The sequence below is a fragment of the Pristiophorus japonicus genome, chromosome 22 (genome assembly GCF_044704955.1).
Source record: "Pristiophorus japonicus isolate sPriJap1 chromosome 22, sPriJap1.hap1, whole genome shotgun sequence".
Classification (NCBI taxonomy): domain Eukaryota; kingdom Metazoa; phylum Chordata; class Chondrichthyes; family Pristiophoridae; genus Pristiophorus; species Pristiophorus japonicus.
In genome coordinates this window covers 25110406-25182494 of record NC_091998.1, presented here as the reverse complement: position 1 = coordinate 25182494, position 72089 = coordinate 25110406, and the positions used below count along the sequence as shown (strand labels likewise).

General features: G+C 44.2%; 2 protein-coding genes across 2 annotated transcripts in view; both read right to left on the bottom strand.

Annotated features, from left to right (window-relative positions):
- The window catches only part of LOC139234721 (microsomal triglyceride transfer protein large subunit-like), a 157209-nt gene extending 156687 nt beyond the window's left edge, over nt 1-522 (bottom strand). The window contains exon 1 of the mRNA XM_070865403.1: nt 1-522. This exon is cut by the window's left edge and continues 8 nt beyond it. Coding sequence (XP_070721504.1) covers nt 1-62 — 62 coding nt within the window. The 5' untranslated portion in view covers nt 63-522.
- Nucleotides 523-26224: 25702 nt separating this feature from the next.
- On the bottom strand, nt 26225-68286 carry tbata (thymus, brain and testes associated). The gene is made up of 10 exons (XM_070865402.1): nt 68240-68286; nt 64993-65240; nt 53401-53580; nt 51914-52002; nt 50398-50400; nt 40761-40910; nt 39143-39224; nt 37595-37763; nt 35894-35940; nt 26225-26334 (listed from the first exon to the last, which is right to left on the bottom strand). Exons 1-10 carry the CDS (start codon nt 68284-68286, stop codon nt 26225-26227), a joined length of 1125 nt encoding a protein of 374 aa, XP_070721503.1.
- Between the last annotated feature and the right edge of the window lie 3803 nt (nt 68287-72089).

Genomic DNA, 72089 nt, shown 5'->3' with positions numbered 1-72089 from the left:
CATCGGAGCGTGGAGATCACGAACATCAGCATCCACTTCCTTAAAACTTCCGGGGTCCCCATGATCCGCTCTCAACTTTTCGCTTTGACTTCAGACCCTGATCAATTTCAAGGGATTGGAAACTGAGTCGGGGCTTTAACCCGCCTGGCTCGGGATCAGAAAGGGAAATAGCAGGCTGGCAGGGCAGGGCCAGAGTGTAACAGGGCAGGACCAGAGTGCGGAGCCTGCAGACCTGGAAAAGGAATTTGAAAAAAAAGAGTTGCCGGAAGTTTTGTTATTTAGCAAGAAGTGTCGCGCAGCGGTCAATGACTCTGTAGAGGGCGGCTGTCTGTGGGCGTGTGAGCATCTATCTGAGTGTGTGTGTGTCTGTCTGCTCTTGTGTGAGTGTCTTAATGTGGGAATCTATTTGTGTGGATCTGTGAGTGCTTTTTGTGTGGGAGACTGTGTGTGATTATATGTTTAGCACACTGTGTGTGTATGTGTCAGTGTATGTGTGTGGGTCTGAGGGCGTTTGTGTGTGAGTGAGTGTGTGTCTTTGTGTGATTATATGGGTCTTTGTGTGATTATACGGGTCTGTCTTTGTCTGGACGTGGAGCTGCGCGTGAATGTACTTTTGTGTGTCTGTTCTCTGCTGGATTCTTAGATCAACAAAACACTGAAACTCCTACAGACACCGCAAACTACCGACTGCCAGCAAACTGGTGCAACACTTTCAAACTCCCTGGAAAACAAGCCAACCTTCAGAGTTACAATCTGAACACTACTTGGTTTGGAAAGGGGAAAGTGTGACTGAGGAGACACAGGGAAGGAGACACTTGGTGATGAAATTACACTGAGATAAAACAGTATGTTTAAGTACAAACTTAATAAGCATTTTTTAAAAGGGAGGACAAAACAAACAGCAAAGAAATTCAGTTTATTTTTAATAAGACGGAGTCCAGTGATCAAAACACATTTAAAAAATCAATTATATGAGGAAATAGGTAAGACTTAGAGTGTTTACTATAACCAGCATTGGATTCCAACCCATCATCGAGCATGCTAGAGTCTCCTGTTAGGAGTCACCTGTGCTCAGTGGGTAGCACTCTCGCTTGGTGGGTGGAGAAAGCACAGGAGATCCAGCAGTTGGCTAACAACCATGAAATGCGAGGTCTCTTCAGCGCAGTCAAGTCCTCCTATGGCCCAAGCACCCAAGGCCACACCCCACTGCTGGCCAAGAATGGTGAGGCACTCATTAAGGACACCGAGGCAGTCAGGGCCCGCTGGAAGGAGCACTTCGAAGAACTCCTTAACCGAGACTCTGCCTTCGACGCGAGTGTCCTCGACTCCTTTCCGCAGCATGCTACCTGCCGCCACCTCAACAAAACCCCAGCCCTGCACAAGGTAGAAAAGGCCATCCATCAGCTCAAGAACAAGGCATCAGGAACAGATGGAATCCCTGCTGAGGCACTAAAGTATAGTGGAGAAGCACTATTGGTACATATGCATGATCTCATCTCTCTTATCTGGAAGGAGGAGAGCATTCCAGGAGATCTCAGAGATGCCATAATTGTGACCATCTTCAAAAAAGGGGACAAGTCTGACTGCAGTAACTACAGAGGCGTCTCCCTGCTGTCGGCCACTGGGAAAATCATTGCAAGAATCCTCCTCAATCGTCTTCTCCCCGTGGCTGAAGAGCTCCTCCCAGAGTCGCAATGCGGATTCCGTCCACAAGGGGTACAAAGGACATGATCTTCATGGCTCGACAACTACAAGAGAAATGCAGCATCAACCCTTGTACATGGACTTCTTTGACCTCACAAAGGCCTTTGACACTGACAACCGTGAGGGACTATGGAGCATCCTCCTCCGTTTCAACTGCCCCCTAAAAGTTTGTCACCATCCTCCTATGCTCCACGATGACATGCAAGCCTTGATCCTGACCAATGGATCCACCACAGACCCAATCCACGTCCGGATCGGGATCAAGCAGGGCTGTGTCAACGCACCAACGCTTTTCTCGATCTTCCTTGCTGCAATGCTCCATCTCACTCTCAACAAGCTCCTGCTGGAGTGGAACTAAACTATAGAATCAATGGGAACCTGTTCAACCTTCATCGCTTCCAGGCTAGATCCAAGGTCGTCCCATCCCTGTTATTGAGCTACAGTATGCGGATGACGCTTGCGTCTGCGCACACACAGAGGCCGAACTCCAAACCATCGTCAACACCTTCACCGAGGCGTAAGAAAGCATCGGCCTTACGCGAAACATCTGTAAGACAAAGGTTCTCCACCAACCTGACCCCGCCACACAGCACTGCCCCCCGGTCATCAAAATCCACGGCGCGGCCTTGGACAACGTGAACCACTTTCCATACCTCGGGAGCCTATTATCAGCAAGGGCAGACATCAACGACGAGATCCAGCACCGCCTCCAATGTGCCAGTGCAGCCTTCGGTCGCCTGAGCAAGAGAGTGTTTGAAGACCAGGACCTCAAATCTGGCACCAAGCTTATGGTCTACAAGGCAGTAGTAATACCCGCCCTCCTATAGGGCTCAGAAACGTGGACCATATACAGCAGACATATCAAAATGCTGGAGAAATACCACCAACGCTGCCTCTGCATGATCCTGCAAATCCACTGGGAGGATAGACACACCGATGTCAGTGTTCTCGCTCAGGCCAACATCCCCAGCATCGAAGCACTGACCACACTCAACCAGCTCCATTGGGCGGGCCACATGACATTTTGTATGAAATTCAGCTTTGCTTGATAAGTGATACACCAACCATACACCATAATATATACGCTAATTACAAGCTCTGTAATTACCTGTCTACTTCCTGCTCCTACTCATTCAATTAACTCCAAAGAAAACTTGCTTGTGCTCTTTATTTTTAAGATGTTTTTGAATAGCTCCCTTTAAGTGTATTTAAACTGATAATTTCCTTGTTAATTTCTTCACATTGTCCATGTCGGAGTTCTGCGCTTGCGCCACTCGGTGGCCGCAAATGGTGCCGAACGAGGGGTGGTGCCAGATAAGGGAGTCCCAGATAAGGGCAGTTCAACCTGTACGGTTCAACGGGAGTCAGGCAGTTCGAGCAGTCAGTCGAGGAGGCGGGAGCTCGGAACAGCGCGAGTCCGGTGTCAGCAAGAGGCCTATAAAGGCCAGCGGGAGTCAGGCAGTTCGAGCAGTCAGTCGAGGAGGCAGGAGCTCGGAGCAGCGCGAGTCCGGTGTCAGCAAGAGGCCTATAAAGGCCAGCGGGAGTCAGGCAGTTCGAGCAGTCAGTCGAGGAGGCAGGAGCTCGGAGCAGCGCGAGTCCGGTGTCAGCAAGAGGCCTATAAAGGCCAGCGGGAGTCAGGCAGTTCGAGCAGTCAGTCGAGGAGGCGGGAGCTCGGAGCAGCGCGAGTCTGGGGTCGGCGAGAGGCGCGCTTGTGCAGCTACAGGGAGAAGGCAAAAAAGAAGTAGAAAGAAACAGAAAGGTGACGTCACAGCCAAGGGGGTAAGTGATTGGCTGGTGATTGGTGAGTAGTTTTTCTTTTTTCTCTTCTATAACAGTGAGCAAACTTTAGCATTGTTGTTGCCAATTTAAGTGTATCTAAGGGTTAAGTCATGGCAGGAGAGCTCGGTCACGTGATATTCTCCTCCTGTACCATGTGGGAACTCAGGGACACTTCCGGTGTCCCTGATGACTACGTGTGTGGGAAGTGTATCCGCCTCCAGCTCTTAACAGACCGCGTTGCTGAATTGGAGCTGAGAGTGGATTCACTCTGGAGCATCCACGATGCTGAGAATGACGTGAATAGCACGTTTAGTGAGTTGGTCTTACCGCACGTGAAGGGTCCACAGCCAGCTTGGGAATGGAAGACCAGCAGGAAGAGCAGTGCAAGGAAGGTAGTGCAGGGGTCCCCTGCGGTCATCCCCCTGCAAAACAGATACACCGTTTTGAGTACTGTTGAGGGGGATAACTCATCAGGGGAGGGCAGCAGCTGCCAAGTTCATGGCACCGTGGCTGGCTCTGCTGCACAGGAGGGCAGGAAAAAGAATGGGAGAGCGATAGTGATAGGGGATTCGATTGTAAGGGGAATAGATAGGCATTTCTGCGGCTGCAACCGAGACTCCAGGATGGTAAGTTGCCTCCCTGGTGCAAGGGTCAAGGATGTCTCGGAGCGGGTGCAGGACATTCTGAAAAGGGAGGGTGAACAGCCAGTTGTCGTGGTGCACATTGGTACCAACGATATAGGTTAAAAAAAAGGGATGAGGTCCTACGAGACGAATTTAAGGAGCTAGGAGCTAAATTAAAACGTAGGACCTCAAAAGTAGTAATCTCAGGATTGCTACCAGTGCCACGTGCTAGTCAGAGTAGGAATCGCAGGATAGCTCAGATGAATACGTCGCTTGAGGAGTGGTGCAGCAGGGAGGGATTCAAATTCCTGCGGCATTGGAACCGGTTCTGGGGGAGGTGGGACCAGTACAAACCGGACGGTCTGCACCTGGGCAGGATCGAAACCAATGTCCTAGGGGAAGTGTTTGCTAGTGCTGTTGGGGAGGAGTTAAACTAATATGGCAGGGAGATGGGAACCAATGCAGGGAGACAGAGGGAAACAAAAAGGAGACAAAAGCAAAAGACAGAAAGGAGATGAGTAAAAGTGGAGGGCAGAGAAACCCAAGGCAAAAAAACAAAAAGGGCCACTGAATGTAAAGGGGCTGCAGGAGGGGTCAAAACTAAAAATCATGGTTTAAAAACTAGTATTAAAACACTCTACCTAAACGCACGCAGCATTCGAAATAAAGTAAATGAGTTGACGGCACAAATCATTACAAATGGGTATGATTTGGTGGCCATTACAGAAACGTGGTTGCAGGGGGGCCAAGACTGAGAATTAAACATACAGGGGTATCTGATGATTCGGAAAGATAGATAAGAAGGGAAAGGAGGTGGGGTAGCTCTGTTAATAAAGGATGATATCAGGGCAGTTGTGAGAGACGATATTGGCTCTAATGAACAAAATGTTGAATCATTGTGGGTGGAGATTAGAGATAGTAAGGGGAAAAAGTCACTGGTGGGCGTAGTTTATAGGCCCGCAAATAATAACTTCACAGTGGGGCGGGCAATAATCAATGGAATAATGGAGGCATGTGAAAAAGGAACGGCAGTAATCATGGGGGATTTTAACCTACATATCGATTGGTCAAATCAAATTGCACGGGGTAGCCTGGAGGAGGAATTCATAGAATGCATATGGGATTGTTTCTTAGAACGGTATGTTACAGAACCTACAAGGGAGCAAGCTATCTTAGATCTGGTCCTGTGTAATGAGACAGGAAGAATAAACGATCTCCTAGTAAAAGATCCTCTCGGAATGAGTGATCACAATATGGTTGAATTTGTAATACAGATTGAGGGTGAGGAAGTAGTGTCTCAAATGAGCGTACTATGCTTAAACAAAGGGGACTACAGTGAGATGAGGGCAGAGTTGGCTAAAGTAGACTGAAAACACAGACTAAACGGTGGCACAATTGAGGAACAGTGGAGGACTTTTAAGGAGCTCTTTCATAGTGCTCAACAAAAATATATTCCAGTGAAAAAGAAGGGCGGTAAGAGAAGGGATAACCAGCCATGGATAACCAAGGAAATAAAGGAGAGTATCAAATAAAAAACCAATGTATATAAGGTGGCCAAGGTTAGTGGGAAAATAGAAGATTGGGAAAATTTTAAACGACAGCAAAGAATGACTAAGAAAGCAATAAAGAAAGGAAAGATAGATTACGAAGGTAAACTTGCGCAAAACATAAAAATGGATAGTAAAAGCTTTTACAGCTATATAAAACGGAAAAGAGTGACTAAAGTAAATGTTGGTCCCTTAGATGAGAAGGGGGATTTAATAATGGGAAATGTGGAAATGGCTGAGACCTTAAACAATTATTTTGCTTTGGTCTTCACAGTGGAAGACACAGAAACCATGCCAGAAATTGCTGGTCACAGGAATGTGGGAAGGGAGGACCTTGAGACAATCACTATCACTAGTGGGGTAGTGCTGGACAGGCTAATGGGACTCATGGTAGACAAGTCCCCTGGTCCTGATGAAATGCATCCCAGGGTATTAAAAGAGATGGCGGAAGTTAAAGCAGATGCATTCGTTATAATCTACCAAAATTCTCTGGACTCTGGGGAGGTACCAGCGGATTGGAAAGCAGCTAATGTAACGCCTCTGTTTAAAAAAGGGGGCAGACAAAAGGCAGATAACTATAGGCCGGTTAGTTTAACATCTGTAGTGGGGAAAATGCTTGAAACTATCATTAAGGAATAAATAGCGGGACATCTAGATAGGAATAGTGCCATCAAGCAGACGCAGCATGGATTCATGAAGGGGAAATCATGTTTAACTAATTTACTGGAATTCTTTGAGGATATAACGAGCATGGTGGATAGAGGTATACCGATGGATGTGGTGTATTTAGATTTTCAAAAGACATTCGATAAGGTGCCACACAAAAGGTTTCTGCAGAAGATAAAGGTACGCAGAGTCAGAGGAAATGTATTAGCATGGATCGAGAATTGGCTGGCTAACAGAAAGCAGAGAGTCGCGATAAATGGGTTCTTTTCGGATTGGAAATCTGTGGTTAGTGGTGTGCCACAGGGATCGGTGCTGGGACCACAACGGTTTACAATATACATAGATGATCTGGAAGAGGGGACAGAGTGTAGTGCAACAAAATTTGCAGATGACACAAAGATTAGTGGGAAAGCGGGTTGTGTAGAGGACACAGAGAGGCTGCAAAGAGACTTCGATAGGTTAAGCGAATGGGCTAAGGTTTGGCAGATGGAATACAATGTCTGAAAATGTGAGGTCATCCACCTTGGGAAAAAACACAGTAAAAGGGAATATTATTTGAATGGGGAGAAATTACAACACGCTGCGGTGCAGAGGGACCTGGGGGTCCTTGTGCATGAATCCCAAAAATTTAGTTTGCAGGTGCAACAGGTAATCAGGAAGGCGAATGGAATGTTGGCCTTCATTGCGAGAGGGATGGAGTACAAAAGCAGGGAGGTCCTTCTGCAACTGTATAGGGTATTGGTGAGGCCACACCTGGAGTACTGCGTGCAGTTTTGGTCACCTTCCTTAAGGAAGGATATACTGGCTTTAGAGGGGGTACAGAGACGATTCACTAAGCTGATTCCGGAGATGAGGGGGTTACCTTATGATGATAGATTGAGTAGACTGGGTCTTTACTCGTTGGAGTTCAGAAGGATGAGGGGTGATCTTATAGAAACATTTAAAATAATGAAAGGGATAGACAAGATAGAGGCAGAGAGGTTGTTTCCACTGGTCGGGGAGACTAGAACTAGGGGGCACAGCCTCAAAATACGGGGGAGCCAATTTAAAACCGAGTTGAGAAGGAATTTCTTCTCCCAGAGGGTTGTGAATCTGTGGAATTCTCTGCCCAAGGAAGCAGTTGAAGCTAGCTCATTGAATGTATTCAAGTCACAGATAGATAGATTTTTAACCAATAAGGGAATTAAGGGTTACGGGGAGCGGGCGGGTAAGTGGAGCTGAGTCCACGGCCAGATCAGCCATGATCTTGTTGAATGGCGGAGCAGGCTCGAGGGGCTAGATGGCCTACTCTTGTTCCTAATTCTTATGTTCTTATGTACTATGGAGTAGATTCACTCACATCTCCAGCAACCAGTGCGCAGAGCTCATGGACATCTTTGTCACTAAGATTGAGACCATCCGTTTAGCTGTCTCTGCTGCATCCCTCTCCCCTAGCCAAGCTTCCTCTGAGGTTCTCATCTGCTCCAGCTCTGAACCCACATCTTTCTCTTCCACCTCCCCTCATGCCCTCTCTGAGCGCTTCTTGTCCATGGAAACCCTACTGCTCTCTCGACCCTATCCCATTAAAACTTCCCTTCCTGGCCCCCGATGCTAGCTAACATTGTAAACAGTTTTCTCTCTTCAGGTCCTGTCCCCCTCAAATCTGCCGACATAACCCTCTCCTCAAAAAACCCACCCTTGACTCTGTTCTAGCAAAGTATTGCCCTATCTCCAACCTCCCTTTCCTCTCCAACATCCTTGAACATATTAAATAAAAACAGAGAATGCTGGAAATCTTGACGGGTCAGGCAGCATCTGTGGAGAGAAGCAGAGTTAACGTTTCAGGTCGATGACCCTTCGGCATTAGGGGACTCCAGAGGTAACGGTGCAGAGGTGATTCTGCAGCTATGGCTGAATAGGTAAGAGTGAAACCAGGCAAGGGTCACAGACCTGAAACGTTAACTCTGTTTCTCTCTCCACAGATGCTGCCTAGCCCACTGAGATTTCCAGCATTTTCTGTTTTTATTTCAGATTGCAGCATCCGCAGTATTTTGCGTTTGTGTCCTTGAACGTTTTGTCGCCTCCCAAATCCGTACCCATCGCTCCATGTTTGAGCCTCTCCTATCAGGTTTCTGCCCCTGCTACAGCATCGGAATGGCCCTTATCAAAGTCAAAAATGACATACTCTGTGACTGTGGTGCACCATCCCTCTTCATCCTTCTCCACCTGTCTGCAACCTTTGACACAATTGACCGCATTATCCTCCTCCAAAGCCTCTCCATTGTCCAGCTAGGTGGCACTGCCCTTGCCTGGTTCCACTCTTACCTATTCAGTCATAGCTGCTGAATCACCTGCAATCTGCAATGGTTTCTCTTCCCACCTCTGCACCGTTACTCTGGAGTCCCCTAATGAACTATCCTTGGCCCCCTCCTATTTCTGATCTACCTGGTGACCCTCGGCAACATCATTCGAAGACATGACTTCAGGTTCCACATGTACATTGGCAACATCCTTCTCTACCGTACCACCACCTCCCAACCCCTCCACTGCCTTTGTGTTGTCAAACTGCTTGTCCGACATCCAGTCCTGGATGAGCCACAATTCCCTCCACTTAAACGCTGGGAAGACTGAACCCACTGCCACAAACTTCTTTCCCTCACCACCGATTGGATCTCCTGCCCTGACCACTGTCTCATGCTGAGTGGAACCTCAACGTCCTATTTGACCCTGAGCTGAACTTATCCTCTCCATTATAAAGATCACCTACTTCCACCTCATTATTATCGCCCGTCTCCGCCCCTGCCTCAACCCATCTGCTGCTGAAACCCTCATCCATGATTTTGTTACTTCCAGACTGGACTATTCCAATGCCATCCTGGCCGGCCTGCCATCTTCCATCCTCTGTAAACTTGAGCCCATCCAAAACTCTGCTGTCAGCTTCCCTTCACCCATTGCCCCTGTGCTCGCTGACCTACATTGGCTCCTGGTCCACCAATGCCTCAATTTTAAAATGATCATCTTCTTGTTCAAATCCCTCCATGGCCTCACCCCTCCCAGTCTCTGTGAACTCCTCCAGCTCTACAAATGTACATTCCTCCAACTCAGGTCTCTTGTGCATCCCGCACATTCTTCCCCCCCCTCCATTGGCGACTGTGTCTTCAGTCGTCTACGTCCTAAGCTCTGGAATAACCACTCCAAACCTCATGGTCTCTCCACCTCACTCTTCACCTTCAAGAAGTTGCTTAAAACCTACCACTTTGACCAAGCATTTGGTCACTTATCATAATATCTCCTTCTTTGGCTCAGTGTCAGCTCTTTATTTGATAATGCTCCTGTGAAGCACCTCAATGTTTTACTATGTTAAAGATGCTATATAAATGCAAGTTGTTATTGTAGTGTGAATGCTGTCTAGGACCCCGAAAGAACTGCCTGCTCTTTTTCAATAGTGCTATTGGATCTTTTGCATCCACTTTAATAAGCAGACAGGGTCACGGTTGAATGTCTCATCAGAAAGACAGTACTTCTGACAATGCAGGACTCCCTTGGTACTGCAGTGAAGTGTCAGCCTAGATTATATGCTCAGGTCCTGTGAAGTAATTTACCTTTTTGGTTTTCATTTCTTTTCAGCTCTGGTTGTAATATGAATCTTAACCCTTTGCCCCAGTAATAAAAATATAATTGAGGAATAGATTGTATCTCAGCAGTTTGACATCAATCCCAGTGTTAGAAACATAGAACATAGAAAATAGGTGGAGTAGGCCATTCTACCCTTCGAGCCTGCACCACCATTCAAAATGATCATGGCTGATCATGCAACTTCAGTACCCCATTCCTGCTTTCTCTCCATATCCCTTGATCCTTTTAGCCGCAAGGGTCACATCTAACTCCCTTTTGAATATATCTAACGAACTGGCCTCAACAACTTTCTGTGGTAGAGAATTCCACAGGTTCACAATTCTCTTGAGTGAAGAAGTTTCTCCTCATCTCAGTCCTAAATGGCTTACCCCTTATCCTTAGACTGTGACTCCTGGTTCTGGACTTCCCCAACATCGGAAACATTCTTCCTGCATTTAACCTGTCCAGTCCCACCAGCATTTTATATGTTTCTATGAGATCCCCTCTCATTCTTCTAAATTCCAGTGAATATAAGCCTCGTCGATCCAATCTTTCTTCATATGTCAGTCCTGCCATCCCATGAATCAGTCTGGTGAACCTTCGCTGCACTCCCTCAATTGCAATAATGTCCTTTCTCAGATTAGGAGACCAAAATTGTACACAATATTCAAGGTGTGGCCTCACCAAGGCCCTGTACAACTGCAGTAAGACCTCCCTGCTCCTATACTCAAATCCTCTCGCCATGAAGGCCAACATGCCATTTGCCGCCTTCACCCCTGCTGTACCTGCATGCCAACTTTCAATGACTGATGTACCATGACACCCAGGTCTCGTTGAACCTCCCCTTTTCCTAATCTGTCATCATTCAGATAATATTCTGCCTTCCTGTTTTTGCCACCAAAGTGGATAACCTCACATTTATATACATTATACTACATCTGCCATGCATTTGCCCACTCACCTAACCTGTCTAAGTCACCCTGCAGCCTCTTAGCATCCTCCTCACAGCTCACACTGCCACCCAGCTTAGTGTCATCTGCAAATTTGGAGATATTACATTCAATTCCTTTGTCCAAATCATTAATGTATATTGTAAATAGCTGGGGTCCCAGCACTGAACCTTGTGGTACCCCACTAGTCACTGCCTGCCATTCTGAAAAGGACCCGTTTATTCCTACTCTTTGCTTCCTGTCTGCCAACCAGTTCTCTAACCACGTCAATACATTACCCCCAATACCATGTGCTTTAGTTTTCCACACTAATCTCTTGTGTGGGAACTTGTCAAAAGCTTTTGAAAGTCCAAATACACCACATCCACTGGTTCTCCCTTATCCACTCTACTAGTTACTTTCTCAAAAAATTCCAGAAGATTTGTCAAGCACGATTTCCCTTTCATAAATCTATGCTGACTTGGACTGATCCTGTCACTGCTTTCCAAATGCACTGCTATTACATCTTTAATAATTGATTCCGACATTTTCCCCACTACCGATGTCAGGCTAACTGGTCTATAATTCCCTGTTTTCTCTCCCTCCTTTTTTAAAAAGTGGAGTTACATTATCTACCCTCCAATCCATAGGAACTGATCCAGAGTCCATGGAATGTTGGCAAATGACCACCAATGACCACCAGTGGTGAAAAGTATAGGACATGCAGAGCTAGTCTGCTAACTGCAATCCTCATTACAGGTGAAGCAAGGTATTGGCTGTTCAACAGCTCTCCAAAAAGTTACCTTTTAATAAATATAGCGACTGAATTCGAGGCTCCAATGGGTGCATACATGCCTGTAGAGGCCCTGCAAGTTCCGGGTTTAGGCATGCACTGCGCAGGCCTTTGTGCAGAGGCCCAGGAGCGTGAGTCTCCGAACCTCCAGGACCATCAGATAAGTTCGTACATATTTTTCAGGCCGGAGGCAGTCACCCGCGGGAAGCCTCCGACCACAATTTCCGCACCATAGGCTACTGCAAAAAGGGTTTATTCCTGCGTGCATTTTACTTTGGCACTCAATGCATTTAACTCTTTGCCTCAAAAACTCATGCAACGGTTTAACCAATTTTGGTTTGAACTTTCAAACAGAAGTTTGAATCTTACAAATCATAGGCACAGATATTTAAGCCTGCAAAACCAAGTTCTAAATTAATCTGTCGAGTTTACATAGAAGTTTACAGCACAGAAACAGGCCATTCGGCCCATCAGGACCGTGTCAGTGCTTATGTTCCACTTGAGCCTCCTTCCACCCTACTTCATCTTACCTTACCAACATATCCTTCCATTCCATTCTCATGAACTTATCTAGCTTCCCCTTAAGTGCATCAATGCTATTGCCTCAACCACTGCCGTGCAGAAGAGAATTCCACATTCTCATCATTTGTTTGTTTAGTTGAACTTCATTGCTGTGGTCCTCACGCTGCTCAACAAAGACCCCTCTGTGCATTTGCTTTCACCACGGTACTGTTTCTTATGATTCTGCTCCCCCTCCCCCACTGCTTCATACACACACTCACACACAGCCCAATGCTTGTACCCTGTACTGGCTTGTACTGGTCGGCAAAGATGAAACTTGTCATCTCCGTGTTAATATTCGCTGCACATACCATAGAACTTGTGTGAGAAAACTCTTTTACTGTACTTCAATTATCATTCTGGTTGCATATCAATAGGAGGTTAGGATAGAAGAACTGCATTCTGGTTTTCCATGGGGACAGTAGCCAGTGAAAACTTTCAATTTTCCCAAACACTGAAGGCCAACAATCGCCCCCGATTGTGATTACTAGTTTGTGCCTAATTGGTGAGGAATAGGTATCCAGATCTAGATAAAAATGCTTAATTTAATTGCGGAATGGTATTAACTGAAAAAAGACTTCTCTCAATTAACTACTGCACCTGCAGCATTGTTGGAGTTTGTTTATTGTCTGGTGTTGCAAGACTCAAATTTCAGTCTCATTTGTCTTTGCAGGTTAATTATAAACAAGGCTGATGGTTTCCAGGCTTTGTATTGAAAGCAGTTTTTTCCTTAGCATGCACTTTTGAAAACTGTCGTGATTACACACAATACTTGCAGTTGGAATGTATAAAACAATTACAGGCAACTCTCGATTATCCGCACACGGACCCAATGGGAAACCATTGTAACGGGATTTAAAATTTTGGCCCGGGAAGGCATCGGGTTTTAACTTTATAATGTCAATTGCTCAAACGGAGAAATCGTTTACCCGGCATAGCCTGAGGGACCCGGATAATCGAGAGTTGCCTGTATATGCCATTTGGTGGCACCTGCCAAGAGTATTCTGACCCAGCGCAGCAAAGCCAAATATAGCACTTGAGCAATCCTATAGTGCGTTCAGCTTCCAAGGACAAGTTTCCCCAAAGCGTCGTCATTGTTGAAGGATTGGGGAGCATGTTTGTTATGGATTGATTGTAATTTCACAATTAAATCTTTGGATACCAAAGGCCAACTGCAAATGGCTCGTTGGAGGTTTATAACCTCTGCTAGGTTTGTGATTAATGGAAATAGTTGCTTTCTGGTCAATTGAAGGTCTGTTGTTGGATGGCATAATGCCAGGGTCACATTGACCAAAAAGAAGTTGCAGTTCCATTAGAAATCAGTCATTTTACAAATATAGAAATAACAAGACTCCTGTTCTTACAGAGTGCCCTTATGGATATAATGTTATAGTAAGTGTACGTCGTAATACAAAGCCCAAAAGTTGACAAACTACATTAAAGGGATGTATTAACTAGCAAAAGAATCTGGGAGTTAATCATCATCATAGGCAGTCCCTCGAGGAAGACTTGCTTCCACTCTTATAATAAGTCCTTAGGTGGCTGAACAGTACAATACGAGAGCCATAGTCCCTGCCACAGGTGGGACAGACAGTCGTTGAGGGTAAGGGAGGATGGGACAGGTTTGCTGCATGTTCTTTCCACTGCCTACGCTTGTTTTCTACATGCACTCAGCGATGAAACTCGAGGCGCTCAGTGCCCTCCCTGATGCACTTCCTCCACTTAGGGCGGTCTTTGGCCAGGGCCTACCAGGTGTCGGTGGGGATGTTGCACTTTATCAGGGAGGCATTGAGGGTGTCCTTGTAATGTTTCCTCTGTCCACCTTTGGCTCGTTTGCCATGAAGGAGTTCCGAGTAGAGTGCTTGCTTTGGGAGTCTCGTGTCTGGCATGCGGACAATGTAGCCTGCCCAGCGGAGCTGATCAAGTGTGGTCAGTGCTTCAGTGCTGGGGATGTTGGTCTGGACGAGGACACTAATAGAAACATAGAAACATAGAAAATAGGTGCAGGGGTAGGCCATTCGGCCCTTCGAGCCTCCACCACCATTCAATGAGTTCATGGCTGAACATGCAACCTCAGTGCCCCATTCCTGCTTTCTCGCCATACCCCTTGATCTCCCTAGTAGTAAGGACTATATCTAACTGCTTTTTGAATATATTTAGTGAATTGGCCTCAACAACTTTCTGTGGTAGAGAATTCCACAGGTTCACCACTCTCTGGGTGAAGAAGTTTCTCCTCATCTCAGTCCTAAATGGCTTACCCCTTATCCTTAGACTGTGACCCCTGGTTCTGGACTTCCCCAACATTGGGAACATTCTTCCTGCATCTAACCTGTCTAAACCTGTCAGAATTTTAAACGTTTCTATGAGATCCCTTCTCATTCTTCTGAACTCTAGTGAATACAAGCCCAGTTGATCCAGTCTTTCTTGATATGTCACTCCCGCCATCCCGGGAATCAGTCTGGTGAACCTTCGCTGCACTCCCTCAATAGCAAGAATGTCCTTCCTCAAGTTAGGAGACCAAAACTGTACACAATACTCCAGGTGTGGCCTCACCAAGGCCCTGTACAACTGTAGCAATACCTCCCTGCCCCTGTACTCAAATCCCCTCGCTATGAAGGCCAACATGCCATTTGCTTTCTTAACCGCCTGTTGTACCTGCATGCCAACCTTCAATGACTGATGTACCATGACACCCAGGTCTCGTTGCACCTCCCCTTTTCCTAATCTGTCACCATTCAGATAATAGTCTGTCTCTCTGTTTTTACCACCAAAGTAGATAACCTCACATTTATCCACATTATACTTCATCTGCCATGTATTTGCCCACTCACCTAACCTATCCAAGTCACTCTGCAGCCTCATAGCATCCTCCTCGCAGCTCACACTGCCACCCAACTTAGTGTCATCCGCAAATTTGGAGATACTACATTTAATCCCCTCGTCCAAATTATGAATGTACAATGTAAACAGCTGGGGCCCCAGAACAGAACCTTGCGGTACCCCACTAGTCACTGCATGCCATTCTGAAAAGTACCCATTTACTCCTACTCTTTGTTTCCTGTCTGACAACCAGTTCTCAATCCATGTCAGCACACTACCCCTAATCCCATGTGCTTTAACTTTGCACATTAATCTCTTGTGTGGGACCTTGTCGAAAGCCTTCTGAAAGTCCAAATATACCACATCAACCGGTTCTCCCTTGTCCACTCTACTGGAAACATCCTCAAAAAATTCCAGAAGATTTGTCAAGCATGATTTCCCTTTCACAAATCCATGCTGACTTGAACCTATCATGTCACCTCTTTCCAAATGCGCTGCTATGACATCCTTAATAATTGATTCCATCATTTTACCCACTACTGATGTCAGGCTGACCGGTCTATAATTCCCTGTTTTCTCTCTCCCTCCTTTTTTAAAAAGTGGGGTTACATTGGCTACCCTCCACTCGATAGGAACTGATCCAGAGTCTAAGGAATGTTGGAAAATGACTGTCAATGCATCCGCTATTTCCAAGGCCACCTCCTTAAATACTCTGGGATGCAGTCCATCAGGCCCTGGGGATTTATCGGCCTTCAATCGCATCAATTTCCCCAACACAATTTCACGACTAATAAGGATTTCCCTCAGTTCCTCCTTCTTACTACACCCTCTGACCCCTTTTATATCCGGAAGGTTGTTTGTGTCCTCCTTAGGGAATACCGAACTAAAGTACTTGTTCAATTGGTCTGCCATTTCATTGTTCCCCATTATGATTTCCCCTGATTCTGACTGCAGGTGACTTCCGTTTGTCTTTACTAACCTTTTTCTCTTTACATATCTATAGAAACTTTTGCAGTCCGTCTTAATGTTCCCTGCAAGCTTCCTCTCGTACTCTATTTTCCCTGCCCTAATCAAACCCTTTGTCCTCCTCTGCTGAGTTCTAAATTTCTCCCAGTCCCCAGGTTCACTGCTATTTCTGGCCAATTTGTATGCCACTTCCTTGGCTTTAATACTATCCCTGATTTCCCTTGATAGCCACGGTTGAGCCATCTTCCCTTTTTTATTTTTACGCCAGACAGGGATGTACAATTGTTGTAGTTCATCCATGCGGTCTCTAAATGTCTGCCATTGCCCATCCACTGTCAACCCCTTCAGTATCATTCGCCAATCTATCCTAGCCAATTCATGCCTCATACCTTCAAAGTTACTCTTCTTTAAGTTTTGGACCATGGTCTCTGAATTAACTGTTTCATTCTCCATCCTAATGTAGAATTCCACCATATTATGGTCACTCTGCCCCAAGGGGCCTCACACAATGAGATTATTAATTAATCCTCTCTCATTACACAGTGCCCAGTCTAAGATGGCCTCCCCCCTAGTTGGTTCCTCGACATATTGGTCTAGAAAACCATCCCTTATGCACTCCAGGAAATCCTCCTCCACTGTATTGCTTCCAGTTTGGTTAGCCCAATCTATATGCATATTAAAGTCACCCATGATAACTGCTGCACCTTTATTGCATGCACCCCTAATTTCTTGTTTGATGCCCTCCCCAACATCACTATTACTGTTTGGAGGTCTGTACACAACTCCCACTAACGTTTTTTGCCCTTTGGTGTTCTGCAGCTCTACCCATATAGATTCCACATCATCCAAGCTAATGTCCTTCCTAACTATTGCATTAATCTCCTCTTTAATCAGCAATGCTACCCCACCTCCTTTTCCTTTTATTCTATCCTTCCTGAATGTTGAATACCCATGGATGTTGAGTTCCCAGGCCTGATCATCCTGGAGCCACGTCTCCGTAATCCCAATCACATCATATCCGTTAACATCTATTTGCACAGTTAATTTATTCACCTTATTACGGATACTCCTTACATTAAGACACAAAGCCTTCAGGCTTGTTTTTTTAACACCCTTTATCCTTTTAGAATTATGATGTAGTGTGGCCCTTTTTGTTTCTTGCCTTTGTTTATTCGGCCTTCCACTATTGCTTTTTACCTTTCTACCATCTGTTTCTGACTCCATATTACTTCGCCCTATCTCGCTGCATAGGTTCCCATCCCCCTGCCACATTAGTTTAAACACTCCCGAACTGCATTAGCAAATGTTACCCCTAGGACATCAGTTCCAGTCCTGCCCAAGTGCAGACCGTCCCTTTTGTACAGGTCCCACTTCCCCCCAGAACTGGTTCCAATGTCCCAGGAATTTGAATCACTCCCTCTTGCACCACTGCTCAAGCCACATATTTATTCTAACTATCCTGCTCCCTCTACTCTGATTAGCACGTGGCAATGGTAGCAATCCAGAGATTACTACCTTTGAGGTCCTACTTTTTAATTTAACTCCTAGCTCCCTAAATTCAGCTTGTAGGACCTCTTCCCGCTTCTTACCTATATCGTTGGTACCTACATGTACCACGACAACTGGCTGTTCACCCTCCCTCTCCAGAATGCTCTGCAGCCGCTCTGAGACATCCTTGACCCTTGCACCAGGGAGGCAACATACCATCCTGGAGTCTCGGTTGCGGCCGCAGAAACTCCTATCTATTCCCCTTACAATAGAGTCCCCTATCACTATAGCTCTCCCACTCTTTTTCCCACCCTTCTGTGCAGCAGAGCCAGCCACGGTGCCATGAACTTGGCTGCTGCTGCCCTCCCCTGATGAGTCATCCTCCTCTGATGAGTCATCCTCCTCAACAGTACCCAAAGCGGTGTATCTGTTTTGCAGGGGGATGACTGCAGGGGACCCCTGCACTACCTTCCTTGCACTGCTCTTCCTGCTGGTCTTCCATTCCCTAGCTGGCTGTGGACCCTTCACCTGCGGTAAGACCAACTCGCTACATGTGCTACTCACGTCATTCTCAGCATCGTGGATGCTCCAGAGTAAATCCACCCTCAGCTCCAACTCCGCAATGCGGTCTGTCAGGAGCTGGAGGCGGATACACTTCCCACACACGTAGTCGTCAGGGACACCGGAAGTGTCCCTGAGTTCCCACATGGTACAGGAGGAGCATAACACGTGACCGAGCTCTCCTGTCATGACTTAACCCTTAGATTAACTTAAATTGGCAACAACAATGCTAAAGTTTACTCACTGTTATAGAAGAGAAAAAAGAAAAGCTACTTACCAAACAACAGCCAATCACTTACCCCCTTGGCTGTGACGTCACCTTTCTGTTTCTTTCTACTTCTTTTTTGCCCTCTCCCTGTAGCTGCACCGGCTGGCCTCTCGCTGACCCCAGACTCGCGTCTCTCCACGCACCTCCCGACACCTCTCGCGGCCTTTTGTAGGCCTCTCGCCGAGCCCGGACTCCCGTCTCTCCACGCACCTCCTGACGCCTCTCGCGGCCTTTTGTAGGCCTCTCACCGAGCCCGGACTCACGACTCTCCACGCACCTCCCGACGCCTCTCACGGCCTTTTGTAGGCCTCTCGCCGAGCCCGGACTCCCGTCTCTTCACGCACCTCCCGATGCCTCTCGCGGCCTTTTGTAGACCTCTCGCCGAGCCCGGACTCACGTCTCTCCACGCACCTCCCGATGCCTCTCGCGGCCTTTTGTAGGCCTCTCGCCGATCCCCGGACTTACGTCTCTCCACGCACCTCCCGAAGACTCTCAAGGGATTTGTAGGATCTTGTGGAGGCATCGTTGGTGGTATTTCTCCAGTGACTTGAGCCATACAGAGACATGGACCATGTACAGAAAATTAGACGTCAATTAGAAGATATCCAACATATGTCAAAGCTATGGAGTTTCTGTAGTTTGAGGTTTATGATCACCCACACTCACCTCAGTACTGGTGGGGATGCTTGATCTAAAAACAAATCAATGTATCCGAGACAATCCCTGAACAAAAGTGGCATATACACAATACCTTACCTTACCTTGTACATGCTGCAGAAATGGTTAGCTGCTGATATCTTTAGAAGACCAGAAAGTACTCAAATTGGCTGAAATGACTTTTCTTCACTGCTGACGTGTTTTCTCTGGAGATAATGACAGGAGTTGGAAAAGTTGTCTGTTTCTTAGTTTTTTCTTTTCAATTTTTATATTTTAACCAATATTTTGCTGGAAAGTATGTCTGTTGGGGTTTTGTAACGTCCTCGTTGTTAGGTAAGAGGAGTTCGATCTGAAAATGGACCGTCAATTTGCTCCTGCAAAGTTTGCTCAGTACCTTCCTGAGGGAGTGCTTATGGTAAATTTTAATGCTAGTTTATACTTTTAAATATATATATATCGAAAGAAAGCCTAGTGCTCTAGTACTGAGTCTTAGAACAAATCTTGCCAGCTTGCCCCAGTATTCCACAATTTTGCACTTCGGTCATGCTCTGAGAAAAAGAAAAATAATACATAAAGACCCTGTTGTGTATGTATATACCCTATACACTCAATGTACAGTTACATAAGACCAATGAATGTATCTTTACACTGTATACAATATGCATGTACCACCAGAGGGTGCAACAGGGGGAGACCTAGAGGTCACCTGCACACTGCAGGTAACCAGGTATAAAGGGAGCCCACCTTACTGTAACCTCATTCAGAAGCTGCAATAAATGGACTAAGGTCACAACAGTTCAAGTGCAATACCTTACCTCTTGGAGCCATTACTAAAGTGCCTGGAAACACCACAGACTCGTATTTACATCGCCTTATCATGACTCAGAAATACCTTAAAACATTGCACAGTGAGATACAGTGAGTGAAATGGGCATACTTGTGTAGGTAAGCATGATATAGCCATTTTGCACACAGCAGTGTCTCACTAGCAGCAATACGATGAATGAATGGCCAGTTAATTGGTTTCATGGGTCGAGAGAGGAACTTTGGTCATGGCATCAGGAGAACTCCCTGCTTTTCTTTGAATATTGTCGTGAGATGTTTAATGCCTACTGTACCTGGACCACTGGAACAAGTGGAGCAGTTAGAGGTCCCTCAGTACTTGAGTGGCATCTTAGATTTATGAGCTCAGACAGCTGGCTTGAGGCCCAAATGCACTATTTTAATTGAGGCAAGAATGCGTCACTCTGAGTTAAGTTGATACACAGGTCTGTAGCCAAAGAATCCAGAGGCTCAGTAACACTATTAAAGCACAAACGTTTGATGCAGGATTCTTTCCACAAGAATCACAAGGCAGTTAGGAAAGTCCAGGAACATGCAATTGTTCCTTTTCCAGAAGCCCCTTATCCTTTGATGGAAACAAATCCAGCAGGAGGAATTTCTTGTTTCAATTTTTAGCACTTTCTCAATTGGGTCCTCTTCAACAGGTTGCATTTGGTGCGTAAAGAAAAGAGGACGGATTGTGGATAATTCACCTTTAGATGAAGTACTATTGAATGGCAATGTATGCCGTATACCTTACGCTGTACCAGGTAATCTGTCAATCTGGGGAATTTGGTGGTTTGGATCACCTGATCTGTGTTGTCATGTGTGTGTTTCCCCTCACCGCCCTGGTGTTGTCAGACTGCTTGTCCAACATCCAGTTCTAGATGAACCGAGGTTTCCTCCAATTAAACTTCAGGAAGATCAAAACCCCCTCCCCCACCCCCTCCACAAACTCAGTTCGCAGCCTCGGTATCCTATTTGACTCTGAACTGAGCCTCCGACCCCATAATCCTCCTCATCGCAAAGACTACCTGTTTCCACCTCCATAATGTTGCTCTCCTGCTGCCCTGCCTCAACCCATTGTCTGCTGAATGTTTCATCTATGCTTTTGTTAGCCCTAAAATGGACTATCCCAATCCATCTCCCAAGCCCAAAAAGGCTTGTCCCTTTATCTGCCCACATTCACATGTTCAGGGTATTATGTATTTGAATTACTCGGCTTCTGTTCATCCACACCTTTCTGTCTGTCCATTTAATGTAGATTCCCATTCCTTGTTTTTAGCTCGCCAAATGTAATACCTCATCCTTATTCACATTAAAGTAACTGATCTTTAATTGCCTAGAAGCTTTTTCTTTCCCTCTTGAACAAAGCTTTTTCATTGCCGACATATTGATACCGCTGAGTTCTGAAAGGAGTTGAAGTTTGTTGCCGTGCTCTTTTATATATAGGAATGGGAATGTGCATGTGGCTCAAGAGGCTTTAATGATGGGCCTCGCTGTGGCCTTTCAGTTGCAATAAGCAAACTATGTGTTGTATAGATTCATTCAATGAACCATGACTACTGGAACCAATTATGGCTTAGTGAAATGTAAGTACATTAATCCAGGTATTGTATTCCATGATTACAAGTTCTTTGCTCTATTTATTAATCACTGCAGTTGCCCATGACTTTGGCACCTCGCTAAGCCAATTTTGATTGCTTTGAGAGTAAGATTAAATAGAAAATCACATCTAATCTTCAGAGAATTCAGTCTGCTTTAAAAATGTTCTTTAAGCGCACAGCAGGAATTTAACTTGAGCAGTTTGCTCTATTTGCTTAAAAGGATCGATCACTTTCATTGATTTGTAATTTACCTTTACTTCTGCATGAAATAACATAAATTTGCTGTTCTATGTGGATATTTTTTGAGGCCAGTCGCTTGGCATATGTAACCATAATGAGGTGAATTTATTCAATAGCTGGTTTACTAGGTATCAATCTGTTGCAGCTCCTATCAATGATTCTCTCTCATTTATTGTCTCAGGGTATTGGTAAGGCCATACCTGGAGTACTGCATATAGTTTTGGTCTCCTTATTTAAGGAAGGATATACTTGCATTGGAGGCTGTTCAGTGAAGGTTCATTAGATTGATTCCGGAGATGAAGGGGTTGACTAGGTTGGGCCTATACACATTGGAGTTCAGAAGAATGAGAGGTGGTCTTATTGAAACTTATAAGATAATGAGGGGGCTCGACAAAGTGGATGCAGAGAGGATATTTCCACTCAGAGGGGAAACTAAAACTAGGGGACATAGTCTTAGAATAAGGGGCCGCCCATTTAAAACTGAGATGAGGAGAAATTCCTTCTCTCAGAGGGTTGTAAATCTGTGGAATTCTCTGTCCTAGAGAGCTGTGGTGATTGAATATATTTAAGGCGGAGATAGGCAGATTTTTGAGCGATAAGGAAGTAAAGGGTTATGGGGAGCGGGCAGGAAAGTGGAGCTGAGTCCATGATCAGATCAGCCATGATCTTATTGAATGGCGGAGCAGGCTCGAGGGGTCAAATGGCCTGCTCCTATTTCTTATGTTCTTATTTTGGGTTCGTGACACCTTTAATGGGCTGCGCAGCCCATTCATATTTTCGCGCCGCATATTTTTTCCACTGAAAAGCTGGTGAGCGGCCTGCGGGGATCTCCGGACCGCTACTCAGCCGCGCAGCTTAATGGGGATTTTGGCTCCTGTCCATCGCTGTTGCTTCAGTGAGAATCAAGTGTCCTGGGTGTGAAGATTCCAGCTGCTCAATAACAAATTTAGAAGTCAGGCATTGACACCAATTTAGAGCCAGCTTTAAATCACAGGTGCATTATAATATACATAGAAACATCAAAATTTACAGCGCAGAAGGAAGCCATTTTGGCCCATTATGTCCATGCCGGCCGACAAAGAGCCGCACGGCCCTCGGTCAGCAGTCCTAAAAGGTTACATATAAACCTATAAACCATGACGGAAAGGCAAGGAGCACCCAGCCCAACTAGTCCGCCTCACACAACTGTGACACCCCTTGTACTGAAACATCCCATACTCCATACCTAGTTAGAACTTTTTTTACTGAAAGAAATGTGCAAAATTATAGGCCTTGGAGAAAAAGCAAAATATATTTACTACAATGGTACCAGGGAGGAACAACTTCAGTTATGTGAAGAGACTGGAGAAGCTGGGATTGTTCTCCTTAGAGCAGAGAAGGTTAAGGGGAGATTTAATAGAGGTGTTCGAAATTATGGGGGGTTTTGATAGGGAGAAACTATCTACTGTTCCAGTGGCAGGAGGGTCGGTAACCAGAGGACACAAATTTAAGATAATTAGCAAAAAATGCAGCGGGAGATGGAGAATTTATTTATGGAGCAAATGTTATGATCTGGAACGCACTGCCTGAAAAGGTGACAGAAGCAGATTCAATAGTAACTTTCAAAAGGGAATAGCATATCTACTTGAAAACAAGAAATTTGCAGGGCTATGGGGAAAGAGTGGGGGAGTGGGACTAATTGGATCACTCTTTCAAAGAGCCGGCACAGACATGATGGGCCAAACAGCCTCCTTCTGTGCTGTATGATTCTATGATTCTATTACCAAGAATCTCCATCAAGTATTTAACAATCTAATCTTAATCATGAAAGAACTATTGCCAATTTCATTTATCTGAAGTGCCCTTGTTTATTTAAGTGAGAAGAAATCTACAAGTCACATTATAAAATACAAGTTAAAGATAATTGCACAGGTATCTTTTGCAACAAACCACTGCAGACTAGAGATACACAACATAGAAAGTGAAAGGTACAACTGTTATATATGCGACTATAGATATACTCTCTGTGTAGTCACTGTATAGTTGCATAAGATGGACACTTGTTACCTGTTGTACTATCAATGAGGTTTACACTGTGTATATATACTATGCTGGCACCACCAGAGGGTGCAACTGGTGGAGACTTTGGTTTCCTGCCCCTATAGCAGAGGCTGTCCACCAGAGGGCACTGCAGTGGGAGACCTGAGGGTCACCTGCATAGGTGTGCAGGGCCCAGTATAAAAGGCTGCTCACCATGCTTGTGCCTCACTCTGGAGTTACAAATAAAGGACCAAGGTCACTACAGTTTGAGTACAACACATTGCCTCTTGGAGTCATTCATAAGTGCATTACAGACATAACAACCATGAGGGTAATTTTGACCTAATTCATTGGGCGGGAATCCCACAGGATCGAGTGGAACGCCGATTTTACACCCCCCCTCAATATTATTCTCCACTGACTTCCACAAAGGGTGTAAGATTAACGTTGCACTTAATCACATCAGTTTCCCCGAGGGGTGGGTTTGGTTAAAATTATCCGCCGCATTTCTCATACGGTTTATAAAATACAATAATCATAATTCCACTTAGAGATGGTAAAACATGGAAGTTAAAACTGAAAAACCAATAACCATGTGTGGTGTTGGTCAATAGTGCTAAGGGAGTTGTCCTTTATGCTGCTGTAAGTTATTCCAATAGCGTCAACTGAGTTGCATTAGAAAAATACTCAGATTAACAGAGCTACAAATGTTTCAGAAGTTCGTGGTGTTGCTTATGGAAGTAAATTCTACTTAGAACTCCTACAAAATAAACGAGTGAAGGGGATGTGTGATCATTACTTTGGCTCAGGACACAAGAAAGATTTCCTCATACACAGAAGGAGCTGGAGTAATAACTGATTAATGTTAATCATGTTAAAGAGAGTTTCAAAATCAGCATCTTGAGAGGGACTGCTCAAATGGCACGTTGGGAACTGGTAAGGACCTACCTCTTCGCAGCTATTCCTGCTGAACTGCAAGGAAAATTGAGTAAAGGTTGGATGAGTCCCTTTTACATGGCTGATAAAGGATAGTCCTCCTATACCTAATGTTGTCACAGTGGGGCTGATAAGACGATGGTGGCACCTGAAAACCTCTATAGCAGACAGAGGAGCGCTGCTCATGTCATCAATTAGTTCTGGATTCAATCTCAGAGGTGATAGTGCGGAGTACAATCCCATTGCACCACCCAATCCCCCAGAATACTCATTTTTTCATCGTTTTAGGAGCCATAAATTCAAAAGAACAGCAGTTTGTTTTTTTAAGTTCATACAATGCAATCATACAATGTTATACAAATATCGGTTGGCATTGTGTATTTAACGTTCCAATGCCTGATACTGTAGATTATACAGCAACTATGCAGTGTATACTTTTGGTTAATTGACTCATTCTATCACAGAGTTTTGGGCATAGTGCCCAGGAAATTCCTCTATTAGTTCCTGTAGATTTTTAGCAACCATTATTTCCTCCACGTTAGTCTAAATTAATTAATAAAATAAATTAAAATCAACAAACTGCAAGATTGACAACTAGCAATGGAACAAATCCCACAATTCATCGCTTGTTGGAATTAGGATCATAGTGACAGATTATTGACCACAGGACTACAAAGTGACCATAATCGCAGCATTATAATGTTTACAGTTACAAGTTATAAGGACATAGACAAACTAAATATCAGTTAGGTAGGTAAAGGACAATTTTCATAAAGAAAGAATGTGCATTTATTTTACCTGTTGCACATCCTCAGGATATCCCAAAGCAATTCATAGTCATTGAAGTACTTTTTTTGTGGAAGTGACATCACTGTTGCAGTGCAGGGAAGTGCAGCAGCTAATTTGTGCACAGCAAGGTCCCACAAATAGCAATCCTGGTTAAACTTAAAAATAAGAACATAAGAACATAAGAAATAGGAACAGGAGTCGGTCATACGGCCCCTCGAGCCTGCTCCGCCATTCAATAAGATCATGGCTGATCGGATCATGGACTCAGCTCCACTTCCCCGCCCGCTCCCCATAACCCTTTATTGTTTAAGAAACTGTCTATTTTTAAAATCATCATCTGAGACACGCAACAGGTATTGCAAAGCATTAATTCCGACAAGCGATGAATTGTGGGATTTGTTCCATTGTAAGTTGTCAATCTTGCAGTTCGTTGATTTTTATTTATTTTATTTATTAACTAATTTAGACTAACATGGGGAAAACTAAAAATCTACAGGAACTGATGGAGAGGAATTTCCTGGGCAGCCCAAAGCTCTGAGATAGAATGAGTCAACTAACCAAAAGTATACGCTGCATAACTGCGGTATGATGTACAGCATAGGCACTGGAACGTTAAATAAATTTGGGCCGCTGCACATTACTTACGACTTTAAAGTTAATGAGCTGAGAGTCGTTTACACAAATGAGACATCTGCTAAATTTAACCTGAGAACTTGCACTTACCACTTTATAAATGCTAGTACCTGTAATATAATCAAATGTTATCTTATCCTATTACATATTGTTTTAACCATATTCCTGTACAAACTCCAATCACAAAGACAAACTGATAAGTTTTGCACATCCTGGACTGTTTTATTTAGTCTCAGTGTCTCTGTACGGTTCTGTGACCTGTTTTCCATTACTTGTTGGTTCAGGAGACTTGCTTGTGTGAATCTGAAGAACTTCTGCAGTTCCTATGTGATCTAAATTAAAGGATAAAGAGGATTCACAATACACATCATCTAATGAAATTTAGTTGTGTGGAAAAATGCACTGCCACACATAGATGCACATTTAATTATAACGTGTCAGATGTAATTTTTTAGCCCACTTATCTCCCAAGTTCAGCAATGATAACATCTCTTCGTGTTATCTGATATCATCGTAAATTATTACCACCAATTTAGTCAATAATTAGGGGCAGATACAATTAAGATAAGTGCCGTAACAAATTCTGACTTCTTTAAAGGCATAAAACACCAGCCCTCTAAAAGTCACATTTTTACAATCTTCTAATCCTCTTTAGTTACAAGGGTAATGTCAGAGGACCGGAGGTTTGCAAATGTTACATCCTTGTTCAAAAAAAGGGGGAAGAATAAAGGGGGAAGATTGGCAATTACAGGCCAATCAGTTTAACATTGATGGTGGGGAAGCTTTAGAAACAATAATCCCAGAGAAAATTAACAGGCACTTGGACAAGCGTGGACTAATAAAGGAGAGCCAGCAGTGATTTGTTAAGCAAAAATCGAGTTTGACTAATTTGATCTGAGTTTTTTGATGGGGTAACAGAGAGGGTGAATGAGGGCAGTGCAGTTGATGTTGTGTACATGGACTTTCTAAAGGTGTCAGATAAAGTATCACATATTAGACTTGTTAGCAAAATTGAAGCCCATGGAATAAAAGGAGCTGTAGCAGCATGGATACAACATTGGCTAAGGGATAGAAAACAGAGAGTTGTGGTGAGTGGCTGTTTTTCATACTGGAGAGAGGTTCCACAAGATTCAGTACTGGGACCACTGCTGTTTTGGATATACATTAGTGACTTGAAGTTAGGGGTACAGGGCACAATTTCAAAATTTCAGCCTTGCCGAATTTACTCTGGCAAAAAGATAAATTACAGCAGGTTCACATGTTCCTAGCTCACGGTGGGTGAAACAGAGTGCCTGCATTCGTTCCAGCTGACATAAGCCAATTCAGAACAGGCCCAGGATGGAACCATGGGACTGTCTTGGTCCACATGTCTCAATTTTACGCCGGGCTCTACCTTGTTTCATTAGGCTCCATTTCCTGACTGACAGGATGAGCAGACAATTTATTTCTGAGCTTGAAAGGGTGCAATAATGGCAATGGGTCGACTCTGCTTCAGATTTTTATTGTGTGTCCCAGAGCAAATGTCTCTCAAGCAAACCCCTTCGCTGCCTGCACTGGCAGTTGGCCAACCATCGGTGCCTGTCCAGGGCTGTTGGCCAACCATCGGTGCCTGTCCAGGGCTGTTGGCCAACCATTGGTGCCTGTCCAGGGCTGTTGGCCAACCATCGGTGCCTGTCCAGGGCTGTTGGCCAGAGCTGGCACAGGCAATTGACCCATTCAGCCAACCAAAAGTTTAAATCTACCCCAGTGACTACATTTGTAAAATGTAATTCACCGGCTGTGAAGCACTTTGGATTGTACTGGGGATGTGAAAGGTGCTATGTTTTTTTCTTTTCTTTAAACAACATTGATTCTGATATTCTCCACACAGGAGAGCACTGTGCTAGGAGGGGTAGGGTAGTCTTTGTATAATGTTGGCTCTGCCTCTGATCTTATACAGCAGTCCCACAATGATACCAGAATTGAGAGGTTATAACTATCAGGATAGAGTGAACCGGCTGGGGCTCTTTTCCCTTGAAAAGAGAAGGCTGAGGGGTGACTTCATAGAGGTCTTTAAAATTATCAAGTGCTTTGATAGGTTACATGTTAAGAAGATATTTCCACCCATGGTGGAGACCAAAACTATGGCCATAAATAGAAAAAGGTGTCGTGCCAGAGGATTGGCAGATAGCCAACATCATACCTATATTTAAGAAGGGAGATAGAACAAGTCCAAGGAATTATAGAACAGTCAGCTTAACATCGGTGGTAGGAAAAAATAATGGAATGAAATAAAGGAGAAAATAGAAGAACATCTAGAAACCAAAAATATAATAATGAATAGTCAGCATGGATTTCAAAAAGGAAAGTCTTGCTTGACCAACCTCATTGAATTTTTTTGAGGCGGTAACAGAGAGAATAAGAAATGATCATGCAGTGGATGTAATTTATCTAGATTTTCAAAAGGCCTTCGATAAGGTACCCCATAATAGACTGATGAACAAGGTCAGTGAATGGATCGCTAGTTGTCTTCAAGACAGAAAGCAGAGAGTAGGGGTAAAGGATGTCTATTCACAGTGGCAGAAGGTGGGGAGTGGTGTTCCACAAGGATCAGTGCTGGGACCACTGTTGCTCACAATTTATATTAATGATTTAGACTTTGGAATCAAAAACACAATTTCTAAATTTGCGGATGACACATAATTGGGGAGGGATAGCCAATATTGAGGAGAACTGCAACAAATTAATGGAGGACATTAATAAACTTGCAGAATGGAGATATAATTGGCAAATGAAGTTCAACACGGATAAATGTGAGGTATTACATTTTGGTAGGAAGAATAGGGAGGTCACATTACTTGGAGTCTAGGTAGGGTAGAGGAACAAAGGGATCTCGGAGTACAAATACACAAATCGCTAAAGGTTGCAACAAAGGTTAGCAAGGCTATAAAAAAGCAAACCAAGCACTCGGGTTTATTTCTGGAGGTATAGAATTGAAAAATAGGGAAATTATGCTAAACTTGTATCGAACCTTGGTTAGATCACACTTGGAGTACTGCTTACAGTTCTGGTCGCCATATTATAAAAAGGACATAGAGGCACTGGAGAGGGTGCAGAAAATATTTACAAGGATGATACCAGAAATGCGAGGATATACATATCAGGAAGGGATGAACAGGCTAGGTCTCTTTTCTCTTGAAAAAATAAGGCTGAGGGGTGAACTAATAGAGGTCTTTAAAATTATGAAAGGTTTTGATAGAGCGGATACAGAGAGAATGTTTCCACTTATGGGGAAGAGCATAACTAGAGGCCATCAATATAAGATAGTCACCAAGAAATCCAATAGGGAATTCAGAAGAAACTTCTTTACCCAAAGAGTAGTGAGAATGTGGAACTCGCTACCACAGGGAGTGGTTGAAGCGAATAGTATCGAGGCATTTAAGGGGAGGCTGGACAAGCATATGAGGGAGAAGGGAATAGAGGGTTATGCTGATAGATTTAGATGAGGAAAGACAGGAGGAGGCTCGAGTGGAGCATAAACGCCGGCATGGACTGGTTGGGCCGAATGGCCTGTAACTGTGCCGTACATCCGATGTAATCCTATGTAAATATAAGATAGTCACTATATAAATCCAATAAGGGACTCAGGGGAAACTTCTTTCCCCATATAGTGGTGAGAATGTAGAACTCGCTACCACAGGGAGTAGTTAAGGCGAATAGTATGGATGCATTTAAGGGGAAGCTAGATAAGCAGATGAAGGAAAAAGCAATAGAAGTATATTTTTGCAGGGTGAGATGAAGTAAGGTGGGAGGAGGCTTGTGTGGAGCATAAATACCGGCATGGACCAGTTGAGCCAAATGGTCTGTTTCTGTGCTATAAATTCTATGGCCTAGATTTTGCGGTGGTAATGTCAGCAAAACTGTCAGTGTTCACCGTCTTTGCCCCTCTGAAACTGACCGTAACTTCAGGATTTAGCACATGTACAGATAAACGTGGAAATCCTGAAGTTGTGGTCAGTCATTCCCTGCTCCGCCACAGGTCGCGCTGTGGAACTCCCCATAGCTGGCAATAAGTGAAATCAGAAAAACGGAAGCTTTTCTGATTTAATATTGCTGTTAAACACCCCATAAAAATTAAGCCTTGTTGCAATAGATGTAACTGGGTTTTTAAATGGCATATTGACTGCTGAGCAACCATTCTGGCCCTGAAAAACAAATTTTATATTTGTGGAATGCCAAATTCCTCATGATATAAATTGCTAGATTTTTAAAATAATAAAAATTATTTTAAAGTTTGTTTCTGATATTTCAATTTCTACCTTAATCCTATGTGTATGTCCCAATCTTTATTTTGTTCTCTGAATTGCTATCAGTGCTTTTTATTTCCTGGTTTGCTGTCAGAGAATTCTTCAATGTCATTGACCGCTTAGACAGCTTAATGACATCACTGCTGCTCTACACTGGAGATTCCTTTTTGACAGTACTACAATCAATTTAACATCGAGAAAGCTTAGGTTTTCGCCACAGAGATCATGAGATCTTTGAAGGCAGCTTTCACGGCTGATTGCAAATTCCGAGCCATTGGTCTTGTCATATTGTACATTGTGGGTTTTCTGCTTTTACATTACAAACAGCAAAAACATGAGCGTTATAAAGTAATATCTGATCATACCATTAACAGATGACATTGTGATATGCCAGTGGAATTGTAGCATCGAAGCACTGACCACACTCGACCAGCCCTGTTGGGTGGGGCACATTGTTCACATGCCTGACACAAGAGTCCCAAAGCAAGCGCTCTACTTGGAACTCCTACATGGCAAGCGAGCTCAAGGTGGGTAGAGGAAACGTTTCAAGGACACTCTCAACGCCTCCTTGATAAAATACAATATCCCCACCGAGTCCCTGGCTAAAGACCGCCCTAAATGGAGGAAGTGCATCCGGGAGGGCGCTGAGCACCTCGAATCTCGTCGCCGAGCGCATGCAGAAATCAAGCGCAGGCAGCAGAAGGAGCGTGCGGCAAACCAGTCCCACCTTCACTTTCCTTCAACCACTGTCTGTCCCACCTGTGACAGAGACCGTAATTCCCGTATTGGAATGTTCAGTCACCTAAGAACTCACTTTTAGAGTGGAAGCAAGTCTTCCTCAATTTCGAGGGACTGCCTATGATGATGATGCAAAAATATGATATTACAGGGAAGATAAGAAAGACACGCAAATGCAAATGTAATCTCATTATTATGTGCTGTGCTTTTCTAGTTTTAAGTACTGTTTTCTCTGGTCTGGTGAGAGTTGGGGGAGGCTCCATTACACAGTGCAGAGCCTATCCTTGATTACATTAATTGCTAATTAGTAAGTTGCTTTGTCAGGCTCCACAAGTTTATGATAATGAAGTCTGGATGTATGATAAGAGATTGACACAGGGGACAAGTATTGATTTGTGGGCTAATGTCAGTCCTTACTACAGCTAGTTTGCATAAATAACCTGGATTCAAAACCATAGTGCAAGTCTGTCAAATTTGCAAAGTTAAACGGCTTAACAGCTCTAATAGTATAGAGGATGGAGCAATGGCACAGTAACACATGAATGTTTGTCCTTATTAATATCACACAGCATTACGTAGTTTTTACAGCAAAGAAACAGGCCATTCGACCCAACAGTCTATAACCAGTCTTTATGCCACGAGCCTCCTCCTACACTCTTCACCTAATTCCATCAACATACCCCTTTATTCCTTTCTCCCTCATGTGCTTATCTAGCTTTACCTTAAATGCCTCTATGCCCAAAAAATCGAAAAATAGTGCCTTCTAGTCCTGTTAGTCTGGGCTGTCATGTTGAAGCTACACAGTGCTTTGTTCAAGCCACACTTTGAGTATTGCAGATAGTACCACAGCTAACAAAGGTAACATTCAGGGGTAAAAATTGCCCCCCCCCCCACCCCTGCACACACCCCATTTCAATGGTCTTTACCGCAGCTGTGGTGGAAGTTGCCTCTTGAGCGAAATTCCGCTCTTTGTTGTTTTCTTTCTTCGGATCCGGAAGTTGCTCTTAACGGGGGCGGTGACTACACGAGAGGGCCAGATACGCGGCGGTGGCAACACCTGAGGGGCGGAAGTTGGGGGCGATGATGTCATCACGGCACCGCGTCACCATGGCTCGCCCCTTCACGATTTTAAAACTTCGGCCCACTGGGCCACCAGGGAGGTTTTCGGCCGGGGGAGCGGCCGGGCCTTCCAAGAGGGGGGTGCCAGACTGCCTGTTGGCGGTCCAGCCGAACCCGGGGCCATAATTGTCGGGCCGACATGGCAGTCGTCTGACCAAAAAAAAAACATGGCGGCGGCGGCAGCGGCAGTGTGCCCTCCCCTTTAAGGGAAGCCGCACCGCCATTGCAGAAGGCCACAGCCTCACTGGACCATCGGGAAAAAGTAGGTTTTGGCACCGCTGGGAAGGCCGAAGATTTTCAGAGGGGAATGTCGCCGTCGGGGGGGGAGGCGTAGATTGGCGGTGCGCACGGTGATGACGCCTCTACTGTGGACCGGCAGCAGTGGAGCGGTAGGGGGAGGGGGATCGGAGCACCGCCGGGTAACCTCAGGAGGGAAATTGGGCCATCAGCGGCCATTCCACAAAAAGTCCTGGTCACTCCACTCCGCAATGTGGCTGCCGATTTGCGGTGGTAACAGGTCTTATCGGGAGGGTCGATTTCGGCTGATCTGATCAAGGACTCACTCCACTCCCTGCCCATTCCCCATAACCCTTTACTCCCTTATCGCTCAAAAATCTGTCTATCTCCACCTTAAATATATTCAATGACCCAGCTTCCACAGCTCTCTGGGGAGAGAATTCCACAGATTTACAACCCACAGAGAAGAAATTTCTCCTCATCTCAATTTTAAATATGCAGCCCCTTATTCTGAGACTATGTCCCCTAATTTTAGATTCCCTTTTGAGTGGAAATATCCTCACTGCATCCACCTTGTAAAGCCTCCTCATTATCTTATAGGATCACCTCTCATTCTTCTGAACTCCAATGTGTAGAGGCCTAACCTACCCAAGCTATCTTCATAAGTCAACCCCCTCATCTCCGGAATCAACCTAGTGAACCCTCTCTGAACAGTCTCCAATGCAACAGTCTAAAATACAGAGACCAAAACTGCACGCAGTACTCCAGGTGTGGCCTCACCAATACCCTGTACAGTTGTAGCAGGACTTCTCCGCTTTGATACTCCATCCCCCTTGCAATAAAGGCCGGCATTCCATTTGCTTTCCTGATTACTTGCTGTACCTGCATACTAACTGTTTGTGTTTCATGCACAGGGACCCCCAGGTCTCTTTGTACTGCAGCATTTGCAATTTTTCTCCATTTAAATATTAATTTGCTTTTCTATTATTTCTGTCAAAGTGGATAACCTCACATTTTCCCACATTATACTCCATCTGCCAAATTTCTGCCCACTTACTTAGCCTGTCTATATCCCTTTGCAGATTTTTTGTGTCCTCCTCACAATTTGCTTTCCCACCCATCTTTGTATCAATCAGCAAATTTGACTACATTACACTCGGTCCCTTCATCCAAAGCATTAATATAGATTGTAAATAGTTGAGGACCCAGCACCCAACCCTGCAGCACCCCACTAGTCACTCTTTGCCAACCAGAAAATGACCCATTTATCCCCACTCTCTGTTTTCTGTTAGTTAGCCAATCCTCTATCCACGTCAAATATATTACCCCCAACCCCGTGAACTCTTATCTTGTGCAGTAACCTCTTATGTGGCACCTTATCGAATGCATTCTGGAAATCCAAATACACCACAACCACTGGTTCCCCCTTATCCACCCTGCTCGTTGCATCCACAAAGAACTCCAGCAAATTTATCAAACATGATTTCCCATTCATAAAACCACGTTGACTCTGCTTGATTGAATCATGCTTTTCCAAATGTCCCGCTACTGCTTCCTTAATAATGGAATCCAGCATTTTCCCAACGACAGATGTTTGGCTAACCAGTCTAGTTTCCTTCTTTCTGTCTGCCTTCATTTTTAAATAGGGGCATTACATTTTCCAATCTGCTGGGACCTCCCCAGAATCCAGGGAATTTTGGTAGATTACAACCAAAGCATTCACTATCTCTGCAGCCACTTATTTTAAGACCCTAGGACGTAAGCCATCAGGTCCAGGGGACTTGTCTGCCTTTAGTCCCATTATTTTACCGAGTACTACTTCATTAGTGATAGTGATTGTATTAAGTTCCTTCCTCCCTATAGCCCCTTGATTATCAATGATTGGGATGTTTTTAGTGTCTTCTACCGTGAAGACCAATACAAATTATTTGTTCAACGTCTCTGCCATTTTCCTGTTCCCCATTACTAATTCCCCAGTCTCATCCTCTAGGGGACCAACATTTACTTTAGCCACTCTTTTCCTTTTTATGCATTTGTAGTATTATATATGTAAACCTGTAAGTACCTTGTTTAACCACCAGAGGGCTCATCCCCTGGAGTCCCAAGGGATCCCACAATCCCTTGGGAGCACCTGTACATAAGGAGGCCTCACAGGCTGGAGAGGCACTCTGGAGACTGGTAATAAAGGACTGCAGTCACATCTTACTTTGAGCTCACAGTATTTGGTCAGACTCTTTACTCAATATGTAACATGTAGAAACTCTTATAATCTGTTTTTATATTTCGTGCTAGTTTACTTTCATAATCTATCTTCCCTCTCTATCATTATTTTTGATGGCTGATCATCTCCTTTATGTTACTCTGCCTCTCTCTCACAGTGATTGAATACATGGGTCAGTGCAAAGGATTCAAAATAGAGCTGCTTGCTCCTTCAGAGATGCTGATTGGCCACCAATGCTATCAATGCTCAGTCTTTATAGCAGTACAGAATTATAATCAGGTCTTACAAAGACCCACCAGGATCTAATACAAAAAGAGTTAAAAACTCAAACTATACAAAAGCTTTAAAACTTCCACACAACACAGGGAAAATTATTAAAGTTCGCAGTCAATCTCCTTTCTCCTCCAGTTCACAACACGTTTCCAGTAAGCATGAGACACATCGTAGTGGAGCATACGGAACAGACTTTATTGGTACACAGTAAAAGGGATCGCCCGAGTGACTTTTCCGATTTCTGTATCTTTCGAGCAGTCTCAGATACTGTTGAAAACCATGATCCTTTATACACCATATTTTGACTACATCAAATTAAAATTGATAAGACTGCATGACATATCTATTCACAAAGTTGCAATGGTTTACTTCAGAACTACTTCCCCTACACTCAATTTCCTGATGTAACTATCCCTGAACCCTTTTCAGAACAAGCTTTACCAACTGTTATCTGTAGCTAATGAATTGCATCCTGATGGCTTACATCCTAGGGTCTTGAGAAGTAGCGGCAGGGATTGTGGATGCATTGGTTGTAATTTACCAAAATTCCCTGGATTCTAGAGAGGTTCCAGCAAATTGTAACTGCAAATGTAACGCCCCTATTTAAAAAAGGAGGCAGACAAAGAGCAGGAAACTATAGACCAGTTAGCCTAACATCTGTGGTTGGGAAAATGTTGGAGTCCATTATTAAAGAAGCAGTAGCAGGACATTTGGAAAAGCAAAATTCGGTCAGGCAGAGTATCATTTTCATGCTGATATCACCAGCAGTAATTTCTAGCTGTAGGAATATTACCACCCATGGTCGTGTACGCGCTCCTCTTATATATGTCTTCTGGTCCCAAACGTTCCTGGCAGTAGGCACTTTGCTCGCCTCCCTACAAAATAATGTCTGTGGTTGCGCATACTCTATAGACCTGCCTGTGCCCTGGATTCTGTCTGGATCACTATTTATTAACGGTTGTATCATGAATGTCGAACACTTGATTTGCCTCATCAAATTGGACAAAACTCTCTCACCTGGTGGCTCCTCTTCAATTTTTTCAGGCTTCTTTTTGAGATAATATCTGAATCAACAAAACACAAACGATGCAGTTAAAAACAGCAAGAGTAGATTTTGGTAACACTGCTCTGCAACATTTGTTGCAGGGGAAATTCAGCCATCCTCTGGAAACCTTGCTACAAATTTACTTCCTTGTCGCTGTCAGGTTTGATTGTCATGTCGTCAATCTGGGGCAGGGAGCGGAATAAGCTGAGCAAAATTCCTGGGATACACCAGGGAGGGTCCCAGACACATTGCCCGTTTTCTGGCCTACACCTTGCCTGCTACCCACCAGCTAGAAGCGCTTTCACCAGCAGGTATATCTAGGCACTCATAAGAATATAAGGATTAGGAGCAGGAGTAGGCCATACGGCCCCTCGAGCCTGCTCCGCCATTTAATATGATCATGGCTGATCCGATCATGGACTCAGGTCCACTTCCCCACCCGCTCCCCATAACCCCGTATTCCCTTATTGGTTAAGAAACTGTCTCTGTCTTAAATTTATACAATATCCCAGCTTCCACAGTTCTCTGAGGCAGCGAATTCCACAGATTTACAACCCTCAGAAGAAATTTCTCCTCATCTCTGTTTTAAATGGGCGGCTCCTTATTCTAAGATTATGCCTCCTCGTGTAGAAAGGAGCCTCAGAGGAAATTGCAAAGGGGGAGATGTGGACACCAACGAGGAAGTAATGGGATTTGGCAAGAAGCTAAAGGCATGTTCAAGGGAAGCAGGAAGAGCTTGTGGTCATGTGGTTTGATAAGAGAGTTCCAGAGGGCAGGAATGAAAGGTCCGTGATGGTATCATGGATGGGTAAGAGAAAGGCAACAGTCCACAATCAGAATGTGTGGGCTTGGAAGCACCAATGTAGAAGGATATCTAAATACAACAGGACAAAGCTGTAAAGTGGATTTGAAAATTACTACATGAATGGATTTGAAATATTACTATAATATAGAATTACATAACATGTTACAGCACAGAAACAGACCATTCGGGGCAACAGGTCTCTGTTTATGCTCCATATGCGCCTTCTCCCATATTACTTTATCTCACCCTATCAATACATCCTTCTATTCCTTTCTCTCTCATGTACTTCCCTAGCTTCCCTTTAAATGTATCTTTGCTAATCGTCTCAACAACTCCATCTGGTAGCAGGATCCACTTTCTCGCCGCTCTCTGAGTAAAGAAATTTACTCAAAGATTAGGAGTAACTTTTGTATTTCAGTATTAACCCGAAACTACTAAATGTCTAAAACATAAGGCGGCAAATTGAAAACTTGCCCTAAAGTGTGAAAGAGAAGTGTGAGAGAGAATAAACGAGTACAAGTCACACCAAGCTAGATTGTTCTCTGATGTGGGATTCCCTCATGGCCAATGGACTTTGGCTCTGGACTTCAAAAGCTGAGCAATTTTAAGAAGTTCTGGTTACAAGAATTCCCACCATTCCTATTATTTTTTAAACACAACTGACACAATAGTGCAGCACCAGTACAAACTACAAGAAATATAAGCAAACAAACATACTGCACGATATGTACCAACACGTGACATTCAGCTTCATAATGAAACAATTATAATTTTTGAATATTAAATAGTTGAACAATATTAGGACCACAGTTTCCATTCTCAGATTAATGGGACGCAATGAGAAAGTGTCACATTTTTTTATCCATACCTATTATGTTTTTTCCTATTAGAAGTGGACCTTCTTGAGATTGAGGCTGAAGGACTGTGATCTATTTGGGGTTTTAGTTGCTCCTCTATGCTGCATTCAGCATATTGCTGGCAGTCAGGGTAACTGCTTGCCAGGGTCGACTGAACCATTCCCAGTACAAAGTCTTTCTCTGTAAATAAAGAGCTCATATCAGTAAAAAAATAAATTGCCCTATGCTCTGACTGGTGGCGGTAATCTTCTGGGCCCGGGACTTTCTGCACTCGCCACACAATTCCCGCCCCCTGCCGTTGAATTGCCCTTAGCGCCCCTCAATCTCACGTGCTCCGCTTTCTTTGGGGGCCGTAACCAGGGCACTACTGGGGCACTGAGGGAAGAATCCCCTCCGGAGGCACTAACGGGGCTATAAAAAAGGGGCATTTTCTCCCCCAAATACTCTCTAAAAAAATTCACGGGACTGATTTAGCCCTATGGGAGGGGAGAGGAAGACAGGATCTTGGGGCAGAACCCAGTTCTGCAACACTCCTGCCCCATTTGCTGAAGCCCTTTAAATTCCAGTGGGTGGGAGCCAAGGGCCGATTTCCCCGCCATACTTCGTGCCTTGCAAGCTCCTGAGCTTCCCTGGGAAATAGCACCCAGTAAGCCAACCAGAAGGCCCAATAGAACCTTACTGCTGCTCAGAGTAGCCATAGGTGCTAACCCTTTACTACACTAAGCTAATCAATCCCGGATTATCTTACTCTGCCAGTTTATTGGCTCCACAGGGACCATGATCTATTGCGACATGATTTACATAACTCTGCCACATATTTGGCAAACAAACAGTTTTTTCAAACTCGGCCGTGAAATTGAACCCAATGAATCTGGTAGCATCAGGAAGTGACCAAAAAAAAGGTTCCTGGATTGTTGTAAGAGCCTAACTGGTTCACTAATGTCCTTCAGGAGTGGGAACCTGCAGTCCCTACCTGCTCTGGCCTATGTGTGACTCCAGCCCCACATATGTGGTCAACTCTTAATACCCTCCAAGTAACTAGGGATGGGCCTTACCAGGGTTGCCCACACCCAAAGAACAAGTTTTTTTTTTACAAAAAGCATTCCAAACCATCAATAAAATAACCTCAATGCTACAACCTACTTTATGTGCCGTTCTTTACTGTACATACCTAAGCTAATTGTACAACAATTGTGTTTCTCGCTCCATAGATGCTACAAGAAGTCCTGCTCTAACTGTACAGGGCATTGGTGAGACCACACCTGGAGTACTGCGTGCAGTTTTAGTCTCCGTATTTGAGGGGGGATATACTTTCATTGGAGGCATTTCAGAGAAGGATCACGAGGTTGATTCCCAAGATGAAGGGGTTGACTTATGAAGAAAGGTTGAGCAGGTTGGGCCTCTACTCATTGGAGTAGAGAAGAATGAGATTGAAGGATATTAGCTACACAATGAAACTATTGCAGGATCCCATAAGGGTTAATTGAAACAAGCATGCCAGTGACAGATAAGGTCAGACAGTGCCCAATCAATGATCTGGGAAGGCCAGGTTTGCTCACCCCTTTGCCCTGCAAACAGCAGCCACTGCTGGATGGCAGAGAACGAGTCAGTCTGTAGAAGTTGGCAGAGCAGTTCCAGCACCTGAAAAGAAAAACAAATATGGCAGGTCAGGGCGACACTGATATCATCGCGACAGATAAGGACATAACTGGGAATCAGGATCGACCTGCTTCTCGACCAGGTTCATGCAAACAGGGGCGGGGGGGAGAAATTCAACTCGCAGCTTCACGGATTCTACCTTAAAAACAGGCAACCAGCAGTTACAACTCTGGGAGGTCGGGGGCCTTACCTCGGTCGTCCCTTTAACACACACACACACAGACACACACCCCCAGACACATCACATACACGCACACATATGATGCATGTGCACATACGGACGCACGGACACAGATGGACATGCACACACACACATACACACACATACCCTCACACACATGACGCACAAACCAGCCTTTCTCCTGTGGCATTGCAAGCAATTTGTCAAGATCAAAATGTAGTCTTTAGGTGAAGTGGGGTTGGGGGCAGTGAACAACTGAACAGAGTATGCACACGTAAGATTTTGAATGAGATATTTGTCTGTAATGCAATGCTAAGGAGCTGGGAGGTGCTACAGCACCACTGCTGGTGGCAGGCTGTAATTACAGTGTGACATTTACATGGGCAATAGCATTATAAATGTATACATGGGAATTTATAATGGGAAACATTTTCACAAAAAGTGCAAACAAAACATGATAAAGGGAAATAAGATTTTACAGACAGGAAATGTGAGCAGACTCAAGATAGTTTTACAACATTAATGACTTTCACAAAAGGTAATCGACCTGAAATGTTAACCCTGTGTTTCTCTCGCCATAGATGCTACAAGAAGTCCTGCTACAACTGTACAGGGCGCTGGTGAGACCACACCTGGAGTATTGCGTACAGTTTTGGTCTCCTTATTTAAGGAGGGATATACTTGCATTGGAGGATGTTCAGAGAAGGTTCACGAGGTTGATTCCTGAGATGAAGGGGTTGTCTTATGAAGAAAGGTTGGGCAGGTTGGTCCTATACTTTGAGTTTAGAAGAATGAGAGGTGATCTTATTGACATGTATAAGATTATGAGGGGGCTTGACAGGGTAGATGCAGAGAGGATGTTTCCCCTCGTGGGGGAATCTAGAACTAGGGGGCAGTGTCTCAGAATAAGGGGTTACCAATTTAAAACAGAGATGAGGAGGAATTTCTTCTCTCAGAGGGTCGTGAATCTTTGGAAGTCTCTACCCCAGAAAGCTGTGGAGGCTGGGTCATTGAATATATTTAAAGGTGGAGATAAACAGATTTGTGAACGATAAGGGAGTCAAGGGTTATGGGGAGCGGTCAGGGAAGTGGAGTTGAGGCCAAGATCAGATCAGCCATGATCTTATTGAATGGCGGGAAGGCTTGAGGGGCCAAATGGCCGACTCCTGCTCCTATTTCTTTTGCTACCTGACCTGCTGAGTGTTTCCAACATTTTCTGTTCTTATTTCAGATATCCTGCATTTGCCATACTTTTCATATTTATTTCTGTTCAACATTCCAATGGCTGAAACAAATCTAAGTTAATGGTTAGGTCTTGTTCTGTAAAAAGCCTTCACCAGTAACTCCTGGTCCTGGAAGAGTCCATTGTGTTTACCCCGGGCACCGTTTCTGGAGGATCGATGCGATGAATGACGGCTCATAGGAGTGAAGCTTTGGATTATCCGCCCCGTCTGTGCAGAATATTGAGTCATTCTTCTTTCTTCTGTCTGTCAAAATACAAAGGAAACAATGGCTTGTTGTTCTGTCAGTGAGCAACATCTAGCTCTGTACACTTCAAAAATCAAAAGGCATTTAATGCAATCACCCACAACCGAAAAATACTGTTTGTAAAGATTAAAAAAAGGTAATGCTATCTTTTGCCTCCACTCTGTTGGTAAGGAAACCAATTTCTCTCTTATTAAAACTCTGTTTTCAGAATTCCACAGCATTTCTCACCCATGAGCTGGTGACTGACCAACTCAGAGATCAGTGGACAGGAGAGATCCAGGATTAACCGGTTGACATGCAGCCAGGAAGGCTCCTTGCTTCTGCTTGAAGGATCATGATTGCTATGTAGTGGAGATCAGGAACTCCGAGCACCACAACAACTTGCATTCATATAGCGCCTTTAACGTAGTAAAATGTCTAATGCCACATCACAAGGGTCTATTCAAAAAACATTTGACACCTAGCCACATATGGAGATATTAGGACAGGTGACCAAAACCTTGGTCAAGCCTATATTCCACTGCTCTGCAGGCCGTAAGTTGATGCTCCAGTGTGTGTATATATACCCAACTCTCCCATCACCCCGTATTGGGGACCTACACTGGCTCCCGATACCCCAATGCCTCCAATGTTAATTTCTCATTATGTTTATATCCCTTCAAGCCCTTGCCACTCCCTATCTCTAAACTCCCACAACGCCCCGCCCCCCCCACCCCCCCCCCCCCCCCCACCCCGCCAGAAGTCTCGGTTTTTCCCACTTTGGCCTCTTGTGCATCAGCTTCCCCTTTTTCCCCAACATTGGTCACAGTGCCTTCAACTATCTAGGTCCCAAGCTCTGGAATTCCCTCTGTAAACCTGTCTGCCTCTCCATCCTCCTCTCATCTATCAAGACCCTCCTTAAATCCCACCTCTTTGACTATTAAAATGAATGATTGGAAAATGATGGGAGGCCGTGTATCCGGCTACCAGGGGCTAAAAATTCAGGGGTTTAGTGCGGCCGTTGCACTCTCACCCTCTGCTGGCGGTTCCTGCTGCGGCCGCCATTTTCAGCAGGACCACAGCGCCGCTGTTGCCTGCGCTCGAAGTATTGTCATTAGTTCGGAACAGGACATCAATCAGCGTGCAATGGCGAGTTGATGCCCGCTCGTCCATTTTGGATATCGTTGCTCCAATTGCCGCTCTCTCTAAAGCACGCCCGTGCGTGCAGCCGCTGAAAGTGAAATTAACAGTCATCAGAAGCTCGGCATGACTTGCCCGATTATATACCGGAGATGGAGGCTGACAAGTGGGAAATGCTCCAGACGGATGCCAGAACTTCAAACGTCTTCTTTGCCAAGGTTCTCTTGGGGGGGGTGGGGGGTAGCATTTTCTGGCGGCTATCTGGGAGGCCTACAGTGTTTGTGGGTCAGTAAATCAATGGGTGAAACTTTGTGGAACAAGCTTTTAATTTAGAACTGAACACCTGCACAAAACGACAAATCCTTCGGCAGATTCACAGCAATTATAAAAAAACAAATTCCTAAAGAGCCTTGACCCCCATTGCAACGTTTGACGATCATCTCTAAAAGTCTTTTCTTCATGATGGCATCACCAGAACATCACCCCCCACCCCCCCCAGCAAATCTGGACTCAGCTGCTTAAGGAATAATAATTAATTTATTCAAAATTTCACAATCAAATATTTATTAAATAATTATTTTGTGTCGCGTGTGCAAGACCCACTAAAAACTACCACGATTACTACACATTTAAACACTTTCAAGAGTGATCATTGTGGAAAGATTAGAGTTACAGAGAACACAGTTGCATTCATTTTATGTACTATTAAAAAATCAGCAAGCACGGGTGGCAAGTAATAATTTTGTAGCAAGTACGGCAATTGTTCGGTACATGGTCCACAGGTTCACTCCTTTCTTCCCTGTTCTGCTACACTGTGACCTTTGGCCTGAGCTCCTCGTTGGAAAGAGCGCGTTACACCACAACATCTCTGTACCGCTGATGTTAATTAGCAGGCACCACCAAAGGACTGAAATCTTTAGTCCCAGGGGTGCAAGTTCCTAAAATTCTGCTATAACCGAGTCTAAAAATACATCGCAGTAGGAGAAAAATTTGAAACTCTATTAAAAATATATGCTCAAAGATCATTCCATCAATATGAGGTGCATGAAAGAGCATTAAGTATGCAGCGAAAAACACAAAGTCATTTCTTCTTTCCAGGTATCCCAAAGCATTACTGTATTGAACAGCAGCAACTGAAGGAGGAATGTTGAATTCAGACAAAGTTGACCAAGCTTTGTATTCAGACTTCAAACAACTCTCAGCCTTGGCTCAAAAGGTTGCGGGTTCAAGCCTCACCCCAGCTGCTTCAGTGCTGCACTACCACAGGCACTCACTTTTGGCTAAGATGCTGTACTGTGGCCCTGTCTGTTCGGGTACATGTAAAAGACACCACGGCACTATTCGAAGTAGAGCAGGCATGTTCTCCTGGTGTCCTGCGCAGCATTCATCCCTTAGCCGGCACTACCGAAACAGATTATCTGCTCGTTGCTGTTTATGTAATCTTGCTTTGTGCCAATTGGCTGCCGCATTTGCCTACGTTACAACAATTCAAAAGTAATTTATTGGATAGAAAGTGCAATTCCTTTCTCTCTACTAAAAGCAGATTACTGTTTGTGGGAGCTTGCTGTGCGCAAATTGGCTGTCGCTTCCTACATTACAAGTGACTACATTTCAAAAAGTACTTCATTGGCTGTGAAGCACTTTGGGACATCTGGTGGTTGTGAAAGGTGCTATATAACTGCAAGTCTTTCTTTCTATCTGATCGGGGCGTGAGCCTTTGGCGCAGTGGTAGCATTCCCGCCTCTGGGCAAGAAGGTGCAGGTTTCAAACCGCACTCCAGACAATCGCACCAAGTGAAGTCAGAGGTGCTTTTGAATTCTGCGTGTGGGTGGTCCTCCCTCATTGTATGAGTTGTGGGAGCCCATAAAACCCTCCCACTGTTAAGACCCTATTGGCTGGAATAAAAGATGTTTACGGCCTTGGAAGGAGTGTTAATGTGGCCAGTCCGACTTTGAGAAGACACAAAAATACCTAGATATTGGGCAGATATGACACACTCCAGTTCATATGGGACATAAGGTCTACTTCGAGGAATGGTCAGTGACATTGAATCAAAGTCAAATATCTAGCATAAAACCCAAAAATGTAAGAGTGATAGAAATTTGCATTGTGTGTGTTGTTTGACGTGTGATAGATGTTGTTATATATGTGGACTTGAATTTACTCTGCACAGCCACCAGAGGGCTCAACCCCTGGATGAGGATCCCATAATTCCTTGGGAGCACAGGTATTTAAGGAGGCTTCACCGGTTGGAGGGGCACTCTGGGGACCTGCAATAAAAGACTAAGGTCACACTTTACTTTGAGCTCACAGTATTCAGTCGGACTCTTTCTCCATACACACAACTGGCGACGAGATACAGATAGCGAACCCAAAGGTGCAGAGAACAGTGGGCATCCTGGAGAAATTTTCGGAGGGAGATGATTGGGAAACTTTTGTGGAGCGATGCGACCAATACTTCATGGCCAACGAGCTAGATGGGGAAGAGAGCGCTGCCAAATGAAGGGCGACCCTCCTCACCATCTGTGGGGCACCAAAGTATGGCCTCATGAAGAATCTGCTCACTCCAGCGAAACCCACGGAGAAATCATGACGATTTGTGCACACTGGTCCGAAAGCATTTGAACCCGAAGGAAAGTGTTCTGATGGCGAGGTACCGGTTCTATACCTACAAAAGGTCTGAAAGCCAGGAAGTGGTGAGTTATGTCGCCGAGCTAAGACGTCTTGCAGGACATTGCGAATTTGAAGGATATTTGGAGCACATGCTCAGAGACTTTTTCGTACTTGGCATTGGCTACGAAATCATACTTCGCAAACTTTTGACTGTAGAGACCCCAACCTTGAATAAGGCCATAGCGATAGCCCAGGCGTTCATTGCCACCAGTAATAACACGAAGCAAATCTCTCAGCACACAAGTGCTGCTACAAGTACTGTGAACAAAGTGATGTTGTTTTCAAATCGTAACATACAGGGCAGGTCACACATACATGCAGCTGCACGTCCGCAGATGTCTCAGAGTCCATTATCAAGAGTGATGAATGCAAAGCCATTAACACCTTGTTGGTGTTGCGGGGGTGATTGTCATTTCCATTCATACCGATTCAAAGAGTATGTTTGCAAGGGCTGTGGAACAATGGGACACCTCCAACGAGTGTGCAGGCGAGCTGAAAAGCCGGCTAAACCTGCAAACCACCATGTTGCAGAGGAGGACAGATCCACGGAGGATCACGATGAACCAGAACCTCAGATAGAGGAGGCAGAGGTACATGGGGTGCAAAATTCACCACGAATTGTCCCCCAATAATGCTGAATGTTGAACTAAATGGACTACCGGTGCCAATGGAGCTGGACACGGGGGTGAGCTAGTCCATCATGGGCAAAAAGACTTTCGAAAGGTTGTGGTGTAACAAGGCCTCAAGGCCAGTCTTAACTCCAGTTCGCACGAAACTAAGAACTTACACTAAAGAACTGATTCCTGTAATCGGCAGTGCTACCATAAAGGTCTCCTACGATGGAGCGGTGCACAAGCTACCACTCTGGGTGGTACCAGGCGATGGTCCCACGCTGCTCGGCAGGAGCTGGCTGGGAAAGATACCCTGGAACTGGGACGACGTCCCAGCGCTATCGCCCGCTGACGACACTTCGTGTGCCCAGGTCCGAAACAAATTTCCTTCGCTGTTCGAACCAGGCATCGGGAAATTCCAAGGAGCAAAAGTGCAGATCCACCTAATTCCGGGGGCGCAACCCATCCATCACATGGCGAGAGCAGTACCTTACATTATGAGAGAAAAGATAGAGATCGAGCTAGACGTGCTGCAAAGAGAGGGCATCATTTCATCGACCGAGTTCAGCAAGTGGGCCAGTCCTATTGTCCCAGACCTCAAGGGAGATGGCACGGTTATAATCTGTTGCGATTACAAAGTAACTATCAATCGTTTCTCCCTGCAGAACCAATACCCACTACCAAAGGCCGATGTCTTCTTTGCTACGTTGGCGGGAGGAAAGACATTCACGAAGCTGGATCTGACTTCAGCCTACATGACGCAGGAACTGGAGGAATCAGCGAAGGCCTTCACCTGCATCAACATGCACAAAGGTCTTTTTGTTTATAACAAATGCCCGTTTGGAATCCGATCAGCGGCGGCGATATTCCAGAGAAACATGGAAAGTTTACTGAAGTCGGTCCCGCACACCGTGGTCTTCCAGAACGACATCTTGGTCACAGGTCGGAACATATTCGAGCACCTGCAGAACCTGGAGGAGGTTCTTAGTCGACTCAGCCATGTGGGGCTCAGGTTAAAACGCTCGAAGTGCATTTTCCTGGCGCCTGAAGTGGGGTTCTTTGGAAGGAGGATTGCGGCAGACGGCATCAGGCCCACCAAAGACGGAGGCAATCGAGAATGCACTGAGGCCACAGAATGTGACGGAGCTGCGGTCGTTTCAGGGACTCTTGAACTACTTTGGCTAACTTCTTACTGGGTCTCAGCACACTGCTAGAACCACTACTTGTCTTACTACAAAAAGGGGGCAAATGGGTTTGGCGCAAAAGCCAAGAAAATGCCTTTGTAAAAGCGAGAAAATTGTAATGCTCAAACAAATTGCTTGTGTTGTATGATCCATGTAAGCGTTTGGCACTATCATGTGATGCGTCGTCATATGGTGTTGGGTGTGTATTGCAAAAGCTAATGATTTTGGGAAACTGCAACCGGTTGCTTATGCATCCAGGATTTTGTCTAAGGCTGGAAAGCAGTGAAAGGATAGGTCCAAGTCAGCATGGATTTATGAAGGGGAAATCGTGCTTGACAAATCTTCTGGAATTTTTTGAGGATGTAACTAGTAGAGTAGACAGGGGAGAACCAGTAGATGTGGTGTATTTGGACTTTCAAAAGGCTTTTGACAAGGTTCCACACAAGAGATTGGTGTGCAAAATCAAAGCACATGGTATTGGGGGTAATGTACTCAAATGGATAGAGAACTGATTGGTAGACAGGAAGCAGAGAGTCGGGATTAACGGGTCCTTTTCAGAATGGGAGGCAGTGACTAGTGGAGTGCCGCAGGGCTCAGTGCTGAGACCCCAGCTCTTTACAATATATATTAATGATTTGGATGATGGAATTGAGTGTAATATCTCCAAGTTTGCAGATGACACTAAACTGGGTGGCGGTGTGAGCTGTGAGGAGGACGCTAAGAGGCTGCAAGGTGATTTGGACAGGTTAGGCGAGTGGGCAAATACATGGCAGATGCAGTATAACATGGATAAATGTGAGGTTATCCACTTTGGGGGCAAAAACACGAAGGCAGAATATTATCTGAATGGCGGCAGATTAGGAAAAGGGGAGGTGCAGCGAGACCTGGGTGTCATGATTCATCAGTCATTGAAGGTTGGCTTGCAGGTACAGCAGGCGGTGAAGAAGGCAAATGGTATGTTGGCCTTCATAGCAAGGGGATTTGAGTATAGGAGCAGGGAAGTCTTACTGCAGTTGTACAGGGCCTTGGTGAGGCCTCACCTGGAATATTGTGTTCAGTTTTGGTCTCCTAATCTGAGGAGAGATGTTCTTGCTATTGAGGGAGTGCAGCGGAGATTCACCAGACTGGTTCCTGGGATGGCAGGACTGACATATGAGGAGAGACTGGATCGACTGGGCCTGTATTCACTGGAGTTTAGAAGGATAAGAGGGGATCTCATAGAAACATATAAAATTCTGACGGAACTGAACAGATTAGATGCAGGAAGAATGTTCCCGATGTTGGGGAAGTCCAGAACCAGAGGACATAGTCTTAGGATAAGGGGTAAGCCATTTAGGACTGAGATGAGGAGGAGCTTCTTCACTCAGAGAGTTGTTAACCTATGGAATTCCCTACTGCATAGAGTTGTTGATGCCAGTTCATTGGATATATTCAAGAGGGAGTTAGATATGGCCCTTGCGGCTAAAGGGATCAAGGGGTATGGAGAGAAAGCAGGCATGAGGTACTGAAGGAATGATCAGCCATGATCTTATTGAATGGTGGTGCAGGCTTGAAGAGCTGGATGGCCTACTCCTGCACCTATTTTCTATGTTTCTATGAGAGAGCCTACAGCATGATTGAAAAAGAAGCGTTAGCGTGTTTCAATGGGGTAAAGAAAATGCATCAATACATGTTTGGGCTAAAATTCGAATTGGAAACTGACCATAAGCCCTGTTTTCTGAGAGTAAAGGGATAAATACCAATACATCGGCCCGCATCCAGAGATGGGTGCTCACGTTGTCTGCATACAAGTACGCCATCCGCCACAGGCCAGGCACAGAAAACTGTGCCGATGCTCTCAGTAGGCTGCCATTGCCCACCACAGGGGTGGAAATGGCGCAGCCCGCAGATCTAGCCATAGTTATGGAAGCATTTGAGAGTGAACAATCACCCATCACTGCCAGGCAGATCAAAACCTGGACAAGCCAGGGCCCCTTATTATCTCTAGTCAAAAGCTGTGAGCTTCACGGGAGCTGGTCCAGTGTCCCAGTGGAAATGCAGGAAGAGATAAAGCCGTTCTAGCGTCGCAAAGATGAAATGTCTATACAGGCAGACTGCCTTCTGGGGGGCAATCGAGTAGTGGTCCCCAAGAAGGGCAGAGACACCATCAATGACCTCCACAGGACCCACCCAGGTATCGTAATGATGAAAGTGATAGCCAGATCCCACGTGTGGTGGCCCACTTAGAGTCCTGCATTCACAGATGCAATACATGCTCACAGTTAAGCAATGTACCCAGGAAGGTGCCGCTAAATTTATGGTCTTGGCCCTCTAAACCGTGGTCTAGGATACACGTCGACTACGCAGGCCGTTCTTGGATAAAATGTTCCTTGTGGTTGCAGATGCATACTCCAAGTGGATTGAATGTCAGATAATGTCGGCTAGCATGTCCGCTGGCACTACTGAAAGCCTGCGGGCCATGTTTGCCACACATGGCCTACCCGATGTCCTGGTGAGCGGGACAACGGGCCATGTTTTACCAGTGCTGAGTTCAAAGAATTCATGACCCGTCACATCGGCCCTGTTTAAACCTGCAGCCAATGGTCAGGCAGAGAGAGCAGTGCAAACCATCAAGCAAGGCTTGAAGAGGGTAACTGAAGGCTCACTGCAGACGCGCCTGTCCCGAGTCCTGCTTAACTACCACACGAGACCCCACTCACTCACTGGGATCCCACCTGCTGAACTGCTCATGAAAACAGCACTTAAGACAAGGCTCTCGTTAGTTCACCCTGATCTACATGAACAGGTAGACAGCAGGTGGCTTCAACAAAGTGCATACCATGATAGCGCAAATGTGTCACGCGAGATTAAAACCAATGATCTGTATTTGTATTAAATTATAGACAAGGTCCCAAGTGGCTTCCTGGCACTGTCATGGCCAAAGAGGGGAGCAGGGTTTTTCGGGTCAAACTTTCAAATGCACTCATTCACCAGAAACTCTTGGACCAAATCAAATTCAGATTCACGGACTATCCTGAGCAACCCACTTTGGACCCTACCTTTTTTGATCCCCCAACATACACACCAGTGGCAACCGGCAACACGGTTGACCACGAAGCAGGACCCATCATCCACAGCAGCCCAGCAGGGCCCAACACACCAAGCAGCCCAGCAAGGTAGCCAAGCGAGGGCCCAACAAATGATTCAACAACGCCAGCTTTCACACCGAGACGATCAACCAGGGCAAGAAGGGCCCCAGATCAACTCACATTGTAAATAGTTACACTAGTGACTTTTGGGGGGTGGTGGGAGGGGGGGGGGGGGGGGGGGGGAGTGTTTTTATATATGTGGACTTGTATTTACTCTGTACAGACACCAGAGGGCTCATCCCCTGGAGTCCCTAAGGATCCCATAATCCCTTGGGAGCATAGGTATTTAAGGAAACCTCACAGGTTGGAGAGGCACTCTGGAGGCCTGCAATAAAAGACTACGGTCACACTTTACTTTGAGCTCACAGTGTTCAGTCTGACTCTTTCTCCATACACAACAGATGTGTTACTACCAAAGCCCGTGTGTGTGTGAAGTTTTTATTGTGTAAAATAGATATTAAACGATATAGTAAAGTCTGGAATATTACTTCCGAATTGAACAAACATTTGTCGTTTAACATGATTTGATAGCCTGTTGCTGTTTGTGCACCATTGAGAGGTTAAATGAGCATGGCTTAATGTCCCCCAAAACACATTATGGTGACATGTTAACCATCTCCCACTTTATTGTTCCCTACCCAAAACTTACGCTTTAATGTCTGAACATTGTGCCATCCAGGGCAGGAACAGTAACCCTTACAATCAGCTGTTGATTGCAACGGTGAGTGATTTAAACTGCTGAAACTCCAGAAAACCGTTTAGTCAGCAAACTTCCTCTCTACATCCCACTCAGCATACCAGGCTCAATAACACCTACTGCAATGAGTTACACACAAGAGGGCGACAAAAATTCAGGAAAAAATGTAATTGTGGACACATGAGATGGCAATCTTCAAATGTTTTAGAAGGATGAAATCTTGGTCTTATGTTTTATGGCAATCTATGTGTGCCTATCAATATAGCAGCTACGGAACACATTTCTTTTAACATATGTATGTGCATGACTGTAAATTATATTCTCCTTTTTTCACGTTGACACGATGATCTCTGCACATTTGTAGCTAGTTTGGACTAATCCTGGAAAATTGCTTTGCCTCCTTTGCATTTGAGCATCAATTAATATAACTACTTTTATCCAATTGGCCAATTTGTGGAACTGGATTCTGTTCATTTTACTCATAACGCAAAGGGATAGAAATAACCAAGGCACTGCGCAAAGGCTTTATTCATCTATTGAGTAGAGCAAACTTACAAATCCTTCAAAAGAATTCATGCACTTGCATTCAGATAACTGCTAAGTATTGACTTTTCACAGGGCCAAACTTAACACTGTTGGAAAAGTGAAAGATTTAAGGGCTGGAATTTTGGTCTTCTACTGCCCCCGTTAGCACCCCAGGGGGGCGGTAATGGCGGTGGTAAGCACTTCCGGCCGTGCGGCCAGCTTCCGGCGCTCCGCCGGGACATTACGTGCCAGTTTCAAGGCCCCTTGTTGCGACACTGGCTCGATATTTGGTTCGCGTCCGCCCCGTAGCGCACCATGCTGGGAACGCCTGTGGAAGCCGTCGTTCCTAACTGTAGTGGCCACAGTGAGGCAAGTAATGTCGACCTCAGGTCTGTGTGGTTGTTTTTTGCTTTAACGATTTATGTTGTGGTGGAATCACTAATGTAATGGGATTTTTTGTGATGGTTTTTTCCCCCCAGTGTTTTCTCACCCCTCCACCCCCCCCCTCACCCCCCCTCCCCCTCCCACCCTCCAAGGCCTCTTAGGGCATTCCAAGGCCGGCTGTTTAGCTCGGGATTTTCACTTGCTCAGCCGGCCTAGCGCCCTAAAAGAGGTGTGCAATGCCTGCCTTAGCGCGCTGCTCCAAACTCCGGGCCCAGCTGGTGAATTTTGCGGCGGCAGACGCAGTCCATTTGCCACCGCAAAATTTACCGTTCCGCCAGATTAACGCTGCAACAGAGGCGCAACCGAATTTCCAAACCTTGGAAGCCCCCCAAAACCATTGGCTCTTCATTGTCTTGCCAAATGGCTATATTTTCTTGCGGATAGTCAAAGGGGAATTAAGAGATAAGGAGGACGGTTCACCGTCTGGCATGACCCATGTGAGCTACTTATTATTTGTGAAGATGATAATGAGCTGCATCAAATGCTGCTTCATTGGAATCACCACCTTGGCCCCACGTAGGCTTCTTCTTCCAATACTTTTTTTTTTGAGAATGCACAAAAATTGAAAAGGCAACAGTTTTACAAAGCCCTGGGGATCTCCCCGACTAAAGGTATACTGACCTTCTTTTCCTCAAGCTGTTCAGGTCCAAGGAGGCAGGCCTTAGAGGTGAACTCTCGTAATTCGTCTCGCCAAGCTTCAGAAAATGGTACTGAAATAAAAAGGCTTCCACCTTAGATTGACAAATGACACCAATAATAACAGAGGGCCAGATTTTCCCTAAAGGCCCTCAACGCCCAATTGCCCGCTGAGAAGGACCGCTAACATTCGGTAAAAAAAAGCTGGCGAGAATTTCCATTTTGAAGGTAAAAGTAAGTAGAACTGATCGCCTGGCGAGAAAATGGGCATTGCACACTCATTGATGGCGGTATTCTTGGCAGGTAAGTGCAAAGTTAGACAAATGGGCGGTTGTTACAGGAATGGACGGTAAGTAGAAAAATTTAATCCGAGGCTACAGTTGGGCCTGGGAGGGGAGAAAGAATTTTCAAAAAAATTTTCATAAAAAACTAAACACGTACAAACCATTCCCAAGACAGTTTTAACCCTAATTGCCTTGTTAAAATTATTAACGAACCTTTAACTTACCTTTTTTTGCAGGGTCTACCCTTACCGCCCTGTCAAAGCAGCTTTTACAGGGCGGGTCTCTTGACTATCTGGACATCGGCAATTGAGGCCAAACTTATGCCCTGGTGGTTGTTCTCGGCGTTGCACGTGGGCGGTTTGGTCCCGGCGGGCGACAACGTTCAATATCTTACGTGCAAACGCTCGCCGGTCATAAAACCAGTTGTAACACTGAGAAAAATTGCCAACAATGAAGTGAAAAGTCTGCCGCAAAGTCTATTTAATGGGAGTGGCATCCAACATGTCTGAATTTCCAGGCATTTCCAATAATCAAGGCTCATTCAAGAAAATAATACACAAGATGATGAGCTGTAGGGATGTTTTTACATCATTAGATACTCAAAAAAAAAAATCCTTTCCTCATTTAAGACCTAATGCCAGATATTGGGGAGATAACCTTGACCTACTGCAAGGAATGTGTTTATGACACTTTTGTTTGATAATGTTCTGGCATCAAGATTGGCAATATACAGGCACAGAGAAGCAAGGACAACTTAACAGTCTTTCTGTTGGGCACTCGGTAGAACTGATTAAAAATTATATTTAGTGTGCGTGAGAGTATATTAGTGACTAAGGATAATTCTGCCCTCTTGAGCATCCCTGATTATAAATCGCTCAACCATTGGTGACCGTGCCTTCTGTTGCCTAGGCCCCAAGCTCTGAAATTCCCTGCCTAAACCTCGCCGTCCTTCTATCTCCCTTTCCTCCTTTAAGACGCTCTTTAAAATCTGCCTCTTTAACCAAGCTTTTGGTCACCTGCCCTAATTTCTCCTTATGTGGCTCAGTGTCAAATTTTGTGTCTCATAATACTCCTGTGAAGCGCCTTGGGACGTTTCACTACATTAAAGGTGCTATATAAATACAAGTTGTTTTGTTGTTGTTAGGGGAAAATCCCAGCATGCATTCATATGATAATGCCAATACAAACCTATGACAGGCTTCAGGATATTTCCGTCACTGAAGGCATTACTCTGAAAAATACTGATAGGCAATCCAAGCCTTCCTAGGATCATAGTTGGAAGCTGGCTCTTTATCAATGGGTGAGGAGAAAGTGGACTGTTGATGTTCCAGTCATCGTTCACGGTGCAAACAGGCATCCCATTGAGTCCTTTGAAAAGAGAAGAGATGGAAATAGAACATCATGGATTTTATTTTTTGTTTAGTCTTGAGTCTTTTAGAGATTTGGATAACATCTCTCATTATTTGTGAAACCTTCTCATTATTTGTGAAATGAAGGGGTTGACTTATGAAGAAAGGTTGAGCCTATGCTCATTAGAGTTTAGAAGAATGAGGGGTGATTTTATTGAAACATATAAGATAATGAGGGGGCTCGACAAGGTAGAAGCAGAGAGGGCACAGTTTCAGCATAAGGAGTCGCCCATTTAGAACTGAGATGAGGAGAAATTTCTTCTCTCAAAGGGTCGTAGATCTGTGGAATTCTCTGCCCCAGAGAGTTGTGGAGGCTGGGTCATTGAATATATTTAAGGTGGAGACTGACAGATTTTTGAACGATAAGGAAGTCTAGGGTTATAGGGAACAGGCAGGGAAGTGGAGCTGAGCCCAGGATCAGATCAGCCATGATCTTATTAAATAGGGGAGGAGGCTCGAGGGGCCAGATGGCCTATTCCTGGTCCAATTTCTTATGTTCCTATGTTCTACTTTTGAGCACTTAGCAACTTTCAGGATTATGTTCTTTATGCTCAAGTCCAAAGCAGCTACTTATGCAAAGAAAAGTGGACTGAGTAATGACCTCTGGAGTACTCCACTTCCAACCCTTCCCCAGTCCAAGCAACATCCATTTACCCTCGATCTTTATTTTCCATCCATTTACCAATTATTATCCATGCTGTTACATTTCCTCTTATGCCATACTCATGAATTTTTCTAACTGAGATACTTTATCAAAGGCAGTCTGAAAATCCATATGCACTATATCTTATCTGTCCAATTGGTCACTTCTTTACAAAAAAAAACTCTGCTAAATCTGTCAAGTACAACTTGCTTTCAATACCATGGCAAGTTGGGAAATTGAATTCAAAATATCGGGTAATTTGTGAGCTCGTACCAAATAAATGACCATGAAAGCTATTGGATCATCATTAAAATTCAACTGGTTTACTAATGTTCTTCAGGGAAGGGCACCTGCCAGTCTCCCTGGTCTGGCCTACACACAGCTCCAGTCCCACACTATGTGGTTAACTCCTGATGCCCTCAAGACACTTAGCAATGGGTAATAAATATTGCCATGTCAGTTTTACCCACATCCCAAGAACAAATTTTAAAAAAATTCATACTAGCTGCCTTGATGCTCATTAATTTTATCTCAAATTATAGATTCTAAGAGTTTTCCACCACAACTTCTGTTTGACTAACTGGTCTAACATTTGTCCTTCTCTTTGTTGAACAGGGTCTGACATTTGGAAAAGCAAAATTCAGTTAGGCAGAGTCAGCATGGATTTATGAAGGGGCAATCATGTTTGATAAATTTGCTGGAGTTCTTTGAGGATGTAATGAACAGGGTGGATAAAGGGGAACCAGTGGATGTGGTGTATTTGGACTTCCAGAAGGCATTTGACAAGGTGCCACATAAAAGGTTACTGCTCAAGATAAAAGTTCACAGGGTTGAGGGTAATATATTAGCATGGATAGAGGATTGGCTAACTAACAGAACAGAGAGTTGGGATAAATGGTTCATTCTCTGATTGGCAACCAGTAACTAATGGGGTGCCGCAGGGATCAGGGCTGGGATCCCAACTATTTACAATCTATATTAACGACTTGGAAGAAGGGACTGAGTGTAACGTAGCCAAGATTGCTGATGATACAAAGATGGGATGGAAAGCAATGTGTGAGGAGGACACAAAAAATCTGCAAAAGGATATAGAAAGGCTAAGTGAGTGGGCAAAAATTTGGCAGATGGAATATAATGTTGGAAAGTGTGAGGTCATGGACTTCGGCAGAAAAAAAATCAAAGCAAGTTATTATTTAAATGGAGAAAGATTGCAAAGTGCCGCAGTACAGCGGGACCTGGGGGTACTTGTGCACGAAACACAAAAGGATAGTATACAGGTACAGCAATGGAATCTTGGCCTTTATTGCAAAGGGATGGAGTATAAAAGCAGGGACTTCTTGTTACAGTTATATGAGGTATTAGTGAGGCCACACCTGAAATACTGCGTGCAGTTTTGGTTTCCAAATTTACGAAAGGATATACTTGCTTTGGAGGCAGTTCAGAGAAGGTTCATTAGGTTGATTCTGGGGTTGAGGGGGTTGACTTATGAGGAAAGGTTGAGTACATTGGGCCTCTACTCATTGGAATTCAGAAGAATGAGAGGTGATTTTATTGAAACGTATACGATTATGAGGGGGCTTGACAAGGTGGATGCAGAGAGGATGTTTCCACTGATGGGGGAGATTAGAACTAGAGGGCATGATCTTAGAATAAGGGGCTGCCCATTTAAAACTGAGATGAGGAGAAATTTTTTTTCTGAGGGTTGTATATCTGTGGAATTCACTGCCTCAGAGAGCTGTGGAAGCTGGGACATTGAATAAATTGAAGGCAGAAATAGACAGTTTCTTAAACGATAAGGGGAGCGGGCGGGGAAGTGGAGCTGAGTCCATGATCAGATCAGCCATGATCGTATTAAATGGTGGAGCAGGCTCGAGGGGCCATATTGCCTACTCCTGCTCCTATTTCTTATGTTCTTATCAGCCACCCTCTAGTCCCGTGGCTCAATTGCAAATTTGAGAATTGAAAAATTGTGGTCAAAGCCTTTTTCATTTCCTCTTTGACTTCTTTCAACAGCCTAGGGTGCAGTCAACAGGTCCCAGTGACTTATCAAATATTCACTTTGCTAATCTTGTCATAACCTTTTAACGTTTTCTATAGTTAGTTCTATCACTTGGTCCATATTCTCCTCTATTAAACCTACATTGTAATTTCCAAAATTTGTAAAATAGCAATGCAAACTTTTAATATCCCCACCAAATCTTTATTCTTCAGAATTACATTTCCTCTTTCAGCCTTGAATGATCCTGCCCTCTTTTTAACTATTATTCTATTTTTTATCTGCTTAGAAAAATCCTTAATATTTATTTTTATATTATCTGCTAGTCTATTTTATATTTCCTTTTAGTACTCAAATCTCTCTTCTCACCTCCCCACTACGTTTTCTATATTCTGCTTATCTGTAATATTGTTAGCCCTAACTTTATTATATGCCTCAATTTTAAGATTGTTTAATTTTAATCTCTCACATACAACTCTATATTGCACCGTCTTTTCATTTTTAATGAAATATATTGGCCTTTAACTTCCGGCCTCGCTGGGTCTGTACGGAATACGCACAGACCCGTTGAGTCCTTGCAAAAAACAGTTTTCGGGGCGGAATGTGCGTGCGCCAAAAACCGACTTTTCCGATCTGTCAAGATATCTCTTGACAGACCCTTCGCATCCCGTGGAGAAGGACATCCGCGCGGGAGAGATTGGACTATTTGCCCATCTCTTGCCCAACGAATGTCCTTCAAACTTTTATGCCTGATGATATAAAAATAAATAATAAGGACTTTTCTAAGCATATAAAAAGCAAAAGGATAGTTAAAAAGAAGGCAGGATCATTCAAGGCTGAAAAAGAAAAAGAATTAAGATTTGGTGGAGACATTAAAAGTTTTAAAACATATAAAACTAAAATTTAAATACACATTTTTATAGCAAAAACCTTGGCCATTAAGGTAAGTTTATTTTAAACCCTATTAAAACACATTTAAAAAAATCCCCAAAATATGTTTTTTCTAAAACATTTAATTACATTTAATTTCAATCAATTTTAAATATATGTGGTGTTTTTTTAATTTATTATGTCGTGTTTGGGTGTTATTCTCATTGATAGTAATGGGAACTCGTAAAATCAGAGTTACCATTACTATCAATGAGAATACTGCACAATGATTGGTGGTCCAGGCCCATGTGACTCCAGCTTCTCCATCCACCTCTAGAAAACGTGGACGCGCTACGAAGCGCGGGGAAAGAAGAACAACTCCGACCGGAATCGAAGGCGTCTCCGGGACCACCAGGTACAGTCGTAGAGAAATTTCGGGTTGGAGGCGTTTGTCCAAAGGAAGCCTCCGAGGAATTTCAGGGCCATTTATTTTATCCGCTATTCGTTGACGATTTTCCACTGTTGATCAGTTTACTAACTTTGCCCAGTCAGTTTTGGATAATCCCTTTTTATCTTGCTGAACCCTTATCTTTGACTCTTCAGAATCCTTTTCTGTTCTTACCTGGAACCTGTGACTGCTAATCCCCAATTGTTCTCCTGCTGTCACATCATTTATTTGCCCCAATTCATTTCCCAAAACTAAATCAAGTAATGCTCTTTCCTTCACACAAACACAAAAGCAAAATACTGCGGATCCTGGGATCTGAAATTAAAACAGAAAATGCTGGAAATCTCAGCGGGCCAGGCAGCATTTGTGGAGAGAAACAGAGTTAACGTTTCAGGTTGTCAGAACTGGCAAAAGTTCGAGATGTAACAGATTCTTAAGGAACTGCAAGGGGCACTGAAATGGGGAAGGGAGTAAAGAACAAAAGGGAAGGTCTGTGATGGGGTGGAAGGCAAGAGAGAGGCAACAGAGATGATGGGCCAAATTGAGATGGTAATGGCACAATTTAAGGAACAAATGTATATATGACTAGAAAGACTTGTTACTGTAAACTCACTCAGGTACAAACCTGGCTCAACTTTATTCCAGCTCAAAGTGCACGTAGCACATGGTACCAGTTTTTATATACCAAGGACCCATGACCTTCTGACAGTGGCGCCCCCTGGTGTCTTGGATACAATACATCAGTACATATCAATACATGTCAATACATAACAACATCCCCCTTTAAGATCTTTGTATCAGTCTCTTTACAAGTTAAGACGGTCTGGGGCTTTCCGCTCACGAGTTGATCGTCTCAGTTCAACTGTATTTCTATGCGAGCGTTCTGAGTCAGTTATGACTGGAGACTGAGTAACCGATCTGATGGGAGTCGTGACGACCAGGTAAAAGTCCAGCTTCAGTAATGACACCAGAGTCCTCTGATAAATGAACATTGTTTGATCCAACCAACCAGTCACTGATTGATGAACTGGAACCGGTTGAGGAAGATGCAGTGTGCCACAGTTTTATCTGATCAACATGTTTCCTGCATGTTTGCCTATTCTTGAGCACGACAATAAACACTGTTACCCTCCTTGGCCGTAACAGTGCCGGAGATCCATTTGGGACCTTGATCATAACTCAGCACATAGACTGGGTCGTTGAGATATGTCACAAGACACAGCAGTCCGATCATGATACCATTGCTGATTTTGATGTGTGTTTTCAACATGGTCATTCAATTCAGGGTGGATAAGAGAAAGCTTGGTCTTGAGGCTTCCCTCCATCAGTAGTTCAGCAGGGGAGACCCTGGTAAGTGTGTGAGGTCTTGTCCTGTAACTAAGCAATATGCGTGACAAACAAGTCCGCAGTGAACCTGGAGTTACACATTTCATGCTCTGCATGATCGTTTGAACAGCCCACTCTGCTTGACCATAAAAAGCAGGTTTGAATGGGGCTGACCTCACATGTTTAATACCATTGAGTTTCATGAACTCTTGAAACTGCAGACTTTTGAAGCAAGATCCGTTGTCGCTCACAACAATGACAGGCAAACCATGAGTAGCAAGCATGACACGAAGGCTCTCAATAGTAGCTGTGAACGTACTGGATAACATAATGCTACACTCTATCCACTTGGAATATGCATCTACCACAACAAAAAACATCTTCCCCAGGAAGGGACCCACAAAGTCGATGTGGATCCTGGATCATGGTTTAGATGGCCACGACCAAAGACTCAGTGGCGATTCCGCTGGTACTTTACTTAGCTGCATGCAAGTATTGCACTGATGCACACATGATTCCAAATCAGAGCCAATTCCAGGCCAGCAAACATGAGCCCCAGCAATGGCTTTCATCATGACAATGCCAGGGTGAGTGCTATGCAGTTCACGTACAAATTTTTCTCTGCCTTTCTTAGGCATAACAACACGATTGCACAACAGTAGACAATCTGACTGAATGGATAGTTCATCTATGCGACGGTTGTAAGATTTGGTCTCATCACACAGTTCCATAGATATTGCAGTCCAATCACCACTGAGGACACACCGTTTCACAGTCGATAAAATAGGATCATGGCTGGTCCAGATCCTCAATTGTTGAGCAGTGACAGGAGTTCCTTCACTCTCGAAAGCATCCATTACTAGCAGGAGGTCTGCAGGTTGAGGCATCTCCACTTCAGGTGTGGGCAACGCAGATGACTCAGTGCATCGGCACGTTTCTCGGTGCCAGGTCTATGACGAATAACAATCATAGGCAGATAATGTCAGTGCCCACCTCTGGATGTGGGACAATGCATTAGTATTTATGCCTTTGTTTTCCGAACACAGTGAAATGAGTGGCTTGTGATCCATTTCAAGTTCAAAACGAAGACCAAACTGGTGCTGATGCATTTTTTTGACCCCACATACACAAGCTAAAGCTTCTTTTACTACCATGCTGTAGACTCTCTCCGCCTTTGACAAACTTTTCAAAGCATACACAATAGGTTGTAGTTTACCAGACTCATTAGCTTGTTGGAGCATGCAGCCAATCCCACATGATGAAGCATCACAGGCCAATACCAGACTCTTACACGGATCATAGTGAACAAGCAGCTTGTTTGAACAGAGCAGATTCTTGGCTTTCGCAAAAGCTCTATCTCGGCATGCACCCCAGACCTAGTAGTCGCCTTTTCTGAGTAGCATTGCACTGGCTCTAAAAGTGCTCAAACTGGGTAAGAAATTACCAAAGTAGTTGAGTAGCCCAAGGAATGAACGCAGCTCCATCACATTCTGACGTGTGGGAGCATTTTTAATGGCCTTGGTTTGAGTCCGTAGGCCTGATGCCACCAGCAGCAATCTTCCTCCCCAGAAATTCGACTTCCGGTGCCATGAAGACGCACTTTGAACATTTCGCCCGAGTCTTACTTTGTCCAGATGATGTAGAACCTCTTCAAGGTTGCTCAAGTGTTCGGCAGCGTCACGACCGGTGACCAGAATGTCATCTTGAAACACGATGGTTCTAGGGATGGACTTCAGTAGACTCTCCATGTTCCTCTGAAATATGGTTGCAGCTGAGCGAATTCCACAAGGACACCTGTTGTTGACAAACAGTCCTTTATGAGAGTTGATGTACTTAAATTTGACTGGTGATGTCATGTATGTACTTTTGGGATCATTAGCCACTAGTTGGTGTCACTGTTGGAGGCCCTTGGGCTGCACGCACGTGTGTGCAGCCCAAGTATAAAAGGCCAGCCATTTTGTATGAGAGTCACTTTGGGCCTTAATAAAGCAGAGCCAAGGTCATACCTCTTGGAGTTAAACAGTACTCAGTCTAACATACACAACAGGTGATAGGACCCCTTCACATTGGAGTCTGTCAAGCTCAATTTTGACTTTCTCCCTCTTCATGTACGGAATGGACCGAGCTTTGTGATGGATGGGTCTTGCATCCGATTCCAGGTGAATCTGCACCTTGGCTCCCGTAAAATTGCCAATGCTCGGTTCAAACAGAGAGAGGGAAACTTGCTCAGCACTTGAGCACACAAAGTGTCATCCACCGATGACAACGCTTTGATATCGTTCCAAATCCATTTGATTTTTTTCAAGCCAATTCCTGAATAGCATTGGACCATTGCCTGGAACGATCCATAAAAGGTAGATCATGAGCCACACCATCATACGACACCTTGACTACTGCACTGCCAATCACCAGTATGAGTTCCTTGGTGTAAGTACGCAACTTGGCATTGACTGGACTCAGCTTAGGCTTCACAGCCTTAGTATCCCACAGTTTGTCGAATGTCCTCTGGCTCATTATCGACTGACTCGCATCAGTGTCCAATTCCATCGATACTGGCACGCCATTCAGTTTCACAATAACCAATACAGGAACGAATACAGTGCATACACTTCCTCCTCGGATATCTCGGGTTGCATATCTGGGCCAGCATCGGACTGGTCATCATCACCAATGTGATGAGCAGCAGCACGCTTGCTCAGTTGCGGGCACATTGCTGAAGATGCCCCATTTTCGAACAGCCTTTACAGATGTCCTGTTTAAACCGACACTGATGATTTCCCCCACAACGCCAACAGGGTGAAATCGGATTCGTACCAGTTGGCGGACTTTGAGCAGCTACAGGTTTCACGTAAGTAGTCAAGTAGGCCCTGCCATAAGCAGTTCTGCCAAACAACGACACAATCTTGTTTACAATATTTGCCATGGACCTCCGACTCTTCGATGATATCTGCCTTAAATTATTACCAGTCGCCGTGCATGCCTGGTGGTCGCAATAGCCTTGCTTAAATCCAGCGTTTCTACAGCCAATAATTTCCGAAGGATCACATCATGGTTTATGCCTATTGCAAAGAAATCTCGCATCATGTCTTCCAACGCGTTTCCAAACTTACACAGCTCAGCCAGATGTCTTAGATCAGCGACGAATCCCGATACATCTTGGCTCTCAGCACAAACATGTGTGTAGAATCGATAGCGTGAGATGATGATCCCCTCCTTTGGCTTGAGATGTTCATGCACCAGAGCGCATAATTCTTTGTATTCCTTGTCCGTTGGACGTGCAGGCAGTAGAAGATTCTTTGAGGCCATAGATTTTTGGACCACAAATGGTGAGGAACACCACCCTGTGCCTAACTGCGTCACCAGCTTCCTCCATTTTGTTAGCCACAAATAAAATCCGCCCAATCCTCACCATCCAGAATTCCAATGGTGCCCATTATGCATGCGAAGGTTCTTAAATTACCTCGTCGCCAAATGTAATGTATATAAGACTAGAAAGACTTGTTACTGTAAACTCACTCAGGTGCAAACCTGGCTCAACTTTATTCCAGCTCAAAGTGCACGTAGCACATGGTACCAGTTCTTATATACCAGGGGCCTGAAGGTGGCGCCCCCTGGTGTCTTGGATACAATACATCAGTACATAACAATACAGGTCAATAATAACAAAAAAAATGCTCTTTCCTTGCTGGACTAGAAACATACTAATCTAGGAAGGATTCCTGAATATGTTTCGCCACTTGGACTATATGTATTATCATAACAATCTATCGTGGGATAACTAAAATCACCCAATATTATTTTCTGGTTGTTCTTACTTCTCTTTATGAATTGCAGACACATCTACCTCACCGCCACTGTGTGTTGGCCTGTGTTGCACACAAAGAATTGTACACTTTTCATTCTTATTTCGTAACTTTATCCATATGTATTCTGGTTCATCCCAATGATGGAAGCTGTAGCTTCATACTCCATAAATGAAGTGAATTTACAGTCTTCAGCCAGCCATGGGTCTTGTGTTATCAATGACTCAATGGTAGTGTTGCTCGTCTGCCCTAATGTCTCATGTTTCTCGGTGTCAGATTCTGTTTGATAACGCTCTTATGAAGTGCTTTGGGATGTTTTGCTGCGATAAAGGTGCTACATAAATGCAAACATTCGGCAAAGAGTTCGGCGAATGTTTGGTGCGGAGGTGCGGCGAGTGTTTTTGTGGCGGAAGAGCGGTGAGGGATAATGGCGGTGGTGCGGCGAATGCTTGTGGCGAAGGAGCGGCGAGAGATCGTGGCGGAGGTGCGGCGAATGAGAGTACGGAGCCCAGAAGAGGCAAGAGGCCAGGGGCAGCCCACACTGTGATGGGGGTGCGCACTAGGTCTGTGCAGCAGAGCAGGTCTCCAGTCATCCTGATTAACCCTTGCCACTAGATAAAGCCCGTGTGGTGGCTGGTGTGCAACGGTCACCATACATTAAAAAAATCCACGCACAGGCATCTTCCACCCCCTCAATTGGAGTTCAGGACTGGAACATCGGGTCCTCCATGAAACATCTGTGAACTCATGTGAAAGCAAGGCATCCTTGTTCGAGGGACCGCCTATGATGGTGGTGGTAGTGTTCTGCCACAAAATAAGTGTGATCATTTGGTTACATAGTTCAATGCATGCAGAAAGGCAGCTTGGTGGATGGGAAGAGCCTTTGTTGGTTTGATGCATCATTAAGGTTAACAAAGGTTGTAGCTCACTGTTTATCAATAGTGTCAGCCGTGGCTCAGTGGGTAGCACCCTCGCCTCTGAGTCAGAAGATTGTGGGTTTAAGTCCCACTCCAGGTACTTAGCACAAAAATCTAGGCTGACACTCCAGTGCAGTGCTGAGGGAGTGCTGCATCGTCGGAGGTACTGTCTTTCGAATGATATGTTAAACTGAGGCCCCGTCTGCCCTCTCAGGTGGACGTAAACGATCCCATGGCACTATTTTGAAGAACAAGGGAAATTTCCCCGGTATCCTGGGGCCAATGTTTGGTCCCTCAATCAACGTCACTAAAACAGATTATCTGGTCATCACCACATTGCTGTTTGTGGGAGCTTGCTGTGCGCAAATTGACAGCCGTGTTTCCTACATTACAAGTGACTGCACTTCAAAAAGTACTTCATTGGCTGTAAAGCACTTTGAGACATCTGGTGGTCGTGAAAGGTGCTATATAAATGCAAGTCTTTCAATCTCATTGGGGAGCAAGCCTTTGGCGCAGTGGTAGCACTCTTATCTCTGGGCCAAGGTGGTGCAGAGTTCGAACCCCACTCCAGACAGTCCCACCGAGTGGAGTCAGAGTTGACTTTGAATTCTGGCTTGTCATCCAGCGGGATGCTCGCGTCTGGTGGGTGTGGGCGGCCCTCCCTCATCATATGGGTTGTGAGAGCTCATAAAACCCTCCCACCGTATAAGGCCCTATCGGCTAGTATGAAAGATGGTTACGACCATGGAAGGAGAGTTAACGTGGCCAGTCAGACTGTTAATCAGCCTGCGAATCCTTCCTCTACTTCAGTGAAAAGACATGAAAATACCTAGATATTGGGTAGGTTTGACACACTCCAGTTCATATGGGACATAAGGTCTACTTCTAGGAATGGTCAGTTACACTGGATCAGAGTCAAATATCTAGCATAAGACCCAAAAATGTACAAATGGCAGAAATTTGCTTTGTGTGCATCGTCTGATGTGTGATAGTTATCTGATATGTCACTGACAAAGCCTGTGTATGTGTGAAGTTTTTATTGTGTAAAATAGATATTAAACAATATAGAAAAGCCTAGCATATTACTTCAGAATTGATCAACAGTAGGACAAGGGGGCACAGGTTCAAATTGAAAGGCAAATTTAGGCTGATGACAGGCCGTTTTTTTTCAAGCAAGCAGTGATCGACAAGGGATGAAGTTCCATGTAGCGTAGAGAAGACAAAAATCATTGAAGAAACAGTTTATGCCGTGATGGATGCCTGCACATTCTTTCTGGACAGAGACATTAGGGTGGGCCAAATGGCCTTCATCATCGTAATCAACCTTGTGAAGGAAAGCTAGCTAAATATTTACGAGTAGGTTCTTACCATTGATGTGCGTTACTCGATGAGGATGAGGGTTGTGCCTTGAGAAAAAGGAGTGGTAGCTCAGCCTTCCAAACCGTGTACTGCTCTTTGACTGCGGCCTCTCAGCACCAACACTGAAGCGAAGTAGTGAATTAAGAGGCAAGGTGCCAGATTTCCCCATCGACTTCAGCTCTTGCTTGTTCTTGAATGGATCAAGCACTGGTTGCCCTAATTTCTCCATTGTTTCCTTTACCGATGTCTTCTCGGTGCTTTCAGAAGGAAATAAAGTCAATGACAAATCATTTTAGAACTGTCTAAAAGGAGAAACATATCTCTCGACACATTTCAGTTTGTGTTGTAAAAAGGCAAAAGTCAAATGGCCTCCCGCTTCAATAAAAGCACCTGATATTTGAATATCCTCATCCTTGTTTTCAAATCCCTCCATGTCCTCGCCCCTCCCTATCTCTGTAACCTCCTCCAGCCCTCCAAGACCTCTGCGCTCCTCCAACTCTGGCCTCTTGCACATCCCCAATTTCCATCGCTCCACCATTGGCGGCCGTGTCTTCAGCCCTTCGTTCTGGAATTCCCTCCCTAAACCTCTACTCCACTCTACCTCTCTCTCCATCTTTAAGACACTCTTTAAAACCTACTTTGACCAAGCTTTTGTTCACCTGTCCTAAGGTCGCCTTATATGGCTTAGTATCACAATTTTGTTTGATAACATCCCAAGGAGCTCCACAGGAGCGTTTTGCTACATTAAAAAGGTGCCATATAAATGTAAGTCATTGTTGCTATATTCATGGTTACTATTCTGTAAAATCTAAATCACACTAGCAGTTCTTCTCTCACTACTAACATTTTGTTAATCTATTACCCCCCAAAATATTGTGTTATTACCGAGGATGATTGATTAATGCCAGGTTGAAGAACTCATAGAATAGATGTCATTCACAGCATCTGGTTAAGACTTGAAAAATACCAAGCAGTCTGGATCTATATTGTGGAAGTCTATAAAATGAGATTTCCCCACCTTAAACAGCCCAATAATTTCCTGTAGAGGGAGGAACAGACTGAGACAAGGTAGAGTGTCCACCTGTCTCAGATGCATCATGAACTGCAACCCAATTGCACCCCAAGGCAAGCTAGCATAATTTCCCACAAAACATCCCGATTCCAATGCATGGAAGTCTATCCTATTTATGTGCGTACAGTTTTGCATATAAATGTGTACAGTTTTGGTCTTATTTAAGGAGGGATATACTTGCATTGGAGGCAGTTCAGAGAAGGTTCACGAGGTTGATTCCTGAGACGAAGGGGTTGTCTTATGAAGAAAAGTTGAGCAGGTTGGGCCTATACTCATTAGAAGAATGAGAGATGATCTTATTGAAACGTACAAGATTCTGAGGGGGCTTGACAGGTAGACGCAGAGAGGATGTTCCCCCTCGTGGGGGGATCCAGAACCAGGGGGCATAGTCTCAGAATAAGGGGTCGCCCATTTAAAACAGAAATGAGGAGGAATTTCTTCTCTCAGAGGGTTGTGAATCTTTCGAATTCTCTACCCTAGAGAGCTATGGAGGCTGGATCATTGAATATATTTAAGGTGGAGATAGATACATTTTTGAACGATAACGGAGTGAAGGGTTATGGGGAGCGAGCAGGGAAGTGGAGCTGAGGGTAAGATCAGATAAGCCATGATATTATTGAATGGCGGAGCAGGTGCCAGGGGCCAAATGGCCTACTCCTATTTCTTATGTTCTTATACAGCTCCACCAAGTTTCTCATTGAATCTTTGGGATGTTTTACCATGTCAAAGCTGCTATATAAATACAAGTTTTTGTTGATGCATCCAGTAAATAATGTGTAAGTAAAACATGTGACTTCATCAGTATGTAAATCAAAGTAAATTCTGGAAAAATAAAATCTTAGGAAAATGTTGTGATTCATATGTTTGCAAACGGGTAACAGTTGTGCGAATTAATTTGTTGCATTGCTCTAATAAAAGCATCTGCAGTCCAATTTAACTGAGCATTATTGAGTTTGATTGTGCACCTCTTTGGTTGCGTTCATTTAACGTATGGCCACGCTTTTGAGTGGGGAATTCTTACTGTTGATAATTTTAATGGAAAAGGTGGTATGAGTGCAAAAAGAACTTGCATTTAAATAGCACCTTTTCATATCCTTGGGATGTCACAAAGCACTTTATTGCCAATGAATTACTTTTGGAGTGTGGCTACTGTTACATAGGCAAATGCAGCATAGCGAAAATCTATGAACAGGAATGAGCTAAATATCCAGTTAAATATCCAGTTTTTTTGTGGTGATGTTGGTTGAGAGATAAATGTTGGCCAGGACATCAGGAAAAGTCCTCTGCTCCTCATTATGTAGTGCCATGGAATCTTTTATGTCTACCTGAGCAGGCAGATGGGACCTTCATTTAGCACCTCTGACAACACTGCACTCCTTCAGTACCTCAATGAAGTGTCAGCCTAGATTATGTGATCAAGTCCTGGAGTGGGACTTGAACCACAACCAGAGGCAAGAGTGCTACCACTGACACTATAAAAAAAAAAGTGATTTGGGAAGGAACTTCATCCCTTTTCTTCCTTTGTTTTAAAAAAAATCAAAATCTACCTGGAATACTGCAAAGTGATCCGTATTGAATTTAGATTGCGTGTTAGAAGGAACAATATAACACCTTTAATGTAGGAAAAATGTCCTAAGGCGCTTCAGAGGAACCTAAACAGACAAAAATTGACACCGAGTCAAAGAAGGAGATATTAGGATAGGTGACTAAAGGCTTGATCAAAGAGGTGGGTTTAAAGAGGGTCTTAAGGGAGGAGAGTGAAGTGGAGAGATGGAGTGATTTATGATGGGAATTTCAGAGCTTAGGACCCGACTGCTGAAGGCACAGCCGCCAACGGTGGGACAAAGGAAATGGGGGATGTGCGAGAGAATTTTTTCTTTCTATGAGACACAGTCCTTTTATTTCATCCTTGAAAATTCAATCAGCAACTGAAGCCATTTGTGTGAAATTAATGATGTATCATTATGGGGCCATGAAAAAGCTATTTTGTAGATGTGAATTGGAGTTATGCAACTGTGGAGTACAATGAGGTGACATTTGCTCTACTTTCAAATAAGCATTTTAATTAAATTTATCACATTTTGATGAGCAGTGTTGAAAAGTTACTTTACCGAGTTAAAACCCATTGTGAATACTGCAAAAAAGCAACATAATAGAGTTTTAATTATATGGCAACATACTTACTCCTGTTCGCATTTCAACGCCAGAATTTCATTTGCTGCTGCTGTCATTATGTGAATTCTGCAGACACACAAAGAAGAATAAGGATAATAAGTAAAAGAGAGTACATTAATACAGAAAAACAATACACAAGATGGGTGATAGAATTTAGGAATACCCTCTTTTGGCAATTAATCTTCAGTGCAACAATAGGCTTTGTGCATGTACGCAGCTGTGTAAAATGAAGTGATGCTTTATGATCCCACAAACCAATGGCATTGAATATATAGCAATCCAGTCATTACTTCTAGCTGTGGTGCAGGAAAGTATTGGGCACTAAATATGAAATATGGGGACATGGGAGATTGAAGGCATCGTTGTAACGATAGAACTTTGTTTTGGCAAATCCTGTGTTACAATCACACCAACATTGATACACTAATCCCCTCCCTGCGGTTTGGAATCCAGATAAAACTTCTCTGGATTGTTGCCACAGGCACATATCAGAGGTGAAAGTGTCCTGAAGCACTTATTAATGCTCAGGATTTTCCCATTTGTAAACTCCTGCTGCCAAACATCCAAGTATCAAGTAATAGCAAAAGTGATAAATGGTGCAATTTTGGAATGAAGTACTTTCATAGTGGAATCTTACCATTGTCATATTCCTAAGAGTAATGAATTCCAGTCTAACAATGGAAATGTCCACATCATTTCCAATGGGAAACTGTCCTCAGTGTTAAAGTGTGTGGCAAACTTGTTCCGGGAGGAAGAATGGCTACAAGAGCCGACACCATTTTAGTCAAGATTACATCGCATAAAATCAATGTAATGTTGACTTTCAATACAGTTGTTAACTTGTTGCATGTTTGTAAACAAATGAAGGGTTGCCAAATACTTTCATGGAGGTGAAGTTCCTTCAATGGGAAGCGGACATCTTGGCGAAGGGCAGAGTCACAGTTTGCTCAAGCCAGCTCCCCCGTTTAATACGATCATGGCTGATCCGATCATGGATTTAGGTCCACTTCCCTGCCCGCTCTCTATAACCACTTATTCCCTTATCGGTTAAGAAACGGTCTATCTCTGACTTAAACATATTCAATGACCCAGCTTCCACAGCTCTCTGAGGCAGAGAATTGCACAGATTTACAATCCTCAGAGAAGAAATTACTCCTCATCTCAGTTTTAAATAAGATCATGCCCTCTAGTTCTAGTCTCCCCCATCAGTGGAAACATCCTCTCTGCATCCACCTTGTCAAGCCTCCTCATAATCTTATCCATTTCTATAAGATCACCTCTCATTCTTCTGAATTCCAATGAGTAGAGGCCCAACCTACTCAACCTTTCCTCATAAGTCAACTCCCTCATCCCCAGAACCAACTTAGAATAGAATAGGCGGGAAACAGGACTTGAACAGAAACAAACTAATCCAGTTTATTCTTTGCTAAATCAAGAAAAAGAATATAAAACAGCGGTGATAGAAATTGTAAGTGGATCAACTGATTTATAAAACGAGAAGGTTTGATAAGAATGAAAGTTTAATGAAACTTGTGTGCACATTTTGGCTGTCGCTTCAGACCCGAGCCATTGACTTCTTTTTATACTTCCTTCTCCCGCTTTTTGTCTCCTTCCCTCACTGTCAGTATCTTTTTTTTGGTTTTGTAACACTGCTGTGAAATGCCTCGAGATGTTTTACTACATTAAAGGCACCATATAAATAAAAAATAATAAACACTAGCCATTAATTTACTGTTTCCCCATGACCAATATTCTTTTCAAATACAACTTTATATTGGGATAGGTGTAGGTACTCATAATTTTTGACTTTGGTGGTGAAATATTTCCTTTTACGGTTTAGTGGGTTTATTTCCAGCACAAGTGCCACTGAACCATTCCTTTACCTTTGGCACAATATCACAGATAGAAACAAAGCTGTCAAGTTACCCAAATGTAACATTTTGATCTGATAAATAAATAGATCACGGTCCAAATCTTCCTGGAAAATGAACACCGACTTTAAATTGGCCAACAAGTTCAGGGGAAGAAGAGATACGCCATAAGTTGCGAAACCCCAACACGCGCTGGTCGATTACACTATTCCGCCCTCAACCTCTCTGTTGTTTGCACATTAATTGTCCATTAAACTTGCCACAGAAAATTAGGGCTTGTAATTAACAGCGTAAGAATCCTTTTAATTTGTTTTCTTACTATTCCTTCCTGTCTCTCCTTTCTCTCTCTCTCTTAATCCAATCATTCTTTCCTTTTATCTTTTTGTATCTGTCTTGACTCTAATTCACCCTCCTTCGCCATCGTTCTTCTGTTACTTTCTCAATCATTAACTCTCATTGGTTAAGGAGATACACCGTTGGTCCCGCTGGTCACTGAGGTCCCAGGCGCCCCGTTGCCCTTGCCACGCTATTATCGGCTCACACTTCCAGCAAGTTACAGCACAAAGTATATTAAACGAACGGTGCACGTCACGAGATGCCCCACATGTGCAAGATTTGGGCCAATAATTCGAAAACTGCTCTAGTTGTGTCTTCAAGAGGATTTGCAACAAGTTAGAAAAAAATCTAAATTGGATTTTAACACATTTTCATCTGTGTTTTACAAGGTACATTTACCTTCACAGCATTTGATAATGTCCTATCTATTTAAATGTGAGCTGCTGCTTTTCATCCTTTGATATCACTCTGGCATTATTCTCAAATTAGCACAGACATGGAGTGGTCTTGCATCCTCCACTCTTTCTGATCTGATTCTGTAGTTAATGCATTTGAAGATCCCACTACACAGATTGCTGAAAGTGATGGTTGCTATAAATCTCAGTCTAATTGCCTCATTACTAACTTTGGTATTACTGTGAAACCTTGCTCTAATAGCAACAAAGACCACAAAATGATTATTTTCAAGAAAAAAAATCCCAAAATGAGTTTTAAAAGAAAACTTCATTCTAACAAGTGTAGAATATAATAGTGAGCTTATAATTCAAATCCACTCTCCAGCGTTCTCAATGATATATAGATATGAAGATATGAAGAAAAGCAGAATGTAACATTGTATTTTTCATTACTCGTAAGTAAGACATCGTGAGGATAATTATGAATTGTAAAAGACATAATGGTTTTGTAAAAAATCATGAATTTGCCTAGCTCAGCAGCCAGGAGTCCAGAACCAGGAAAGTCCAGAACCAGGCATCACAGTCTAAGGATAAGGGGTAAGCCATTTAGGACCGAGATGAGGAGAAACTTCTTCACCCAGAGAGTGGTGAACCTGTGGAATTCTCTACCACAGAAAGTTGTTGAGGCCAATTCACTAAATATATTCAAAAAGGAGTTCGATGAAGTCCTTACTACTAGGGGGATCAAGGGGTATGGCGAGAAAGCAGGAATGGGGTACTGAAGTTGCATGTTCAGCCATGAACTCATTGAATGGCGGTGCCGGCTCAAAGGGCCGAATGGCCTACTCCTGCACCTATTTTCTATGTTTCTATGTTTCTAGGAGGAGTTGATAACCCAAAAGGATTCCAGTCATATCAGATAAGGAGCCTCTTGATTTTCACAGAGAGCCCGATTACAAGGGCATGACACAGAAACAGGCCTTCATAAGAGGTTGAGCAAGGAGCCTTGTGATAAACAAACTGTCCAAGAGAAGGTAACCAGAAGTCCCAAACAAGAGGTAAGCAAAGGAATAAAATCATGGGACAGTGAGGGTTTTCATCTGAAAGTTGAGACAAAGAACTCAGCATACCATTGGGCACCTTGTTTACAGGGTAGATAGTCCTGTCCATATTCCACCACAGGCTCACCTCTAAAAAGAGAATAAAAGAGATATCTAAAGAGCTTTTAGACAGTGGAGGGAGGAGCTGTTCGCGCAA

What these genes read in the sequence shown, in the direction of transcription:
- tbata (XM_070865402.1), bottom strand. Translation starts at nt 68,286, where the DNA reads ATGACAGCAGCAGCAAATGAAATTCTGGCGTTGAAATGCGAACAGGA. An exon ending in GCTGTTTGCAGGGCAAAGGG is followed by an intron (nt 37,764 to 39,142) that starts GTGAGCAAACCT and finishes CTTTATTTACAG; the next exon opens with AGAAAGACTTTGTACTGGGA. An exon ending in AATTGAAGAGGAGCCACCAG is followed by an intron (nt 26,335 to 35,893) that starts GTGAGAGAGTTT and finishes CCTTTAATTTAG; the next exon opens with ATCACATAGGAACTGCAGAA.